General features: G+C 36.1%; 4 protein-coding genes and 1 pseudogene across 10 annotated transcripts in view; 3 read left to right on the top strand and 2 right to left on the bottom strand.

Moving 5' to 3' along the window:
- LOC113323477 (translation initiation factor eIF-2B subunit beta-like) overlaps positions 1–1152 on the top strand; it is a 5868-nt gene extending 4716 nt beyond the window's left edge. For both annotated transcript variants that reach the window (XM_026571795.1, XM_026571794.1), the window contains exons 9-11: positions 1–66; positions 705–833; positions 940–1152. The exon at positions 1–66 is cut by the window's left edge and continues 125 nt beyond it. In XM_026571795.1, the coding sequence (XP_026427580.1) occupies positions 1–66; positions 705–801 (163 nt within the window). In that variant the 3' untranslated portion in view covers positions 802–833; positions 940–1152. The remainder of the gene's footprint in view (positions 67–704; positions 834–939) is intronic.
- Positions 1153–21234: 20082 nt separating this feature from the next.
- LOC113321875 (F-box protein SKIP5-like) lies at positions 21235–24256 on the bottom strand. Its single transcript, XM_026569825.1, has 5 exons — positions 23990–24256; positions 22252–22396; positions 22079–22157; positions 21830–21888; positions 21235–21721 (listed from the first exon to the last, which is right to left on the bottom strand). The coding sequence occupies exons 1-5, from the start codon at positions 24153–24155 to the stop codon at positions 21361–21363; spliced, it is 810 nt and encodes a 269-aa protein (XP_026425610.1). The 5' UTR covers positions 24156–24256; the 3' UTR covers positions 21235–21360.
- A 115-nt stretch (positions 24257–24371) lies between these two features.
- On the top strand, positions 24372–28195 carry LOC113321876 (DNA-directed RNA polymerases IV and V subunit 5B-like). The gene is made up of 4 exons (XM_026569826.1): positions 24372–24694; positions 25056–25232; positions 26607–26720; positions 27766–28195. The coding sequence occupies exons 1-4, from the start codon at positions 24440–24442 to the stop codon at positions 27889–27891; spliced, it is 672 nt and encodes a 223-aa protein (XP_026425611.1). The 5' UTR covers positions 24372–24439; the 3' UTR covers positions 27892–28195.
- Positions 28196–29604: 1409 nt separating this feature from the next.
- Positions 29605–36493, top strand: LOC113321656. 6 transcript variants are annotated; one of them, XM_026569568.1, is made up of 5 exons: positions 29605–29785; positions 29939–33332; positions 33451–33542; positions 33622–33782; positions 34239–36493. In XM_026569568.1, the coding sequence occupies exon 2, from the start codon at positions 30034–30036 to the stop codon at positions 33307–33309; it is 3276 nt and encodes a 1091-aa protein (XP_026425353.1). In that variant the 5' UTR covers positions 29605–29785; positions 29939–30033; the 3' UTR covers positions 33310–33332; positions 33451–33542; positions 33622–33782; positions 34239–36493. The 6 variants fall into 6 exon arrangements, with proteins under 6 accessions (XP_026425353.1, XP_026425355.1, XP_026425354.1 ...); XM_026569570.1 differs by having other exon boundaries at positions 33451–33782; positions 34239–34328; positions 35426–36493; XM_026569569.1 differs by having other exon boundaries at positions 33451–33782; positions 34239–34328; positions 35360–36493.
- A 112-nt stretch (positions 36494–36605) lies between these two features.
- Positions 36606–41591, bottom strand: LOC113321657 (annotated as a pseudogene).
- Positions 41592–72089: the final 30498 nt, after the last annotated feature.

Here is a 72089-nt window from a genome sequence, read left to right as displayed (position 1 = left end):
TCATGTGGTGAATCCTGCATTTGATTATGTGCCACCAAAGCTTGTCAGTTTATTTATCACTGACACGTAAGCGCTCTCTCTCTTTTTATTCTATTTTTATGGAAATTGCCAACATATTTGTTGATGGAAAACAGCTCGTGGTTGTGTTGGCATTTTCTTTTCTTTCTCTTACATATTTTATGAAGTAAAATTTTATGATGCTCATTAGGCATATATCTGTATGATGCTTGTTTAGTTCAAACCTAAAATTGTGAAAGTGATTTCATAGAATACTGATTTTCCTGGAAAAAACGTTTTTATGATTAGCAAGTAACATTTGCAGTAAACCGATTTAGTTGTCCACTAGATTATAAAAACAGAGATTTTGGAGTTTACTCTTTGGCTGTTGGGTATGTAAAAATCTATTCTACTTTTAGAAGGTTGACGACAAACCTATTAAAACAATGGAAAGGTAGTCTCGAACCTCTTTTTATTCGGAGCAAATGTAGTTTTGCATCCAGGAGAAAGTACATTCATGGGATGAAAATTTTGTTAGTTCAAAAAAGAATTCTGCAAACCAACTAGCTTCCCATTCATGGAGATTAATCATCAACCATTTTTTTTAATCCACTTTTTATACTTTATAATATAATAATTAGTAGTTTTTTCCCCTTTGTGATATTCTACAATTCTAAATCTAAAGTTTGCCGGCACTTACTTTTCAGAGGAGGACATAACCCGTCATATATGTACCGTCTCATTGCTGATTATTACTCTGCTGATGATTTTGTGGTGCAAAGGAGGACAGCTTTAGGAAGTTAGATTGAAGTCTCTTTATCTTGGCATGCGTAGGGGTAAGCTGCTTTCTATTGGTTCCAGTACTCGAAGTCTCTCTATGTAGACATTAATATTGATTGTTGATTTCCAATCAAATTTTCTGACACGTTGTTTGCATTTTAGGTTAACACAATGTAACGGACTGCGGAAAGTACTAGAAAGTTGAATGCGAAGTGAGTGTTGTGTCATTGTATGGTAATGGGCATGACTTTTCCCATAAGCGTAGGTAAAAAAGATTGGAAAATCAACAGAAAAAACCACAGTGAAGCTTAATCATGATGACTGTTTCAGCCATTGCATCTAAAATACATTGATTTTAAATTCTTCTTGCTGAAATTATTGAAGAAAATTTTGCTCCAAGAATATAATAAGGTCCCAGCAATTGTGACGGCTTCAAGAGAACACTGAAATGCTTTTTCATAACACTAAAAAAAAGCCACGGTTGATACAGGGATCCCAATCCATATATAATAAAACAATTCTGACCGCTAGATCTTTGGATTGATATTCCCCGGCCACTATAATCATGAGGAGCCGTATAAAAAAATGTTCTGCCTTGTAGAAAATATGTTCTCGAGAACGAGAATCATTAAAATGAAAACTACTAATCCTAAACTATAATTCCTTTTAACACCGTTCTCGTAGAATGTGCGCTAGATAAAAAAAATGCAACCGATGTTTGGGATAAATGCAACTCTGGATACCACTTTTAAAATTCTTATTTTAAAATTACTGGATGCAACCCAATAATGTCAAGTCAAATCCAATTCACGAGTCTACGTCAAATCCAATTCATAGTCCAAAAATAACAAACCGTCTATTATGATAAGTTTATGTTTGTGGTTCTTTTTAAATTTTTTTTTCTCAACACACATTTTTTTCCTATAAAACTGAAGCTAATAGGGGTTAGTCGTGGGAGAGTTCGAGAGATTTTAATGTATTTAGATTTTTTCCTGTTAGTCCTGAGGGAGTTTGAGGGAGTCTCTCCAAGTCTCCGTTAGTCGTGGGGGAGTTTAGAGAAGTCTCCTAAACTCTCTAAAAAACACCTGTTAGTCGCTGGGGAGTTTAAAAAAAGCTCTTGACCTCCCTGTTAGTCATAAAACCCTACAATACTAGGGAGTTGGTTGCTTTGGGGAGTTCGAAGGAGTTTTTAGTGTATTTTGGTCTCACAACAAATCTCTCAAAAGACTAGAGATTTGGGAAGGAGTTTGGTGCGTAGAAAACCATAGGAGAAAGAAGAGGAAACGTTTTTTTCCAGGTACGTTTTTTTTCTTCTTTGATCTCCATGATTGTTTATAATAGTTTGATTTGTGTACTATTTTGATTGTTTTTCATATCTTTGATCTCCATGATTGTTTATTTTGATTGTGTGTATAGTTTTTTTTTGTGGATACTCTCTCTCAGTCAAAACCCTAATTTGTGGTTCAAAAGATCTTGGTAAGAAATTGCATGATTTGATTATAATGATATTTTTAAATTCAACCGTTGGAATATGATAAAATTTGAGTATGTCGTAGTTTACCTTGTTATAGAAGTACAGTAAAATTTTCACGCGGATCAGGTCACGTTTGCTACTGCAAAGCTTGCACAATATATGACTATGGTCTGCTGAGTTTAAATCCCGAATAGGGGACTGATTCCTATTTATCTCATTCTCCGCTTATCGGACAAATCTGAAATTTTAGTATGATGTTTGTGTATATTAAGGTTACCTACTGTAGAAATTTCATGAAGTTCTGATCACTTTAGGTACACCAAAGTGTGAGAAATCCGGAACTGAATTCTGTATTCACGTATTGAAAGTAGTCGGGTTCTGAGTAATGTATCTTTTTAATGAACCGTTGGAATGCTATTATTTTTGAGTGTGTTGTGTAATATTGAGTTATAAGTGTACCGTAAAAATTTCAAGAGGATCAGGTAAGTATTAGTACTGCAAAGATTGGACAATCTGAAACTGTGTTTCGGTGAAACAGAATTCCTTTACAGCTATCTTCATAATTTGTTATGTCATCATGCATTAATTGGATTGCTACTTTGCATGGTGTCATTGAGAATCACTATCACTTGTTAAGTCCTCTTATTTAGACACATACTTCTCTTCTATTCTATATGCCAAAGTTCAATACAGTGGCGTACTTCATTCCGTATTGGCGTGTTTTAGCCAATTCATACGGTGCTTTTGTTGCAAGGAGTTGCTAAGGGATTTTCTTTGATTAACAATTTGGCTAAGTAGCTCTGCGTGTTAGTACTGTGTAATCTAGTATCACATTTTTTTTATCATGTTTACATTAGACTGTTTGGTGTTATTACTATCCTTGCTTTGTTAACTTCTATCCATATTTTTGAATATACTTTCAGCGGTGCATTCATGGTTGATGGATATAATCAAGCAATTGCAATACATACAAAGTCAGCGTATTGAAAGACCAATGAGACGCCCAGTTACTTTGTTTGGATATAACTATATAAGGAGAGTTTTGCGTCAAGACCCAGAAGACTTTCGAAGAAGTTATAGGATGTACCCTGATATTTTTCTAAAACTATGTTGTATCATTAGAGAAACTACATCATTATGTGATACAAGATGTGTTTCTATTGAAGAAATGATTGGTACATTTTTACTCGTTGTTGGCCAAAGTTCACGATATTGCACAATACGTGACACATTTGGTCGCTCTCGGTGGACAGTTAGTAAAAACTTCAACAGGATGTTGCTTTAAATTCTATAGCTCCGAGGATGATGGCTAAGCCAACAAGTGCAACTCCATTTAAAATTCGTGAGAGTACACGATTTTATCCTTACTTTAAGGATTGCATTGGAGCTATGGACGGTACACATATCCCAGCAATGGTAGAGAAAACAAATGCAGCCGTTTATCGGAATCGACATGGAATTACATCTCAAAATGTGTTAGCGGTTTGCAACTTCGACTTGGAGTTCATATACGTGCTCAGTGGATGGGAAGGGTCTGCTCATGATTCGAAAATACTTAACGACGCAATGACAAAAAGAAATGGACTGAAAATACCGCAAGGTAATTTTACTTTTATCTAATGTGAAGTTTTGAGTTTTTTGGTTAAGTTATATTCGGGTTCTACTTGACGAAGTTTTCTTTTTGTGTTTTATTCAGGTAAATATTACTTGGGGGATGGTGGGTTTGCAAACCGACGATATTCTTTAACACCATTTCGTGGCCAAATTTATCATTTGAAAGAATTTTATGGTACGGGTAATCATGCGAAAAAGGATGAAGAATTATTTAACATGCGTCATGCTTCTTTGAGGAATGTAGTTGAAAGATTGTTCGGTGTTGTGAAGTCTCGTTTCTTGATCTTTAAGTCTCAACCTCCATTTCCGTATCAGGTGCAAGCGGAGATAATGACAGCTTGTGCAGGCCTACACAACTTCTTACGAAAAGAATGCCGTTCAGATGAGTTTCCGGTCGAGTAAGAGAAAGAGGAAGATAGACATCCATCAACGCTTGTAAATGACGATGAAATTTTGACACAACAAACTCAAGAACAACAACGTCAAGAAGCTAATGCATGGAGAAAGAGTATAGCGGATGATATGTGGGAAAATGTTCGTGAACAAAGGGAGTTAGAATTGTATGGAAACCGTTAAAATTAAAGGGAAAAAAAATTATCTCGTTGCACAAAATAACATACTATTGATACAGAGATATGGTCATTTTCATTTATTTTTTTCTTTTGATTAAAGATCAATGTTATTTGCAAATAAGGGTTTATTGTTTCTTAAAAGAGAATGAGTTAGGAGTGAACTCTCTCAAACTCCCCCAAACTCCCTCTAATAAACTCTCTCAAACTCCCTACACTCCCCAAAACTCCCTGAACTCAAAAACACAAAACTCTCTCAAACTCCCTACACTCTCTCAAACTCTCTCAAAATCCCTGAGATTTAAAATACACTCAACTCCCCTAAAATCACTCGAGGACTAACCCCCTGTAAGTGTTCCGATTCCACTAACACGGAGCGTCTGGAAGATGTAAACATTTGGTGATGCACATGATTGGCCAAACCATAACAAGACAAAGATGATTACATTTTGCAATATCATGAATATTAGATCGGACGATTAAGTATAGTTCATTAGAAAATTCTTGTTGATGCGTATGGTTAAGACATTGATTTCGTCCTTACATACTGATTTACATCTTTTATCACTATGATACTTTTCCTTATTAATTGTACGGGTTGAACAGAAACACACAGTCGTTTAGTCCTGGTTGGCTTGGAGCGCCAAGTGTCGGCCAGAATAAAACTCATCATTGCCCCGAGGGTCAGTTATAAATGACTGACCCTATTATTTCTTACCACCTGTTGTTAATGCTGCAATCATCCAAGTCTAGTCGGAAAAAAGTGCAAACTGCAATCAATGATGCTCAACAGTAGGTTTGTATATAACAAAATTGTTAAAAGTGACTAGGTCGTGTTTAGCAAATTACATTTTTATGTGGGTTGCATTTAGTCGGGGTTGTATTTAACCCAAACATGGATTGCATTTAGTCACTGCCATAAAAAATATAGCATCTACAATAACAGATAACTGTGGGGAAACAAAACCCAGGTCGAGATCTGAAGATGGAGATCTTGTTACGTGCGAGACCTGAAGTGTGAGATCATATCACGTGCGAGACCTAAAGATCAAGACTCTATCATACGTAAGACTTGAATTCTAAGACCAAGTCACTTCCACGACATAAGTTCTGAAGTGAGAAGTCAAAATAAGAATCGAAATTATAAAATTTCAACCTGAGATTCAAAACCTGGAGCTGGGATCATGAAGTAAGAGAAAGAATGAAGTTTAGGTTGTAGAGGTTACTTATCGAGAAAGCGAATAAACCATGACGTTATCATCACGTGGGCATAAATGACCCCTCATTAATTACAACTTTAATGTGAGAATTGGATTGTATCTATAGCCAGAAAGGCAAATATTTGATCAATAAGATTTACACTTTCTATGTTATTTCTCTCTTATAATTCTCTTTAGTGATTATTCTCTAACCGACTCAAAATATAACTGAGAAACTCTTGCTGAATTGTGATTGATTACTGCACTAAGATGGATATTGCAAGTTGATTAAGTCAAAGTGATTAATCTAACAAAATAAGTTGAATCAGATCATTGTTCAGGTACTCAATAAAATCAAACTGAATTATGTGTTTTCGTCGGCGATAAAAACATGCTACATCATGATTTTGATTTTTATCTATATTAAGCTTTGAGTCATGATTTTGATGCATGTTTAACCTATAATTTTGATACAAAACGATTGCAGAAACAAATTTCACTAAGTTTTGATGATTTTTCTAGGGTCAGAAGATGAATCTGGAAATTATTCAACTTAGAAACTCTGTTTTACTTAGTTTTATATCGTTTTCTTGCTTATAATACTTGAGATCACATAGAAAATATGGTGATTTTGGTGATTTGAGTAAATTAATCAATTAGTGGTTTTCTTTATTGAAATCGGAGCGCCGACGATGATTTCCTACATCGATTATGATGAAATATCACCTTTCAACAATCTGATATCATTCATGCCGATTTACATGCATAAACACTATCATCACTGAATTCAGGGAAGTAATCTGATCTAGTCACTTGTTGAATTCTTTGCATCAAATATTTACTGTAAATTCATCGTGTCGACTTTTATTGATTTAAATTTTGTGTTGGAACTTTAATCGACATAACTTTTCCATGTCATTTGACATATTAGATATGTAGATATAATTATCAATAGTTGTTTTACTATCATTTGCATATGTTTTGGTAGAATTTCTTATTATTATATTATTAATATTTAGATATGATAACAAAAAACGTATCCCCCCCATTGAAATCACCTTACTCACCTGAATCTAATTCAATTTGTTTGTTTTTTGAGTCAGACATGACTCAACGGACGTACTCAAAAATATGTGAGTCAGTGGCTTGGTCCCATGAGTCAGGGGCATTTTCTGAGTCAGGTAGCGAGTTATATCTTGACTAAAACTCAAAAACAAACGGCATGATATCTAAATTGCGTCGAGTAAGGGGTCGAATCAGATCCTAATTACGAGGCAGATGCAAACAAACATGTTGTTATCATTTTAAATCTAAGGTTATTGATCCTTGTTGTTTTTTTTATCTTTTATAATAATAAAAATATAATTAGTGTTAAATATATGTATCCGACTGAAATAAAGTTAGATCAAATTTCTCTTGTTAAGATACTTATTAGATCTGTTAACTTATAATCAATTTTTTTCTAAAAACGACAATGACAACATCGCCACAAAGGAGAATCTTACCACCTCGACTAATATTCACTATGGGTACAATTACAACTACACCTACAATAACTACACCAGAGATGTCAACACCAAATACTTGCATCTTATTCAGGTTTTTCAGGTCATACTAACACATCAAATAGATGTGGACTTGTAACATCTCCCCGACAGATCGTACCTAAAATTACATCATCAACTATTATAGGCCCAGGTGGTTTACTGAAAACATTCCTAATTGGATTGACTATTATACCAATAGAAATTAGGAAATTACCTAGACCTCCAACTCTAAATATTACACTAGTGGTACAAACCTCACACGATATGTTTCAGTACTGTTACGATTAATCAATACTTTAGCTGAGAAATTCAATCAGATAAATCCACCTCCACCTAAAAAAATAACTTCAATAATTACAATTACGCAACAACCTTCACATATTAACGTACCCCCACTACCTAAGACAAGCTTACCTAAATACAGTTTAAAAGTTACAGCCCAATGGCATATCAATATCTATTAACACCAACACATGTAATTTATGATCTTGAAAAAATTGTCATAATGAACTCAGTTCATGAATTTGTGGACTTTAAGATGGAGAGAATGTTCAAGGAACAAGAAGACATGTTTAAACTACTAATCAATAAACAAAAAGCTAACCATACATATACATTTAAAGATAGACCATTGTGAAAACAAGTAGGAGAACATCGTCTTCTTGAAAAAAAAATCCCACCTACCTTCAAAGGATACAAGGGGATATATATCCCAATAAACATATCTTTCATTAAGAGCAAATGATGAAATTCTATCTGGAGAATACTTTGATCGTGGCAAGATTGTTTTCTAGAGGTTTGCAGAAAGATGCATTAACATGGTTCAGATGTTTTCTGATAGACGCATTCATGTGTCTATTTTCATCTCGATTTCGTATATTGTTAGTATCCATTTTTGTACTTATTTTGGTATTTTATGTCTTTATAGGTATTTTTGGAGAAATAAGGTTTTGCGTAGAAATTGACTCGAATAGTGATGTTTGCACCCCCGGGAAAAAGTACTAGAGGCACCCCAGAAATGCGTTAAAGGCACCCCAGAGTAGTGTTATTGGCACCCAAGAAGAATCACTAAAAGCACCCTTGGATTATTAAGGGCACCCAAAATAGTATTTACACCCAGCTGATAAAGGCACCATGGAGTTGAAATTGTATTAGAGTTTGATTTGGAATAAGATTGATATGACCCTATTATCGCTAAACAGGGATGGTACCCTCTTTTGATTCAAAGAAATATGAGGTTTACACGAGTTTGGATAAAACAGAGCAGAGAAAGAGAATATCGGGATTTTTCTTAATTTTGGAAGTTCCGTGGGGATTGGAAGAATGGTATTTCCTCTGTTTGATTGCGTTCTATATTTAGAAGACTTTCAACAGTTGGATTAAGCCGCGTAGGAGAAGAACATAAAAGGAAAATATTCACGGGCAAATGGAAGTTAAACCTGCGTGAATTTCAGGCAAGATTTCGGTTGAGATTTTGTCGGAGTTTTCATCCATTTCAGCTAGAATTTCAGGCAAGAAGAGTAATACTTTCAACAGCTCGATACCCTTAATGATCTCCCAACACCTTATATATAGACACATGAACCAAAAATACCAAGAAAATCTCTTCTTCTCCTCCACGGAAAGTCACGGTATTTTCTCTTCTCATCTTATACGCGTTATTAGATCTGCCTTATTCCAACTCCTCTGTATTTGGTAAGATAACTATTCTAGATAAATAACCTTCCCTATAATGCACGTAACTCCCAAAAAATCCGGAAACTTTCTTTACTCTCTGTTTTCTTCAAACAGACAGAATATTCCACAAAATACTGGGACTTGGGATTCTAGCTATCTATTTCACTCTGCAACGTCACCCCAACTCTCTCTATAGATATCTACAGAGAGAGTTGAAGTAGCAGGAAGAAGAAGAAGTTGAAGAACATAATATAGCTGAAGACAGTCGCAAATTCATAGTGTCTTGTTTACAAGTGGCTATTCTGTAACCGTTGCAACAAACCTCTAGCAACTATATCTCCATTCAGCAACTGTATCTTTGTAACATTGGATCTGCAACACCTATAGCCGTTGCAAATCCGTTGTAATATTATTATTCTTCAATAAAACACCTTTTTGAGCAATGAATCAATGTTTTGAGAGTGTTTTGAGCATGAGAAGATAAACCCCGTCACTGAGATGATAGAGGAAGCCAATTTTCATCACTGCGGTAATTTTATCTAAAACTTTTTATGACTTTTGCATTAATAAAGATTAAATTCTGATTTTAAATTAATTAGTTGTTATTTAGTTTGATGGGTTATGCTTAGCTTAAGTGTTTTGATAGTCCATGCTTACAATTTACAATTAATGTTTTATAATATCTACCATGGCGAAGATTAAGAGTCAATAATTGTTATTTTTGGAGCTATAATTGTCTAAGAATTGATATTCGAACCACATGAAAATGAATCTTTGTGGAATCCCGAGTCCCAGTATCTCTCAACTTTGTTACAATCTTTCCTTTATTTTCTAGTTAGTTTTAAAGGAATATGTCGCAGATAACAGTCTTATTCACTTTGGTTGCGAAAGACCTTTTTCAACTGCAGCTTTGTAACATCGACTGTTTTCATTGTTTTCCCCTCTTTTCTTCATTGTAAATACTTTTTGAGCGATGAATACATATTTTGAGATGTTGTTTACCATGATGAGCTAATTTCCTCGTAACCAAGGCAATGGATGAAGCTACTTACGCATGATTGATGGGTAACTATTTTATTTTCTCTAGTTTTATTATATAATTCACTTAATCAGTGCTTCTTCAGAGTTATAAACTGTTTGAATGATTTTACTAATTATTTGTCATTCAATTTGATAGGTTATGTTTTGTTAAATCTGTTGATAATCTATGCTTAAGGTTTACAAGTAATTTTTGAGAATCTGTCTGATTTTTAGTGAGTTAAGATAAACAGAGGACTTAAGAGTTGATTAGAGTTTTGAAATCCTTATCATTCAATCATGAGTAGTAGTGGAATCCAAAGTCTTGGTTATTTCTAAAACCCTGATATCACTTCCATTCTAGTTTTATTTATTTATTTTTTTCAGTGTTTTTTATTACTAAGTCTGAAATCGAATCTACACAAGTCTGAGCAAATGATACTTTATTTGTCATTGTAAAAACAACATCAATTTTTGGCGCCGCCGACGCAGACTTGTATTTAGGTTTATTTTATTTATTTTTTTATATATTTTTTTATTTCAGTTATTGGATTATTTTCTTAATTTTGTATAGTTAAGATTGGCATACAACTTTGGTTGGTAACCTAGCAACAAGCGAGGCACCAACTTCTTTTTGAATAACAATATCTAATCTACGAAAAATAAAACTACCAAAATCACTACTAGCATCGTTGCTAACTAAACAATTCTTCAGACGCTTGAAAAAACACAAAGTATCTTCCCCGAGTTCCTCTAAGGTAGAGAAGGCCAGAACGCCCAGACCATAACCATGTGATACACACTTGTCCAAGTATTTAGTGCATTTACGCGAAACAACATTAGAAATAGCTTTACCTGGGACGAAAGAGCAAGTACCATCACCAGTGAAGGGCGAGACACCTGTGACATCCATACAAACATCTTGACCATTTTCCCAGTTAAGAACAAGGATATCAGCAAGCCATAAATCTTTGTCATCATCCGAAAGAAATCCAAGAGAAACTTCCTTAGGTGCATACACACCAACTTTGTAACAAATGTCAGCGATTATGTCACGTACAAGGTCATGTCGAAACTTATTTCCATCATATTTAGCACAATGAAGCGCGTGGTCCCCAAAGATATCCATAGATCTGTTACAAATTGAGAAAAGACCATTCTCAACAAACAACGGGATACCAAGGTGATAGCAAAGAACATCTCTGAACTGTCTTGGCCCAAGGCATTGATTAAGCCCACTAATTGGTACATCCAACAAATAATCATGTGCATCCTTAACACGGTTGCACTGCTACAAAATGGAATCTCTCTTAATTGCATCAAAATAAGTGACTGCCAGGGAGTACATGGAGGGGGGCAGTATCATCGACGCAATAAGAAGAAGGTAGTCCACATACCTGGAAAAAATTACGAAGATCCAACTGATAGGCAGAACCTTTGTCTGTTGGGAATAGGCTACCAAGGATCACCTTTTGTATCGAAGCAGTTTGGCTCTGAGAAGCAAGATAACAGTAGGTGCAGGTGTCTTCCATGGTATAAATTCCAAGGCCACCATCCTTGATAGGCAAGGTAACTAGTCTCTGCTATAAAGGACCAAAACCAGCGCCATCACCAGTGACTAGGAGTCTCAAGTACTTGAGCAAATGATCGTCGAAAACATCAGTGGCTTGTTGAAGGGCTGCAGGGTTGGTAGTTCGCATTGAAAAATATAATCTTGACACACCAGTACAATTACGAAGTAATAACATCTCGCTTTGAGGGTCTTTGAGTTTTTTGATGGCAGACATCAGTTGAACAGTCTTGTTCACCCTACTCAACATCATGTCAATAATAAAGTTCAAATCCAAACTCACAGGTCCTCCCAAGAGTTTAACCCCATTAGATGGTCTACCAATATCAGAAGGGAAAATACCACCAGCAATACTTCTGGGATAAATAGAAGGCCAAATGGCTTCAGTTTCCTTTATATTTAGATGTAGACCCCTACCTGGCCTTTCATTTTCTATTATGCGCAATACCTTGGCCACCTCAACTGTATCACCAACAATTGTACCATCATCAAGGTACCAGGCGTGCAAATCAAGTTTGCAGCTAGAGGCAACAATCTTCACCAGGGGGTGAAGTGTCAAAGCAAATAACAAGGGACCGAGAGGGTCACCCTGCTGGACTCCAAGAACATATGACAAAATATATTGGTCATAATATAGTTTAGCAGGCCGCATGTAACAAAATTCCACCTACCTGGACAATGAAGACGAACCTCCTTGATGAGTTGAGATCTGCTCACCATGTTGAACGCGTTGGAAAAGTCAATGAGCAGCATTGACATCTTGTCTGAGTGACCTTTCAACTCCAGTAAGCCATTTACAACATGTAAAATATTTTCCCCACCAGCAGGTACACCAACACTGAATTGGTATTCACCTAAATACGAAGTCATTTTCTTTCCGATGGAGAAAGCAACCACTTTGGAGACCAACCTACGCCAAATCGTGCCAACTGCAATGGGCCCGAGCCAACTGTAATGAGTTATTTTTATTATTATTATTTTTAGATTTTTGTCTATTTTATGTCGTTGGTATTTTTGTTTTTGTTGTTTCGAAGCTAAAAGTGGAAAGTCGAACTTGCCAAAAAAAGGAGAAAACTGAAGATATTATTTTTGGACTTTTATTTTTATTAGTTTCTTTATTTCCTTTTTGTACTTGTAATTTGTTTTATTGTTTGTTTATTTTTTTAGTATTTTATTATATTTTTTATAAAAAAAACACTTGCACACACCAATTGCATTTTCGCCCGACACCGATTTTAGGAAAACAAGTGGTTTAGTAAGGTGAATCCTTTGTGCGTTATCATCCGAAACCCCATAAACCTCGGCCTTGTACCTGTGACCAGTCTTTGACTGTAGGTATATTTTTTTGTAGGTAACCCAAGCTTAACTAAATTAGTGAGCCCAAAATTTTCACATGCACATATTTTTGCTGAATTCTTGTATGCCAAAACGTAAGAGAGACGCTATAGGTCGGTTTATGCATGAGAAACCTAGAAGTTCTATTTTAGGAAACAAGAATATTGATTACCTTAATTTAGAGAGTCCTATTTTTAGACGTTCTTCTCACAATGAGGAAAATATCTCTAGTACTCCAATAATACCAGAAATGACAATTTTGAAAGCTTTGTTGAATCCTACTAGGACCACTCGTCCCTCGTGCATTAAGTTAGATGAAACTGATGCAACATGTGAACTGAAACCTGGGACCATACATATGCTCCCAATATTTTTATAGAAGGAAAATGATAACCCATATTTCCATGTTAGGGATTTTGAGGAAATTTGTAGTACTCTAAGGATTAAAACCTAGATGATGAAGAAATAAAACTTAGGTTATTTTCTTTCTCCCTGAAAGATAAAGCCAAATCTTGGATGTATAATTTGACTTCCGAGTCAATTGAAACATATGAACAACTTACATCTGCCTTTTTTAATAAGTTTTTCCCTAGGCACAAAACATCATCTATTAGGCAGAAAATTTGCACATTTGCTCAACATGATGGAGAATCTTTATATATGTATTTGGAAAGGTTCAATGATTTATTGTCACAATGTTCTCATCACGACTTCGAAAAGGTAAGGTTAGTTCAGATCCTTTATGAGGGTTTAGATTACCCAACAACAACCATGGTTGAGTCTTTATGTACAAGCGGGTTTGAAAATAAGGCTGTTGACCAGGCGATGACATTTTTGAATGACATCGCCGAAAAGACCCAGCAATGGGAAAATAATAGAGAATCCCACAAAATAATTCTTGTAGGTATAAGAAATGTTAATAAGGTAGAAGGAAGATTTGACTTAGATGCCAAAATTGCAGCGATAGCGAAAAGGTTAGAAGCCTTAGAATTGGGGCACACTAGTGGTTGAATAGATCCTTTTATGAAGGCCAGACTATGGAAGAGCAAGCCAATGCTCTTTATGATAATACTAGATTTGATAACTCTCAGAAGTTTGTCCCATATTCAGAAACCTATAACCCTGGTTGGAGAAACCATCCGAACCTTTCATGGTCTAAGGGCCAGAGTCAAGGTCAGTTTAGTAACTTTAATGCTCCCCCAGGTTTTGGCTATACTAAGAATCCTTCAGGTCAAGCACAGTTTCAAAACCCTTCAGATAAGAAGATTATGAGTTTAGAAGAGTCTCTCGCATCGTTTAATCATATTACTGCAATATTCCAGCAGTTGGTTGCACAAAGTTTATAAGAGGATAAAAAGATGACCCAGGCTAACTCTCAGGCTATTATCGAGTTAAAAGACAAAGTTAGTCAGATAAACGAGTCTTTGATAGAAAAAGATAAGTTCCCCAGTCAATCAATACCCAACTATAGATGAGTCCATTCAATAACAACCCTTAGGAATGGTAAAACGGTAGACAATATGGTAGCCATGCCTAATAGTGGACATACTGTAGATCCACCTTCTAGTTCCCAAAAGGATCCACTAGCTGAAGAAACTGATAAAGTTTATAGTGATGCCAATGCGGTTGCTAATAGGTCCGAATTTAGGCCTAGAGTCCCATATCTATAATTGTTAGCTCCAACAAAGAGAGAGGCGATTTTCAACGAAATAATAAAAACATTTAAGAAGGTGAACATTAACATCCGGTTATTAGCAGCAATTAGGCAAATGCCTTCTTATACCAAGTTCCTTAAGGATCTTTGTACACGAAAGTGTAACCTTAATGTCAATAAGAAAGCCTTTTTAGCTGGTCAAGTAAGTTCAATCCTTCTGAACCAAACAACCCCTAAGTATAAATAACCTGGATGCCCCACTATATCTTGTGTGATCGGTGACTATTCAGTGGATAAGGCATTGCTTGACTTAGATTTTTTTTTTATCGATTCGTCGAATTAAAGCGCCATAAACCCGAAAAATGATAGAATCTCACCTAATTTGGGCCATTTGAAGTTTCCGGAGTATTTGACTATCAGATTCGCCACCACCAACTACATCCACGGCTGCATCTTCTTCAGTTTCTTCGTGTTCTTCATCATTTTTAGTAACAATCTCTTTCTTTCCTGCTGCAATTCCAATATGTGGATCGTCACCACGACGTACGTTTTTCACTCGAGCTTATTTGGGTTCATTAGTTCTAGCCATCGTTTTAGAGAAGAATCGACAATGTTTTAATACAACGATTCACGACGACAATGAATTGAATTGAAAACGAGGGGGAAAAAAATTCTCTCCACAATAGGGAGTGAAGAAGAAGAGTTGAAATGAGTTAGTTTTTTATTGGTTTTATTACTGGAAGGACATATATGTAACATCAAGGTCCTATAGGATATCCCTTGGCTACTGCCCTTGGATGGGTATAAATTGTTGGCCCCTAATTACTTTTTTTTTTTGCTGGGAAAAATAAGATATATTAAACTCAAAAGAGAGTTTTTATTGGTTTTAAAATACTTACATTTCTGATTAACAACCCACAAATCATTTGAGTTATGGATAAGATTCCAAGCAGTTTTGGCTAACACGGACAAATTGAATTGACTTAGGTTTTTGAAACCTAGGCCTCCTTGAAGTTTGTGACAACAATTATTGTCCCAAGCTACCGGATAAAAACCACCTGGTTTGTTTTACCCCACCAAAAGTCTCCTTGATACTTTTCCATCTTACAGAGGACATCATCCGGAAGGAGAAGAGTATTCATTTGGTAAATAGGGGAAGTTTTTAGAACATGGTTGACCATAATTGATCTGTCAGATTGTGTCATATTTTTACCTTTCCATTTAGCATCTCGTTTATCAAAGTGATCAGCAAGGTGAGCGAAGGCTTCACTCTTTGATCTTCCTATGAAAAGAGGAATACCAAGGTATTTTTCATTTAGATCAATCTTCCTAATGTTGAGCTGCCTAATGAGAGATACACAAAAATATGGATTGCAATTCTTACTAAAGAAGCATCCAGATTTTTGTAGATTAATGACCTGACCAGAGCACACACTAAAATCAGTAATAAGGGACATTAAACTATCAGCTTCATCATTAGATGTATTGCTAAATATTATCATCTGCGAATAACAGATGAGAGATGCTAAGAGCATGTAAAAGATATCGAGAAAAAGACTCCATACAAATGATAAAAAGTTAAGGAGACAGAGGGTCTCCTTGCCGTAAACCTCTAAAAGGTTTAAAAGAAGAACAAGGAGTACCATTAAGCATAATGGAGATATTGGTTGTACTAGTACATTGATTGATAAGCTCACACCAGGTATTAGAAAAATCAAATCTTTTAAGGACATTTAATAAAAAAAACCACTCAAATCTATAGAAGAATTTCGACATGTCTAATTTAAGACCCATATATCCATTTCTACCATTTTTTATTTTCATGGTATGAACCAGCTCATGGGCAATCACCATATTGTCATGAATATGTCTATTAGGAATATACGCGGCTTAGAATGGTGAAATGATTTTGCCTAGAAATGGTTTCATCCTATTAACAATGATTTTAGATATTATTTTGTAACTTGTGTTACAAATAGAGATGGGTCTAAAATATGCAGGGTTAGAAGGATTATTTATCTTTGGTACTAGACTAAGGAAAGTGTGGTTCATTTCTTTGAGAATATGTTTATACTCAAAGAAATTCTTAACCATTAGCCACACATCATTTATCAAAAGATCCATGTTTTTCTTATAGAAGCTTGGTGGGAAACCATCACGTGCACTCCATGAACTCATTTGATTGATAGTGTTTTTCACTTCCTCGATAGTGACATGACTCAATAAGGTATCATTGTCCAGATCACTAATGCACGGCTCAATACAATTCATGAAATCTCTATTAGGCAGTGGATTAGTAGAGGTACTAATTCCACTGAAATGAGATATTAAAAGGTCTTCGAGTTTATCCCTGTCACTGGACCATTGCCCATTACTAAGTTTGAGAGCATCAATGTGATTGAAATATTTCCTTCTATTAGTATCAATTTGAGTGTTCAGAGTTTTACAGTTGAGATTATGAAGTTCAAATTCTAACTCTCTCACTCTACTATCAATATTTCAAAATTGTTCAATGTTGTATTTTTTCAAACCAAACTTGACATTTCTTAATCTGTTTGTAAACTGATAAGCAGGTGAGCCCCTTACTTCTAAGTCATAGGCATTTTTAATAACCTCATGAGAAGTTAGGTCTCTGAACCAACACTTATAATATCTATATGGTCTTTTCCCTTGGTCAGAATTAAGATTTGTAACCAAGAGAATTGGTAAATGGTAAGAGCCTATAGAGTCAATATGGATAATTTTTGAATTACCGTAATGATTCAGCCAATGACCATTGACCAAACCCCTATCAAGTCTGGCTTTAATAAGATTAGGAGGAGATTGTTTATTAGACCAGGTGTACTAACAACTAATAAAACCAAGATCTAATAAATCAACAGAATCAATAATACTTTTAATCTCAGGTATGGTATCAGTTGTAGGACTGGAGAAGCTAGATCTTTCATGGGCATCCATGGTGATGTTCAAATCACCAATAAGAATCCATGGATTGTTAGCTCTGTTTCCTATTTCTTTTGCTGCATCTTTTCTTCATAGTACGTTGAACCATAAAGGAAAGTGCATAAGAACTCTGGTTTAGAGGGATCAAAGGATATAATGATATTAACCATTTTATCAGTATTGTGTACAATTTCAAAATTGAAACCACTCTTCCACATAAGGGCAATACCCCCTGAGATTCCAACAGATGGAAAAACCCAATTGTTAGGGTAGTTGAATCTTCTCATATACTTTCCCATTTTTGTAGAGTCATTTTTGGTTTCACATAATAACACAGTGTCGGGGTTTTGAGACCTAATTATATTCCACAAAGCAGTTCTAGTGGAAGGGTTGCCGAAACCCTGAAAGTTCCATGACAAGATTCTCATAATTATTTTAGGGGAATAAGCTATGAAAATCTCTTTTGTCCACTTAAAATTGTTTTGTATATTACCCACAAATTGAAAAATGGACTCAGGAAAAATGTATTTAGGTGCTAAGACTCTAGTAGTGTCTCTATCTAAGAACTGAAGTATGCCCTGACTACTACTAATCAGGATACTCTTATCAGTACTACAATAATAATGGTATAACTGAACACACGAGGCAAGCAAACCAAAATCAATACTAAAACAGACAAGGGAATAACTTCTAATTAAAAGAGGGGAATTTATACTAATCAAAACCCTAATATCAATGACAAACAAGTGAATTTGAAAACCAAAACATGATAAATCTAAACAAACATGCACGAGGAAAGCAATTAAACATTCAATTTGACTAATAGTTTCAGAGCAACAAAAGTTATAAGGAGATGAAAAATTAGGAATTAAATTAGGGTTTCAGATAAAAACTTGTTGAGAAATTGCAGGGACTCCATAGTTATTCTGTGTAGCCCCCATGCGTACAGAGTACGCGCTATCAAATGCTCTGGAGTTGTTTGTCACATCATAATCGTGCTGGTATTCCATCCTATCATCTATGGGAGGATTATCATACTCGATTGTTATCTCATGTCCGTTGATAGTGGATTGATAAATTGGATTGATATGTGTGTGGGTAGAACTGAGGTTGTTGATTGAAGGGTTGATAAAAGTACATTCTTCTCTAGTTCGTTTGGTTTTTCTCTCATCTGAATCTTCCATCTCTTGTTCTACGATCGAATCTAATTAAGGATTAGGTAAAGGAACGACTGTTGAAGGGATATTAGATACCCCCCCTGTTTGTTTCAGCCCCAACATCCATACTATCAACACCCGTGTTTGTAATATAGGCAGCCTGAAACCTTTTTCCCTCTTCAGTTTGGCTCCAAATTGCATATTCCTCATTTGTCTTAGCTTCAACATTTTGTTCCAGTTTAAGTCTCTCACAAGCTGCGTCAACATGATCTACAACCCAGCAATCCTTGCATATTTTATATGGTTGCCCTTCAAAATGGTAGATGACCCAATTCCTTTGACCATTTGGTTTGTCAACCCATCCTCCTCTTCTCAAAGGTTCCTTGAGATTGACCTCAACATAAACTGTATTAGCTACACTACCTCTTGGTAGTCCTTTCCTCCACTCTGGTTCAACTTTTTTCCCAATATCTTTACCGATACCCTTGATTAGATTATCATTCAAGATGATATTGCCTAGATTTCTCAGCTTAACACTCCAGATATGGTTAATAAATTTATGATCTTAGATAGGCACATTAGAATCATATGGAATCAAAGACAACAAATGACCCATAATATCCCACGTCTTTGAACGAACTCCATCATAGGACTCTTTTTGTTGAAATCTAAAAAGGAAAAGATTAGTTCCTTTTGTAATGATCTCATATCTTCTATAACTCCTCTAGCGAGCATTGATTTCATTCTTCACATCTTCATGATCCAGAGGTTTTTTAAAGATGATTTTCCCCAGCAAGTTAAAATAAAAATCATCAGCATATTTAGAGACTTGAGCGGATGCAACAATTCTTCTTAGTGGCCTTGCTGGAACAGATCCAATACTTGTCTTCTGCATCCTTGAGTTGAGATTTTCAACATGGTTGGAGTTTTGAGAAGACATACTTTCACAATAGTGTTTGTTGAGGTAATACTCTTTGTTGAGTAAGGTATGGGGTTTAGGGTTTTGTATATAAGCAGGATATCTAATAGGGTTATAAAAAGATTTGCATTTATAAGAATCTTTTAATTTCCAAATTTGTTGTGATCGACACTTGATATCCGAAACCAGTATATTGACTCTGTTTTTGAATTTGAAAATGTGGGAAAGTTTCCTAATGAGCATGCGGTAAACATGGTAAGAGGTTATGGCCATTAAGGTGAGTTGTATTACTGAGTTAACTCGATAAACTAAGAAGAACTAATGGCTACCTAAAAGAGGGAAGAGCACTGGGTGAAAAGAAAAGAGATAACTGGGAGAAGAAAAAAGATCTATGGAATACAGTAGTGACTCAAAGGTAAAGATCTATGGAATACAATAGTGACTCAAACGAAACTATTATGATGAGGAAACAAAATAACACTAATGTTATATGGAGCAAACACTACTGTGACAAACTACAGAAGTTTTGTACGATAAATAACCACGACTGATTACCACCACTAGGAGCTACACATATTCGACTATGGAACCTGTAAAAAGAGATTAGAACATCATCAGCAAGAAAAAAAAGATTTAGATCAGAAAATAAAATGATTACTGAATTTAAAAACCTTCTACAGTAAATTTTTTTAAAAATAATACTCGATAATATAATAGTCTCGCTAAAATAATAAAATTTTCCAGTCCCGACTCGGGCCCTTAGTGTTAAAATAATAAATTCGATAAAATTATAATATAATACATTTTTAAAGTTCCCCTTAAATATTAATGGGTCCCATATATTATATAAAATAATAATTCCATTAAAAAATAATAAATAATTTTCATACACCTTTGAGATGGGAAGACAACTTTTATTGTTTGTGACTAAATTAAATTGTAAATTGTATGTTAAATACTAAATTTTTCTGTATAAAAATCTTTTTTCATGGAAATTAATAAGATTATTATTTTAAAAACACATGTACGCCGTTCTAAAAATATTTCTGTTAATGTTTCTTTTTAATCTTTTTCTAATTTTTTCCACTTTTAAAAATCTATTACGATATTTATCCTAAGATACTCATTTTTATTTTTTGAAAATTCTTATTTTTTCCAATGAAATTTTTTAAATTAAGAATTATTCTTTAAATTAATATATTATTATTATATGTACAAAATAATAAATTATTATTTTATCGATTAAGTAATATCTCCTTAAAATAATAGGATTTAAGTGGTCCCAAACCTATTATTTTATAGATGTTTTACCGTACAAGCGTTAATAAATTACAGCAATGAAATCATCATGAGACAGAGAAGAAAGATAAAAGAAATCGATAAATAAAAATCATAAAACCCTTTTTGAATTCATGGAAGAGGGGGAAAATGGTGTGTTTTTGTTCATTCCCTCAGAGTCTTAAGTTTTGTATTGAACAGAAAAGGCGAAAAGAATAGGGAAAAAAAAAGAGGAATCACCTAATTCCTTCGAGTGGCCCCTAAAATGCTAGGATAAGTCGCACCTTCAATGTGAGAATTACATTGTATCTATATCCAGAAAGGAGGCTGATCTTGTAGACGAAACATTTGATCAATAAAATTTACATTTTATATTTTATCTCTCTATTACAATTCTCGTTAGTGATTATTCTCCATTCGACTCAAAAGATAATTGAGAACCCTACTAACAAAGACATTGAAGATTGATTAATCTAAGGATAGAAGTTGAATTGGATCATTGTGTAGGTACGTAAACAAATCAAATTGAATAGTGTATCTCCACCAGCACCCAGTTTTGATAATAATTCTAACAATACAACAATAATCTTTGAAGATTGTAGATCGGTAAACAAACAAGTAAACAGAATTCTACTTTACATCAAACCAGAAGAGAAGAGCTGTCCTAGAATAAATTACTCGGACTCGCTGTAGTGCCAGGGTCCCAATTGTTGAGACAGCTTTAGAGCCTCCTTCAATTCGGGTACGTGATACTGATACAATATCAGCCTGGACCAATGCTGACAATGCGTCACCAGGTATAGGAACAACATCTGATGGCCCTTTCGCAGTGCTTACTATTGCGCATGAGAGGTAGTCCAACGGGTTTTCATCGCACAGGAGTATGCACCGTTCTATCGTTAATCTTCCGCTCCTATGAAGCAAACAACATCCTAACTCCGCTTTCACAGTTAAATTTGATATCTTACAAGTAGACAAGAACTCAAATGCACTGCTCGGACATTCATGACAGAAGTTGCTTCAGAATAAAGAACAAAAATTTGATAGGGAAGGATATAAACGAAAACAACAGAATCATGGGAGGTTCATAAGTTCAAACCTTTCCGAGCCTCGCGAACAGACCAGTGTCGTTTCATCTGGATGCTCACCTCCACCAAGCTGAACAAAGCAAGAAGTCGTAAAAAGGGAAATGGTCTTCCGTGTCCAGAAATAAATGAGTACACTTTTTCATGTTATGTTATGTTCTCCCACTTGGAAATGCATATTTGTATGCGCTCACTGAAAGTTGTTTAGAAACAAATGATGGCTGAATGAATACTTGTACATCACCCAAAAAATCTATACATACCAAGCAAAGTGGTTTCTTAATCTGAATATCATGAACATGGTGACTCCCACCAGCACCTATCAAAATGGTATCCCCAGGCCTATACAAGAGTAAGACGAAAGGTAAATTAGTTTTTCATTTATTAATTTTTCTGTTAATATTCTATATATATTTTCTTGTAAATCCTCACCAACCTCGCAGCAGAGACGGCGGTTTCAACGCTGGGAAACACTCCAGGTTCAGATGAATCTTTGATGGCCCGGTCTACACGTAGCCACAGCCGAGGATGGCACGCAAGGTAGTACCATCTGCGGGAAACGAGGGCGGCGTTATACCGATCTGCAAACCCAACCCGGAATTTGTGATAGAATTGTGCAATACAAAAATTTCAAAGTAATAACCAAAGGAAGCACTGTGTAATTTCCACGAGGATCAACATTTGAAGCTGAAAATAAACAAACTAATACATTCTCCAAAATACAGATGATCCTGTGTATGATTCCGGGATAAACAGACACACAAGCACATATCTATGCCTTTCAATATTAGAAAGCATGCAGTTGAAGAAATTTTCACTAGCAATGAGTACAAGAAACTTCCATATATCCAGTCATAAAAAATTGTGACATGCTCTCCTCCAATCAATCCTTCTCTCAAGGCATGTGCTGAACTGTTCATCATTCAGTGCCCAGGTTTTTCAGATACAAAACAGACAGTTAATCAGGGGTCCACTGTGATTATCAACATGGTATATAGTGGTATATTGTGACATGCTCTCTTCCAATGAATCAATCCTTCTCTCAAGGCATGTGTTGAGCCATTCATCATTCAGTGTTCAGGTTTATGACACAGAAGAGACCTAGTTAAGCACATACAGGGGTTCACTGTGACTATCAACATGGTATATATAGTGCATACTATCAACAGAAATTTAGGCATGCAGCGCAAAATAGCACGTCTAGTTAGAAATACTATGAAGAGTTCTAAACTCCTGATACTTATGTTCTTCACTCTCAAAATATTGAAGACCATGTTCACGAACACCATGTCATGGTTAACCATTAACATTGTGCCTCAACCCAAGAATGACGTTGAATGGTATTGGTACCTATTTCTTACAATATCAGTCAATAATATGTTGGTTTGTTTTTTCTTGGATTCCTATGACATAAGGTTCAACCAACACTAGCTACATCTTGCTCTTTTTATTTTCCTCGAAACCCCAAGAGCTGAATAAAAGAACTCAAATGAGTCCATGATGCAGAAACAGAAACTAGCGAGTAACAACTTGTCAGTAGTCAGACCGTTTGTTTGTTTGCAGCTGACTCGGCGTCTGAATCTGAGTCAACCCTTAACTCGGACCGAGTCAGCAGTCAGACCGTTTGTTTTCCATTTTGAGTCAGATCTGACTCGACCTATGACTCAGACATAACCCCTGACTCAGACTCATTTGAGTCAGGTAACAAAATACCCCTGACTCATGGGACCAAACCACTGACTCACTTATTTCCGAGTCAGATGAGTCAGATCTGACTCAAAATAAACATATCGACTCAGATCCAGATGAGTCATGTGATTTCACTCAGATCCAGATGAGTCAGATCCAGACGATTCAGATGAGTCTGGAGTAAACAAACATGGTGTAAGTCGGTGGTGTCAAAGCTCTAACCTTCTACAGATCAGATATACTAAAAAATGGAAAGGGCTCAAATTACATTAAAAAAATAAACTGACAAACACAAGATTCAATCTTTCCACAATTGGCATCCTCAGAATTACATTAAAGAAATCAATAAACTAAATCTACCTCTAAATTATATACAAACCTTTTATTTTTCTTAAAATCTTTTCAATCAAATAAAAGAGAGAATTAGGGCATTCATAATAACGACATAAAAACCCGAAATTGATACAAAAAATGGATTTAATTACCTGGAATTGGCGATAAGAAGCTAAAAATATGCATAATACATCCATCATCAAGAGAATTCATAAGCGACGAAGAAGAAGAAGAAGAAGAGGATGAAGAACAAGCAACAATATCCAAGGAACTCTTGCTTCTTCCCCGCTTCCACCTACTCTTCTCTTCCGTTTCCATATTAACCCTAAATTTCAACCTTCTGCTGCTCCTCTGAAGATGTTGTATCTTCTTCTCTGCTATTTTGACCGCATCTTCTTCCAGAGTCAATATGTGGGACGTGCCGTAGAATTGGGTGCCAATATCATATGAGTTGGGCTGATTTAATAAAGTATGTACAGGGCTGAAATATCATTTCTCAGTGAATTAAAAATTAAAACCCATTTCATTTCTTTTTGTTGGAGTAATAAAGTTTTGTTTCTAGGAGAGATTAGAGTAGAGGGTTCTAGAGAGATTGCAGAGAGATGGAGAATGATGGTGAACCATTAGCGATCATGCCAAGCTGTTTAAGTGGCATGATAGACAGTGGAAGTGTGGAAAGTCATAGGTATTATCTTGCTAGGAAGACAACTTTTGAGATGTTGAAAGATAGAGGTTATGATGTTCCTGAAAATGAACTCAATCTTACTCTTCCGGAGTTTCGTAGCATTTATTCTGAGAACCCAGATCTTGAACGTCTTCGTATCTCTCTTCCTCTACTTTCTAATCCATCTAAAAGGGTATAACTTTATCTCTTCGTTCTCCAACATACTAGGGTTTTAGTTGATTTTTTTGCTTTTTTTAACTTTTCAAGTTAGATCTTCAATTTTGGATTTTGGGTTTTCTGTCTGAGCTTACTTAATATTTACTTTATAATCTGCATGTTAGGTTTTAGCAAGGGTTTAAGTTATTTTTTATTTTTTGTCAAAGTGTAAATTTAGGGTTTTTACTTTCTAGTAAGAAATTTACTAACTGCTTGCATGAACATGTATATGCTTTGTTAGGGTATAGTTGTGAATAAGTTCAGTTTGTCATATTATTTTTAGGAGTTTTGCAAAGGGTGCATTCTATATCTGACTCCATTTATCTTTCTGATTGAAGATTTCTGTAATATTCTGTGGAACTGAGAAAATTAAAAAGGGAACTATAAGGAACCTTCTTGGCCTAGTTGGTGAAGGCGCCAATTTGACCGGCCTCATATTGGTCCTGCAAAGTGAGATGACAGCCCAAGCTAAACAGGATTTGACCCTTTTTCAGGTTTCTATTGAGCTTTTCCAAGTAAGTGGCCTAAAAAGTTACTCACCATTCTTTTGTTTGTTTTCATTCTGTAGAGTGTCTTCGGAGAATGATGAAAATTTAACTAATGTTTTTTTCCATAATAGTCATGATATGTTAGACCACGTTTTGGTACATAGTATCATGATATGTTAGACCACGTTTTGGTAACATAGTATTGCTTCTCTTCTATGGCCAGTTCAGTGGTAAACACTCGATGAGACACTTTTCTTGGTTAATTTGACTGTTTTCTTCTTCTTCTAGTTTTTGGCTCCATTGTTGATATCCTGACAAATGTGTATAAAAATCTTAAATCTTAAAAGTTGAATCGGTAAGTTCTTTTTTCTGAAATAGAATCTGAATCTTTGTAGTAAAAGCAATGTCCTGTAGTTTTCTCTAATGATTGTCACTAAAAGACCTGTTCCATACCTTCACTGCATTAGATTTTCACATAAATGTTTCTCTTGTTTCCTCTAAGCCACACGCCTGGTTGTATTGTGATCTGCTGACTGCTTCAGGTTCTGATTTTAGGGTTCATTTGGACCTGCTTCTAAATGCAATCTTGTAATCTACCGAAGTTTTTTTCTTTTTTCTTTTTGAGAATCATGTTACTTTTAAATGCTTATGCTTTTATTCTTTTTGTCAATAATGCTTACTTTTAAATGCTTGCACTCTTGAACTGAATCTAGGAAACACCCTTACTCATAACACAGTTTCACTTATGGTTCTTAAAATCCAGTTTACCTGATACATTTTGGTGGACATAAGTTAAATAAATGTTGTGTATGAGGAATATTTCATATTTGAAAAGCTTCTCTCATATGTGGGTGTTCCTTAATGCCTAATCTTATTAGTGATATTATTGCTATATACTTAGTCTATTCCTGTGACATCAAACAATAAGAAACTTCGTCCCATTATTCCTAACCACATTTAGGGTTCATTTTGGGATAACTCAATATATGAAGAGGTTTGGTTAGTCTGGCAAGAAACACTGTTGGTGCCTAGATCGGGATGTACCTTTTTGAGAAAGAAGTTGTGGGAATGCTAATTAGGGGTGAACCATATAGGAGCAAAACTGAGGAAATTCATCAGTAAGATAGAGCCCATTGAAATGTTATATGCATTAACAGCGAACATTACATAGGTCTTAAGAGTGGTTGCCTCAGGTTAAAAGGCTTTTAATAGTAGAACAGTCGGTCACCATATTGGCCGAGTTGTTTATCACATTCCTTCAGTAGTAGTGCCTGTTGTACAATAAGCGGTGATTAATTATGGGTGGATTATATGTTTTTCCTCGAGAATTTCTGACTTTTATACGAATAAGGTTGTAGAACAAGGAACCATTTAATCTCATTTTTCTTAATTCTAATGCAGATTACTGATCTGTTGGTTAACATTACAAAGCATGTTCTCATGCCAAAACATGAGATTCTCACTCCTGAAGAGAAAAAGAAGTTGCTAGCTAAGTATAATCTGGATGATAAGCAGGTTAGTACTCATTGCATTCTTGTGTTTTTTAAGTTGCATCTTGTGTCTTAAACTACACTTTTGGTGTAAAGTATAGTTCTGTATTTTGAGTCTTTGACGTGCTTCCTTTGATTGATATGGGATTGTTATCCGTGTGCTCAAACTAGCTGCTTAGATTTATATATAGAGCTTAGCATTTGTCTTGGTGAATGCAATGGGTAAACCCTTGGTAGTGCGATGCTAGGTTGTTTTAGAGCAAATTCTGCTGGAGCTTAAGCATGCGTCAGTCTCCTCTAGTATGTGGCCTTGTATAACCATTTTATTTGTACGCTAGTAGATGCTTATTTAGTAAAAGTATAATACCTTTAGGTTCTTTACTTGTTTACATGTATTAGTTTCTGAAGTAAAAATATCTTTCTTTTGAGCAGCAACATTTGTATTATGTATCTGCTTTGATATTTTCAATTCGCCATCCTCTATGGAGATCATAATTTTCCACTTTGTTAATACACCATTTGCCCTCTGCTTGGTCAACAGAGTCAGCACCCGAATTACTTGATTACTTGATTCCTTCTTGTCTTTTATTTTACTTGGAACTTTAACATCAGTAACATTTAAGGATGGATGAATGCATTTACATGCAACGGTGGGGGAAGTAAAACAAATAAGGTTTCCTAAATGTCGTTTGAGTGGAAAATAGCTTACGCTTCATTAGCATCTTAGTGGAGCTTGTTACATGTGAAGTTAATCTTTGTAAAAAGGCCCATTTTAGGGTGGACTTATTACACTGTATAGAATGTCCAGTTGCTTTGTTTGGGAGCCCTGAAAATGGAAGGACTGGATAAGGACGAGACTGGGGAGAGTCTCACAAGTGGGGATATCTAAAGATTTGTTTGTGGAAAATGCTGGGGTAATTGGTTTGGTTCCCTCCCCTGTAACACAGGAGTCTGCATCTGTTTTTTAGAATCCTATGTACTGTTTTTTTTTTTCTTTTTTCCCTTAATGTTGTGTGTTATAGAATCAAGTGAGCATTCCTTATTCTAATGCATATTGATGTTCTTTGCAGCTTCCCCGCATGTTAGTCACTGATGCATTCGCACGATACTATGGGCTCGAGAAGGGGCAGGTGGTAAAAGTAACTTTCGACAGCGACATAACAAGCTCACACGTCACCTATCGCTGTGTCATGTGATGATGATGATGCTAACAAGTAACACCTGACTTTTGGAGGGATTAATTTGCTAATACCCATGTCCTCCTTGTGAAGTGGATTTTGTTCACCTGCTACTGCTGAAAACTTCGGGATGATGATATCGACTTATTGCTGATCATTTTGTTAAGCTTATGCTCATGTCGGCATGTTTTCTATTATCTACTTATGTAAAAATATGTATAGTGGGGCTGACGGTTCTTAGAATACAATGCAATGATGCTTACTCTTTGAGATCAATTGTCTACTCGTCTGATTTTATAATTAACCCTGTCCGATTGTGGCACCTTTTCTGTTGCATTTAGGTTTTTGCCTGAGCAGTTATTTATTTTGCAAAAGATCAAGTAAATCTTTCATCGTGATGTAAAAATACTTCACCTGGTTTCCACAATCTAGTGTTTCATTAAAACAAGACAAGGTGCCAAAGTAACTCGTCCACGGAAACCAATCCGACAGAGAAAACCATAAGTTGGTCTTATTTTCGAATAAAGTGACACTAGATCTGGACCCCAAGTACATATAAAAGTAACTTGTTATAGGGGCGGCATGGTTTATTAGAGGGGTGGCAGTGTGATAGTAATGTCCTTCTAGTTGGTTAGGGGATGTTTTATAGGGGGTGTAAATTAACTAGATTACCCTCCTCATTTTTTAACCTAAATCAAAGCTAAATTGAAAATTTGTTTTCTTTCTTCTTCTCTTCTCCTCCTCCCATCAACCGTAACCTCCATTAAACTCAAAATTTCATCGTCTTCGATTAATCGACGATTCAAAAATTAATCAAGTGTAGTGTAATGACTTATATGAGGTATGTTTTGAAAACCCAGTTACGATTTGGTTTATTTTGTTCGATTTAAGTTTAATTTCTTTCGAAAATTAGGGTTTTAGATGAAAATTGAAATTTCTGGGTTTATGTGAGTTACGGTTGATTTTAACTCAATTACGAACCGCAACTGGATATTTTGATGTTGTTACGGTTGGTAATAGTTCGATTACCAACCGTATGTTCTTATATCTGAGAATAATCTTCAGTTACGGTTGGTATCGAGCATTTGGTTACCAACCGTAGCTGAGTTACGGTTCGTATCGAACATTTGGTTACCAACCGTAACTGGTTTTACGATTGAGTTTTCTTCAAATTTAACCAGTTACGGTTGGTAGTTCATCTTTTACGAACCGTAACTTCGATTTACGGTTGGTTATGAGCACAATTCCAACCGTAATTAACTCTGAAAATGTAAAAAAGTTGAATTTTTTATGTACTTTAGATAACTTTGAGCAACAAAAAGCTAGTTGGGACTAATTTAGAAGTATACCCGATCATTTTCAGGTCTTGGTTGTTCATTTTGTTGGTTAATTTCTTCAATTGATTGAGATTGACCTTCTCCTCTAAACTTTTTTTTTTAAACTCTAAAAATCTGATTTTGGTTTTGATTTTGAGTTAATACAAGTGAAATTAATCATTAACACTAAACTTGATTATCATCACTAAACTAGGTTATCAATTATGAGGATCAATTTGTCATTTCCAGTATTTTTTTAATAATAAACACCTTGAATGATCATGTAATGACCCCTTTTGTCCTATTAGAATGTCGCCGTTCTAATAAACCGTGCTACACCTGTAACGGGTTACATATAAAATCCAAACTCAGATTTCTTTCTCCGAGTTAGAATCGGAGATGAAAAGAAGACAGAGAGAGAACCTATGCGTGGCGGCGTACGCAAGGTGTAACGAGTGAGGAGTACGTCCTTTTTGTTTTAAATCTCCGTGATACGCAAAGAGACGTTTTCGTCGTCTTCTTCTTTTCTTCTGGGTCTTGTTGGCTGTTGCTTCCCCTTTTCACCGGCATTACCGCCCCCCTGCGCATCAGAGAAGGTTCAAAAACCCATCCCTCTTTCAATAGGGTTTGATGCAGTTCAATTTAGGGTTCTAAAATAATCTCTAGGTGTTACATGATGTTAATATGCTGATTTTGTCTTTAACTCTCTTTTGAACAAATTTTAACTTCTTATGTTTATTTGGATGCAGTCGATGGTTTATTCAAGTGATGCTGTTCATACCCTTTAAACTTATCAGAGAGGTGGGTGAGTATTTTTGCTTTGATATAAACTAAGTCTCTCACCATGGCCTCAAAACTGTTTCATATTTCTTCACACCAAGCTGAAAACCTAACTGAAATATCCCTTAGAGAAGCTTTTCAACTTCTTGAGACTCAATTAAGACCCCCATTTTCATTAAAAATACCTTCTCCATCAGAGTACTTAGAGCTAAATAGGGCTATTGTTTATGGGATTTTGACAGAACCTCATGTCGCCAATGTCCATTTTACTCATTTGAATGCCATTGTCATAGATGGGTACGCTTCTGCTTTGAATTTGATTTTGAAGTTAGTGTATGAATCCTATTCTAAACTTCTAGAACCGGTGAAGGTAAATTTAATTTGGGTTACGTCAAAGCTAGTTGAAGTTTCAGCTGTTGGCATTGATAATTTGGTGGTTGGTTTAATGAGACAAATAGTTGGGGGTGATATCAGTGATGGGAATTTGTGGTTATGTGAAGAATTGCTTAAGCTTTGCTTGAACAAGTTTGAATTTTTATTAGAAGAACCTCTGATTCTTACAAGCACTTTATATACATATCTTCGATTATTAGCTGATCATTGTAGGTTATCTGGTAATCCGAGGTTGGAGAACTTGAAAAAATTGGAGATTGATTTTTGTGTTAGAATGTTGAGGAAGCATTTTCAGATATGTTTACGAATTGGTAGGGATTTAGTTCGTCTTTTACAAGATCTGGTTTATGTTCCGGAGTTTCGAGCTGTATGGAAGGACTTGCTATCCAATCCGCTTGAATTTAGAACTCCAGAGTTTTCAGATATCTCACAACTGTATTGCTTAAGAACATCAAGCAGATACTTCTTACTTCGGATTTCGCCAGAGATGGAAACCCAGTTGAGGTTCTTACTGACCCATGTGAGATGGGGTCATCAGAAACGGTACCAGGAATGGTTTGCGAGGAAATTCTTATGCAGGAACGAAGGTGACAGTGTTATTTGTGACATTGTTAGGTTTATATGTTGTGCTCATCATCCACCTAATGAAATTATCCAGTCTGATGTGATATCGCGATGGGCAGTTATTGGCTGGTTACTCAAATGCTGTAGAAAATATTATATCGAAGCAAATACAAAGTTGGCCTTATTCTATGATTGGTTATTCTTTGACGAAAGAACTGACAATGTTATGAACATTGAGCCTGGGATCTTGTTGATCATGAATTCGGTACCTAGATACATTGATATGACTCGGACCCTTATTGAGTTCTTGTTTTTACTCATGGATAACTATGATGTTCAGCGGAAGAATCTCACAGTTCGGGGTCTCTCAACAGCTTTCCGTGTACTTCTCAAGAAGGGAGTGGTTCAATCATTAGACGCTTTAACTTCAAGTAGTTTAATATCTCCCCTACTCAAGCAGAGGCTTGCATTTGTCGTTTCTGATTCAAACTCAGAGGCCATTCTAAATGCACCCACAGATAGCCTTCTTTATTGTTCTTTACAACCATCAAGTGAGCCAAATCCAGCCAATGTGGAGTCTGAAACATTATTATCAGGTGATTCACATTTGGAAAGCTGTGTGCAGAAACCCACGGCTGATCTCCCCAACTGTTCTCTGGAACCATCAAAACTGCCAAGTCCATCCAGTGTGGAGACCCAAACATCAATAATGATTGATTCAAATTTGAATGACCTTGCCCACAAATCCACAACTAGTGCTCCGTGTTCTTCTCTACAAGCTGTAAATTTGCTGAGTCTGTCCAATTTGCAAGCCCCATCATCATCATCAAATGCAGAGACAGAAAAATCATTACCACCTGAAGTAAGGATATATAAGCGCCGTCGAGTTACTGGGGCTGTTACTGATGCTTTACCTCTTTCAGACAAGTCACGTACTTTGCTTGGTTCACTGGTTACAGCTAAGATAAATCCATTGAGTATTATTGAGGAATTGCTGCGGAGTCTTGGAGATTGTATTAAGACATCAAGCATGATGGGTCTTCAGACTCTCGAGAAGATATTATTCTTGTATGCTAACCTTTCTAGTGAGGTACCTGATAATGCCAATACAGGTGATTTTGATCTTACGCCTCAAGTGGTAGCTTCTCGAATAACTGAAGCATTCAAATCAAATGAATATGAAATGTTTAATCCTCTTAAGTGCCCACAAGAACTGAAGTATGATGATGAAATTAATTCTGCTACTGCGGTGATTACCTCTGTTTTTTTCTTTGCGCAGAAGAAAAGGATCAAAGAAATGATTTTATTCTGGTCTAGAAATGGTTATTTAGTCGGACCACGGTTACTGTCTTATGCCTCCAGACTCTTTTCCGAGGCCCATATTAGTTGGTTGAGGAATTTAGTGGGGGAACAAAGTTCTGTGAATATAAATAGCCCAGAAACATCATTACTGAAGCATCATATAGATAGTTATATTTCTTTCTCAAAAGCGGAAGGAATAGATCCTTCCAGTGCCAAAGTTTCTGCTTCGAAGTTGGATGCCAAATTGGTTATAGATTTGGTGGAAGGTACTTTTGCTTCTTACAGAAATTTCATTTCATTGATAGATCGTTCACAGGGAAAAGAAGATTCATCTCTGTCTAAGCTCTTGCTTTCTGATGTATTATCTTATTCTGGGTGGAAGACGAAGAGATTGACAACAGTACTGTGCAGTATGTTTGCTTGTCTTTCCGACTTATGCACCTCAAAGGAAGAGTTCGTGCTGTTTCTCTTGGAGAAGTTGGATTATGTAGAGCTTGTTACTATGCAGTTTCAGATACGTTTGAGGAAATTCTCTGTTTTTGGAGAGGACACCGAATTAATATCCAATTTAATAAAAAGCTCACTGAGTTGGGAAATTGTGAAGCAGAAAAAATTCTGGGGTTTATTGACATCAGAGCTGGCAGGTTTAAAGGTTCAAGTGGAGAAAGTTGCTGCAGACTGTTTGGATGTATTTGACCCAAGTGTGCATTCCGTTGCTGTAGAGGGTCTTTTCCATTTGTGTTGTCGTCTTGCACCAACTACTGAGCTTGTTAGTACGATGATTTCGCTACGGGGAAATAGGTTTGGGGATTTTGCTGCTGCGGTGTTAGCGAATTGGGTTGTCTCTAATGGCTCAATGCTGTTCAATAGCATAGTCATATGCCTGGAAAAACTGCATAACAAAGATATACATTTGATGGTTTCTGGTCCTAGTGTAAACAAATATACCATTTTAGAGTTGTTAAATTTTCTTGACAAACAAGAGATGAAAAACTTGAATTTTGTAAATGAAATGTCTGGCAGTATCTCGGAGGTAAAAGCTAGATTAACGGACATGGTAATTGGCCAGCGTGACAGATAAACTTGGTTTGACTCTTGAATATGGTAAGACGAGTTTCTTCCATCTGTTTCTAATTAAAGATTCTGCATCTACACTCATCATATTATATCAATTTGTCTGTGAACTGATGCATGTGGATATGGTGCGTTGGGATTTTAACAGGTTCTGTACTTCTACATATATTCAGAATGGCCTGATTCCCTTTGCTGCATGCAACCGGGACTACACTGCTAGAAATGCTCAGGATTTTATGGGTACTGTAACATCTACTTTTGCTAGGGGGCACACACATGTGAATTCACATTTTGACTCCGTTAATCTCACTGATTGAAGATTCCTGCAATACTTTGTGGAACTGAGAAATTCATCATAGGAGCTGTACGAGATCTTCTTCTCCTGTTTGGTGATGGCAGCGGTTTGACCAGGCTGATGCTGGTCCTGCAAATTGAGATGATTGGTCAGGCTAAGTCTCTTTCAAGCTTCAGATTTTCCAAGTAAGTTGTGTCAAACTCACCATTCTCTTGTTTTTACTCTGTTGTGTGTTTTCGGACTACCTACACTTGTTTTGGAGATGGTTGAAAATTTAATAAATGTTTTCTTCCATAAATAGTCATGATATCTTACTACGTCTGGAAAATGTTGTGTTGCTTCTCTTCTATTGGTCACCCATTTTTTTATTTTATTTTTGGAACAAAATGTGTCATATTACTGATCTTGGCACAAGTCTTTAGGACTCAAAACACCCGAACATCTGATTTTAGCACAAGAATACACAGCTCGACTGAATCTTGAGCATTTTTATAGTTGTAGTTCTTTTCCTAAAAAAAAAGTGAAAATAGCAAAAGAGTAGTAAAAATTGTTTCGCCAGCAAAAAAGTCTTATAATTTCTTCAGTTCTAGCACATGAAACCCAGAAAACAGGACTCATTCTTCAACTGGTCTTTGTCCCAGGACGGAAATACCCTCATACGGCTTCCCTTTGTTGTTGTTTTCCCATAATCCACTGCCCTTTCACCAGCGAAAGCACCAATGATGATGACGGTAACGTAAACGGAATTTCTACGCATGAATAATTTGTATGCGCTTTCATAGAAGCCTCCTGTTTTGGGAGCTGGCTTCTTAAAGATGCTATCCATGGTTTTTCTTTGCTTTCTGAAATGAACCTAGGTTTTTTTCTGAAGAGGCCTTTCTTTGAACGATGGTCACCCATTGGTAAACACTTAACAAGGCACTTTTCCTGGTTAATTTGACTATTTGCATCTTTCCAATTAAAGTCATGACAAATAAGAAACCTGAAAGTTTGAGTGATAACTACAGTGTTTACAAATAGATTTTGGATCTTTTTAGTAGAATCACTTAAGTATTTGAACACATTGGAAGTAATAACTAAAGGAGTTTTTACTGATATCACAAGAGGACCTGCTCCATACTTTCACCATATTACTAGGAGTTTCTCATAAATGTTCGTCTTCTTTCCCCTAAGCCGTGGCACAATTTGAATTACAATCTTGTTGACGTGTGAGGTTTGAATCTAGGATTTATGGGAACCTGAATATCCATGCATACTTGTAATTTATTCAAGGTTTGGTTATCCTATTTGTGAAATATGTTACTTTTGATCTATTAATATAGGCATTGCTGGGGTTTTTTGTTAGTAATTCAACCTTCAATTGAATCCAGGCTTATTATTCCTTCTTCTAGTCGTTTTTTTTTTTTTAAATCTAGTTTGCTAATAGCCCAAAAGGGAGAGAAATTATATCGACAAACAAACTGATAAAATAAATAAATATTGATAGTCACTGGAAACAGTGTTACTCATTATTATCACCATATTAGGAGTTTCTCATAAAATGTCCGTCTTATTTCCCATAAGCTGCGGCATAATGTGAAATACAATCTTGTTGACGTGTGAGGTTTGAGTTTAGGATTTCTGGCGACCTGAATATCCATGCAGACTTGTAATTCATTCAAGGTTTGATTATTTTCTTTTTGTGAAATATCTTACTTGTGATCTATTAATATAGATATTGCTGGGTTTTTTTGTTCGTAATTCAACCTTCAATTGCATCCAGGGTTATTATTCCTTCTTATAGTTACTGGAAACGCTGTTACTCATTATTATGTGGTGTGACATATAGTTGAAGCCAATTCAGTCACAAGAAAAGATGAAGGGCAGAGAACAAAATTTCTGGGAAGTGGACTCAAACCAACCACATGGGAGAGGATTTTGGAAAGGCGTGCAACAAGCAAAACATATAGTTGAAGCCAATTTTCAAAAATGGGTCACATCAATGGGATATGGAGAGTCTGTTAGATTCTGGCAGGATATATAGGTTCGGACTCAATTTTCAAAAATGAGTTCCCTTCAATCTTCAAGGTTGCAGCAAGCAAGCTTGGCAGCATCAAGGAAATGTTGCATAACGGAAGCTAGAGAATTGAGTTCAAAGACCACTTTCGATGCTGAAAATTCAGGAACTGACAAGGCTAAGGTCAGCTATTGGTCCTGCTCCTAGTCTCAGTCAGCAAGAAGATTAAGTTGCTTGCAAGTTTACCAACCAAAAACCAGAAATTTTCAGTTGAGGATTGCTACTCATGGATGTGCATTCAACACCTACTTGCTCAACAGGTACAATCTTTCAGAGTACATGGGTTGATGAAGTGTCTAGTAGTGCAGTACTTCATGTGGCTGACAGTGCAAAATGCGCTGCCTACAGTGGATAACCTAGCTGCGTGCACTCTGTCAGCAAGAAGATGAATCTGTATATTACCTACTTCCACTCTTCCTTCACATCTGCTTTATGAGATTACTTTTTGGATGCTTATAAACTGAAATGGGTTCAGGAAAAAGATATGATGCAGATGCAGGTGCAGCAGCTACTTTCCTGGAAATCTAAAATGGGAAGGAACAGGAGTAGAACTGTAGAAAAATGGCATATCCTGTTGTTTGCAATAGCTTGGTCCATTCGGGGTGAGAAGTATAGAAGGGTCATGGCCAGAAATCTCTAAGTAGCACAAAAGTTCTAATTGATGAAGCGAAGAGTGCAATTTTCCTTGGGAGTTCCTCAACTGATTGGGTTCAGGCAAACTGTATTTAGGAGTGTTATTCCAGTTTTAATGTAGTGAATTAGTCCAGTACTCTGTCCTGTGCTTGTAATATTTTGGGCGCCTCCCCTCTTATTATTATATAGCGTGGCTTATAGTTATTGACATCACAAATGAGGAAAACAATTTCAAGTAAGAAAGAGAGTTTCTGTCGTAGGCTAGACAAGAACGGGCATATATATTTGCAAGGTAAGACAAGCTTAAAACTATCAGTTAACAGACTGATATATTGTAAAATGTTTAATGTTTCACCTACTATTTCTCAATCCCGAACGTCAAAAATGCAATCACAAATTGCCGGATCAAAATTGTAAAACAAAAAAGAAAGAAAAAAAATTTAAAAAAAATTACCCAGAGAAAAGAGTTCTTAATTTGGCCATCCAACCCTACTTACCCTAATGGCGTATACCAATACAAGAAGCTATAGCTGATCGCGCCTGTAAGTAACATGATATCAACAATGTGGGAGCGGCCGAACAAGGAATGAACCAGAGTGATTGTACAGATAAGGTATCACTTTTGACTAAAGGTTTTCATTAGCAATAATTTGAACCAAATCACATGACAGCATTGAGTATCCGGGGTCAGAAGTATCTTATGTAGCCTGTTAGACGCAGAGGATTAGTTTCAGTTGTGGTCGACTCAGCATTTCTCAGACTGGCACCCTTTTACCTCTGTACTTATCCATGAACTGCAAGCACATAAACAAGTAATCAATAGTTTGACAATGGCACCTGTTACGATGTGCGGGCCTTGAAGCACGAGATGCTCCCAAGATGCATAATTTCAGTTAAAAGAAAAGATGCTATCTTGCTGAAGGAAAATCTGGAAATGTAGCATTGCCATAAAAATAATAAATAAAAAAGAGAAGGGCATGAAAGATATCTGGTTGAAAGAGAATTATGAAAGGTGGCATTACAGTAAATATACATAATTAACTTAAAAGAACCAAAGTACACCATAACAAGCTTGGCAATGTTATGGCTGTAACTGTCATGCAAAGCAGCCAATTTAGATATGACATGGCCTTTGAGACTCTCGTCCAACATAATGAAACTTCCAAAATTAACCATAACTCGCAACCTTTTTTTTTATGGTGCTGAAACAGCTCACCACCTACGGACTATGCTATGGCTAATAAAAGAACAAACTCCCCCATAAAGCTAATGATTTGTGAATGTTTCGACATGCAGATCAGTTCTCCACTAACCATGATTCTACCCCTTAAAAACCATAGTATTCAGTTGCTTTTGACTTTTGCAAGTGCTTACCTATCAGTTCATTTCAATTTTTGTATTGCTTGTCCCCTTCAACTACACATTCACGCTTCATGCTTTGGTTTTTTCTAATATGCTTAAATCACAACCTCATAGGACCGAGGTAGTGGAGAAGAAGTCTAAAAGTCTGAAGTGTATCTATCAATGGGTGTCCAAGGGTAGAAATCGGCTCTTATAACCCTTGACTTTTATGTCAGATATAAACGATTTCTTCAAAGGAAAGAACTCTAACTAAGCTTCTAAAACGTGTCTTTTCAAAAATAATTTGTTAGGAAAACATGATATATTAACTTTTCTTTTTCAATTTACACAATAAATCAGTAAGCAATAAATATTAATTCACAAAATCTTCTTACCGACATGACAAAAGGCTGTTGAAAGATCCAACCAAGGATGGGAATTCTCTGCAGAAACACCGCCAATGTAGGCCAAAACCCACTGTAGAAAAACCTCATATCAACAACCATGAATATGTGATAGATCAATAATTACCGAGGAAGAAATCGAAAAAGAAAGTACAGACCTGAAAAGCACAATGAAACCATATGCCTCCAAGATCATGCCCATGAGAGGCCATCCAATGAGGACCAAAAAGAAACCAATGCCAAAAGAGATTGTCCCCTATCGAACATTCAACATAGTATATTTAATAAGTCACAACAATATATTCTGAAACCAGGTAAGAGGTAAGCTCAAAAAGAATCACAAACCACGCAGCAAAAAAACAGACAAGAGAATCAAACCTTATAATTCTGGCGTTAAATGAAAAACTGCATTGTTGATTTCAGTCCAATGGTCAACATCAAGCCTGATAAGAAGAGGATCTGATTATCACAAAGAAGCAAGTCATCATAAAGCAGTGAACAAGATGAGACTAGAGGATCATAAAGCAAGTCATCATAAACCAGAACAAAAAATAAAACAGAATCTAGAGACAGCATGTGAACAAGATGAGACTCTACACTTGCTTACATTTCCCATCGCAAGAAGCCCTTTGTCAAAGAAGAAAACTCCCAAAAATGAGAAAAGTATGCCGAACCCTGTCAATCCAAGCCCTATTTCTGTTTCATTTCCAAATTGCAAGTGAGATGACCAGAGACAGGTAGAGTACAAATATACTAAGGAAGCAGCAAATTAAAAAAAATTAAAAAAATGAAGCACTTGAAAAGACAAGAGGTAAGCCTATAAAGTAAGGCAAAAAGAGATCAAGATGAACGAACATATTGCCACTTTAACTTCTTACACAAATATGTACTATGATAAGAAACCTCCCAAAACATCACACTCCAATTGCCTGCCTAACACACAGGAATGAGGGATTACATTTTCTCCCCCACCACCAAAAGAAGTGGAAAAGGACATTTCACTAACGATCCAACCCTAGGTCTCCAAAAAATTGGTCCAAATCAACACAATTAATGCTCAGTTTGAGCATTTCCATAATTCCCCTCATGCCCACATAACATTTGTCTGTCAGTTTAATGTTTTTACTTTTAGCACTTGCATTTTTCTGGAGCCATTCAGCAAGAACAATTTACAGAAACATATGCTAGCAGATAATCCAAGACATTTTTCAGAATAATCCATCAGTAATTATTTTCTAGACTACCTAAGGCCGAAACTGCTAGGTGTGTCCAATCTCAGTGTATGTATTTGAATAAAGAACGGTCAAGATATTTGTTTGACCTCACGGATCTGCAACCACATAGGGTCTTACAAGCTCAGACAAGAACTCCATCGGTTCATTCATATATGTTAATATCATAAAGAGAATTACAATAATGTCCCCTAACACTATTTACAGTGTTATTTTAGTTTAACTGATCAACACACACATGATATATTACCATCAATATGATTTCAACAAAGCATCAGGCTGATAAATTAACCCTGCTTGTAAGACAACTAGAAAGTGAAAAGATATTATAAATTTTTAAAATCCATATTTATGCATAGCCTGCTATCTTAAAGAAAGGACTGAACCATCAATCTCTGTCAAAGTAAATACCTTTCCAATAGGATCAGTATAGTGTACTTCCACGAAGATACAATATAACTTTTATATTGAAAGCCAAAATAACTTCGGAGTATAACCAATTCAGAAATGAGAAAGAGACATAAAAACTATATAAAACAACGAGCATCAAAATACAAAAAATATAAATCGGATGTCATGAGACGATCTAGTAACATAAGACCTTTAGGAGTCCAAATTTACTAATTTAGGATTCTAAGGCTGTAGATATAAACATAGTTTATTAATTGTGTCGACCACTACTTCAGAGAAAAAACAAGAGCAGGTTACAAAAACAGATGAAGAAGCATAGTCTAAGGCCAATTCAACATTTTAATACTATTCGAAGATGTTAGCTGGACTACAATAATTCAGCCCAAAAAACACAAGAGATCATATCGGCAGAGTGTGGGGTCAACTGGCCTCAAACCTACATGTTTAGATAAGGATCTCAGCGCCTCCTTAGCCCTGTGGCTGGAAGGTGGTGTTGCTATTTGGATACAAGTCGCAAGCAAGTTCGACATTTTGATATTTTGATTTTCTAATCCACAACATAAATGACATATTAGAGGACAGCTTTATGTTTCTGCGTATATCACGAGTTCAGTATTCTTTCTTCAATCAGAGAAAACTACAAATAACTAATCTTAACTAATTAGTGGGAATAATCGAAAAGAATAAACTACGACATACTTTTTCTGTCATTCATCTCGAACGAAAGCATTATGCCAATTCAAGCTTGAATACTCGCAAGTCCTAACTGCATCACAAAATGAAGTAAGAGTCAGAAGGAATTGACCAAGGACACATTAAACAATGCGAATAAAGACAACAGCTATAGAGGTTATGCAATTAAACAAATAAATAAACTGGTTCAAAGTTTATGTAATTTCGCAATTTTGGCATGTTTCATGAGATATATGTAGAAACTCCAAGATGTATGATAATAGGATTATCCTTTTTTCAATTAAGCAATATCTCCGTTACCCATAAGAAAATCGAAATACCAAACTCTCTCCAGCTGGCATGAAAAAGATATAGGGTCTGATATCAGAGGTGATTTTTTTTTTCTTGAAGCATGTACTAGAGGTGATTCTGACTACTAGATTGCAGTTTTAGCATCTTCTTTCCAAGGTATACCGATGGAAAAACATATAAACTTAGTCACTGTCAGTGCAATCCCATGCGACCACTGACATCAATTACAGTGATAAGATGAACTAAGCAACAGCACAGATTCAAAATAATTAGCTTACATGTAAGCGACTGACTTAAATGTGGTAACTACACTAACTAGTGAGTCATTCAGATTTCCCGGTTGTTGACTTCATTTATAAGCTAGTAATCTACTTGGAGTTATTCGTGTGAGTAGTAGCAAAATAAAGGATACACAGGTGAATCCTTAAAAGCAGTTTCATGCACATTCAACGCGTTTTTTTGGTTGTATGATCTCAAATCAAATGATCGAATTAAGTTAGAAAACCTAATTTGTATGAAAGAAACCCTAGAATAATCATCACTCTCCAATGTAGCACAAACTACAAATCATTTATCTGGAATTCTACAAACATAATGGCAGATCCAAATAGCTTACAGCTTAATTTGGAGAAAGAAATTAAACCAAAAAAAGACAAACCCTAGAATAAATGAAATGACACAAAAATGAGATTGAATCATACCTTTCAAGAAACGTTTTTTTTTGGACGGAGGAATGTGAGAAGATTAACGTTTGACGGCAGAGATGAAAGAACCAGAACCAGAACCAAAATCCTAGGAATAATCCAAGAAGAAGAAGAAACGCCAAATCAGAATGTTCTTGGGGTTACTAACAGACTTGATACTTCTCGTGAGTAGAGGAGAAGAAGAAGTGGGGCTATTCTCCTGAAATCAGACTGAGAAATGAGGAGCGTCAAAAAGATGTTGTTTGTACCGGCTTGAGAGGTACCCGACTCCTACAGGTAGGTGCATAAGTGGTCAAATCTTTTTTAATTTTTTTTGATAGGTATGGGGGTGATCCTTATTAGAGCAACTGCGGTGGTACGAGTATAACCAAAGAGCAAAGACTAAAAAAAAAGACCAAATTTGGGTTTAGTCTGTCATGTGGCGTAGTGGAAAAAGAGTAAATTTGGTCGCGCGTTAGTATAATGTTCGCCTGAACGTCAAGCGTTGATAAAGCTTACGCCTGGAATCAGGCGTTGATAAAGATAACGCCTGGCATGGGGCGTTTGTAAAGATTTTGCCTGATTTGGGGAGTTTATATAGATTAAGCTCGCGACATATTCAAACAAAAAATTAAAAAAAAAAAAAAAAATGGGGCGTTGATAAAGATAACGCCCCATGTGATGTTAGTTTTAAGCGTAAAGAATATCAACACCCAACTAAGGGACGTTAACTTTATGTACGGCCGATGGGGCGTACATTTAACCTACGTCTAGTACAGGCGTAAGGTATACCAACGCCCCTGCATAAGGCGTTAACTTTACGAACGCGCGGCTACTAGCGGACATTATACCTACGCCCGTTGGGTAGGCGGACATTATATAAACGCCCGACTATATTTGGATTTGGTCTTGGTCGCCGACCAAATTTGGTCTGGATTTTAGTCTTTGATCAAATTTTGATCGATGGTCCGTCCCACTACGCCTATCCACTGGACCAAATATTTGGGTTTAGTCGTCCATTGTGGACGCTCTTAGACTACATCCAAGAACCTATAAATGGGAATTTATTTGGTAACTATGGATTCGGATCCTATTCTGTGGGAGGAAGTATGGGAACCACATGTTATACAGTTTTTGAGCCTGATCAATTTTACAAGAATATAATGGATTTACGATTTTATCTTCGAAAATATACGTAGCACAAAATAATCTAATTCAATATTTGGTGTGAAAGATAAACACATGGAAGAGTAGAGAGAGTATGTTTGATATTGTAGGTTTAAATTGCTTCGAGGATCGGGAGATCTTGAGTCAACTCAGTTTATATAAATCGGTTGATCAAATCTTGCTAAATCTTGGATTTTTGCTATGATCTAAAATTTTCTTTGATTTATTTTAGTGCTGGTAAGTATTGGTTTTAATATATCTTAATTGGTTTTGTTGTAATAATCCTTAGATATTTTTTACAAGTTATCCAAACTTTATGTAATGACTCGCCCTCTACCGATATTGTTCCTACTTAGTCACTGCGGTCATCCGGCAGTGTGACGTTTTCAATGGGCATCGCTGCGGTCATCCAGCAACAACTTCCCAGGAGTTCATCCATATTTGGATTACTTTCACCCGAGCACGCTCAACTGAAGAGTTTTCTGCCAACTCTAGAGATCATTACTTATATTTCGTTCAACCAATCACCGCCGAATATCGGGTATTACAATACCACCACCTTAGATTGGAACCATCCTCGGCTCCGAAATATAATCAAGCCTAGATCTCTAACGTTCTCTGCCCCTCATGAGGCCAGTACCTGATCCAAACCGTACATCGTACTCTCTCACCTTCGGTAGGTGACTCGTTTCGGCTCTAATACCATTTGTAATGACCCGTCGCTCCACCGAAATTGTCCCCACTTAGCCACCGCGGTCATCCGTAAGTGTGAGTTTTTTTACAGGCACCGCTGTGGTCATCCAGCAACAACTCCCAGGAGGCCACCCATCCCTAGATTACTCCCGTCCGAGCATGCTTAACTGTAGAGTTTTCTGCCAGCTCTGGAGCCAATTGTGATGAAAAGGCTTCGGTGTTAGGAAAAAACAAATCTTTACTTATATTTCATTCATCCAACCACCACCGAGTATCGAGTATTACACTCTATATATCCTTATTTCTTTTGAATCTTATTATTATTATTCTATTGTATTGTATTTTAGGTTGCTTCCCTTCTAATGTAGATCTCCTTATTGATTCGTGTGTAGTCACAAGTAGTGGTAAACAGTGGTTGCTTTCAAAAATTCTTGATTATGAGTTTGTCGCAGTGGTGTTGTTCACCTCATCATAGTTGTGGAATTCAAAAGTCGTTTGAAGTGGTATATCCTTTCTATAGTCGACTATTGTTACTCTTTCATAATCATTAGTTTCATAATCAAGCATTATAGATAAGATAAAGATCATCAATCAAACCTAGTGAAACCATCGAATCAAATCGGTTGTTTTGAAATGTGTGTAATTGTAACAATAGAAATGGAAAGTTTTCCCTCTTTTTCAAAATTCAAAAAAATATCAACTCAATTATCCTAGAAAATTAGCATGAAAGTATTCTGATGCATTCATTTTGGAAACATGATGATCATGTTTATACCCAAACCTTTTATAAACCCATTAGATATCCCCCCTCCCCTCTCCCAACCCTTACAACCCAAACAACCTCAATTTATCTTCTGAAACCTCTTGCCCCAAAGCAATATCTACTTTGAAGATGGATGCCAAAGAAATAATCCAGTTGCAACCTATCTTTAAGGATGCAATCGGCAAGTATTGGCTTGAGTTCTGTCATATCAATCAGAAGAACTATTGCAACTGCACAACTGGTGAATGAGGCTGCAACAGTATAGTCTTACAATCTGTTAAGGAATATCATATCCAAAACACCACTGGGTCATGATGATATCATAAAAGAAATCAACATTCACTGGAAGATTTACAGAAAATATGAGATAATTTACAAAGGAACAGATCTATTTGTTTTCATATTTCAACAAAAAAAAATTATAACAATGTCATGAACAAAGTTTTTGGTTCTCTTTAAAAGGACAACTCTCAAATTCTGATTAAAAACCGTAAATTTACACACCAAATCTGATGTGTTAAACTAAGAAATCTTCAATAGATTCTCTTGAACGAGCAACTTGTGAATGATATCTGTAAAGATACCGTGTGAAGAGTTATATCGGAAGAATGGAGGAGACATCCAAGAGGACATGTTTCAAATACCAATCTCGTAAAGATCCGTTGAAAATAGGAGAATGGATTGGTACCAGAAGGGGAGGGGGGAGGGGGAGTGGATTTGGGTGATATATCACTTTGAAATGCATCCCTATAAAATCTGTAAGGAACATTTTATCATTTGTATTTCATACTGTACAAAGCTGGTTTTACCGTTATTTCTTTTTGCTTTGAATGGAAGTTTTAAAGATCAACTGGGTACTTAGGCATACGACATATATTTTCTCAGTGCTCTGATTAACGCATCGATAACATACCAATTCATTATGCTTTTTTGAATTCCTTTCCAAGACTTTTTCTTTCTTTTTAGGGAGCATGTTGATGATGAGAATTATGACCACACAACTTATTGCGATTGAAATTTTAAGGACCGAACCAACGTCCATGCATTTTCCCACAGATGTTAGAAACAGTAGCATTCACTTCATGAGCAAGTGTTGAAGCTGTAGGATAATTTTGATGATTCCCAACTGATAGGCACATTTTTGTCTTATATAATCTCAATTATATATATTATTAGTGCTCGATTTTATATTTATTGTGGCTTTTTATGTCTCTGTAGGTATTTTTGGAGAAACAAGCTTTTGCGGCGAAATTGGCTAAAAAAATGGTTTTTGCGCTCGTGGGAGAAAATTACTATATGGACTCTCACTTTGGATAAGGGGTAGCCTAATTACTAAGGGGCATCCATTTTCAGGCAGCTGCTAAAGGGAAACCACTGCTGGATAAGGGGAGGTCATCTTCTTCATTTGAAATTTGAATTTTGGAGGGAAAATAAGAACAAAATTAGGGTTGAAGAATTGAAGGTGTTATAGGGAGATTCAACGGATGAAATCAAATGGGTTTGTTCCTCTTGGCTAAACAGGGCTGGTAATGGTCTTATTTTTGCCCAGAATTGGCTAGACAATCCGCAGGAGATGAATCAAGTTTTATAGTTTTTGGCGGGAAAAATATGCATGCAACTGGCAGAGTTGGGGATTGAATTCGATCGATTTCCAGAGTGGTTCAATGGATGAAATTGATTGGGTTTATTCCCTAGGCCTCAACAGGCCTGGTGAAGTCTTTTGTTTGAACCCAAATTGGCTAGAATAGCCGGAAAAATAAATAGAAGTCAGGTTTTGCATGGGTCTTTGTATGACTTATTTTTGGAATTCTAGGAAGACTAAAAGCAAGAAACTCTTCCCAAAGATACATATCTATCTAAGGAAGAGTTTGAGATAAGTTGGAAAGCTCAGAAACGCGTGAAACAATTTTGGGAAGAGATTATTGTCGTAACTGCCAAGAAAAGAAAAGAAGAGATTTCGAGAAGTTTTGGGGAGATTAAATCGCTCTGTTGGCTATATATAAGTTGCTGGGAGTTCATAGAAGGGAGTCGAAACTTTGGGGGACCGAGTTGAGGGCTTGGTGAAGCTGCAGAGGTGAAAATCAAGAGTTGCAGAGAAGACGTTTCTGCTGCTGAAGAACAACGTCGTAGAACACTTCACAACTTAGCAAGAAACCGTTACCTAATATTTCAAATCCAATACTTTGTAACAGATTTGCAACAACTATTCCTGTTAGAATTTATTTGTAAGGGCAGCTTCCGTAACAGTGGATTCTGTAACAATTATATCTGTTACAGATTCACTTCTTCAATAAAAACACCTATTTGAGCCATGATTAAATATTTTGAGCGTGTTTTTGACATGAGGAGATAAACCCCAACACTGGGATGATGGAGGAAGCCCTATTTCACAATCACTTGGTAACTATAATTGATTCTTTATGACTTTTTCACTTGTTTTAATCGATTTATGATTTTTCTTGATTAGTTGTGATTTTGTTTGATGTCGCATGCTGGGTTTTAGGAACTTTTGATGCGTCATGCTTGTGATTTACATCTAATTCTTTATAAAATCTACTTTTGGCAAAGAAAAGAGTCAACAAAAGAGCTAGAATTGTTATGAGTCATCATATGAACCAATTGAATGTGATTAGTGGTGAAATCCTAAGTCTCAGTACCTCTCGATATTCGTGACAACCTTGTGAATATATTTTTAGTATTTTTATTCTTAGTTCTTAAATCAAACCTTTACACAATCCGAGTTGAACGAACTTTACTACCACTTAAAAACTACATCAATTTTTGGCGCCGCCGACGCGGATTTGTATTAGGTTTTAGGTTTTAGGTTTTAGATTTATTTTATTTCTTTTAGAATTTTTGTTCTCTTTTACGCCTTTGGTATTTTTCGATTCTTTTCAGATTGGAGCGAAGCTACAAGGAAAGAAAAAAGTACTATAAAAGGAAAGCATCGCCAAAGAAGGAAAGAAGAGAGGAATCCGAAAGGAGTGAAGAAGAATATTTTGTATATAGTTATTTTGTTTTATTTTTAGAAACTGTAAATAGGGTTTTAGTATTTGTAATTTTTCTTTTTATTTTTGGACACTTTTTGGACTGGACATTATTTTTTAAAACCCTACGGAAGGGTTAAGATTAAATATAAACTGTTTGCAGGGAAGGACGACAGTTATGATACTGTCTCGGCCCCTCGGGTTCGTACACTGACATCGAAGTCGGTGGCCTGAGTCGACTTCAACGGTTCATCGCACGTCTGGTACGGGAGGTAAGACTCTATCCACCCACGAATCCCCTGTCAGTGGGTTTTATTTTGTGTGACAACTCACACCCCTGCAATAGAATGTCGAACTGGTATTACAAGAGCCAATACAACGAATATCCGACTGAGTTTCAAAATGGACGTTACTACTTTGACCATAATGTGAATAGTGGTTGGGAACATCAGCCTTTTCAAGGTTATGGCTCATACCTTGATGAGCCCAATTACTATCCACACACGCACCAGTCATACGAGCAAAATTCTTATATTTCTCCTTTAGAAGAGTCCCTCAGGAAATTAGAGGAGTCGACACGTAAGTTAGCTGAGATGAATAACTTAGTTTATGACGAAAGAGAACTTTCTATAGAGGAATCCTTCAAGTTGATAGCTGAGACGAACGAAAGAATTGCTCGAAATAATCTTAATTTCCAATACAGTGATTCCAATAGTACCCTTGAAAATGAGGATACTTATTTGCATAATCAAGATGACAAGGATAAAATTGGTAACACTACTTGTTTAGATGAGGTTCAACCATTTTCATGTTATTATGATGATTATGATGTAGATAGTGTTGATGAAGAATTTGAAATATGTAGGCATAGTGATCAGGAATTTGTTACTCCAAATGAACTTTATGATGATAGTGTTATTTCTGGTTCAGATCCCGATAATTTTAATGATTATTCACCTATTCAAAAGGACGAGGATTTGATTAGAGATACCACTTCTTTAGATGATGTAGTATTTCCTTTTGATTACGAAGTCGATAATGGTTTAGAGGAACAAGTTTATTCTGAGAATACCGTTTTAGAGTCTAGCGATTTAGAAACGATGGTCTTAGACGAATAAAATGAACTCGTACAGCTATTAAATATGAGTGAGGATGCGTCACTTGAGTATAACCTAGAAGAAGCAATTGACTATTTTCAGGATTCCAACGATCTAGAAATTAAGGAAATTGTAGCTAGTCTATCTAGAGATACCCAAAACTCTAAGTTTGGGGGTGATTATCATTCTCCATGTGCCTTAACTCTTAGAAAGGTCCCTCACTTCGGACTTGACATATGTGCCTCAACCATTTTGCAAGATTATCTTCATACACGTTTTCCTGAACCTAGTGATGTCCATAAGGAAGTTCAGTTGTTAGAAACCCATCCTCTGGTTGATGAGGTTAGACCAGGCTATGATACCAAGATCGACTTTGTTTTCCCACCAAATATTTTTCAACCAATTGTGGGAACGTATAAATTTCAGATGTGTCAATTATTTAGTTTTGAGACTAAACCTAATTACTTTAAGAGATTAGGGTAGATACATTTGCTTAAGATTGACCACCAGTTTCATCGTGGTCGATTAAGTGAGTCAAAACTGATTGACTTTAAGGATCCTCAATTATTCAGGTTATTATTATGTACTTTTAAATTTTTACTTGAGTTTCTTCAGACTCTAATACCTGAACCGGATCTTAGCTTTGAGGAATTCCAATCCATGAAAATATTTTATTTGGACCCAGTTATAGAACCTGAACCTGAACCACAGCTAGATGTAGTTGTCTTAAACAGGAAACTAGACAAGGGCGTGCTTTATTTGTTTATTTTTTTTGACAGGTTGCAGATTCCTTTTATTTGTGATAGCTCTATTTGGTTTTGATGACCCACAAAAATTTCGGCTATTACTTTATGATTCTATGAGGCGACTAATCCTTTCTTAGTCTGGCTGAAGAATTTAAACTTATCACTTCTTGGGAGGTAACCCAACATTCATGCGACACGGTAATATCTTTCCTTATCTCTTTTGCTTCAAATGGTAACAGTTTCTCCTTTTCATGCTTTTAATTTCATCTTTAGAACATTGAGGACAATGATAGATTTAAGTTTGGGGGTATGGGAGAAACTTTTTAGTTGCAGTATGAATAAATAAACTCCAGAGCTTAGAAATTTATGCCTATTGAGGATTGCACTAACTAATCTAAGTGGATGGAAGCATTTTGATCGTAGGAGTTGAGGAACCAATCTGATTAGATGGAAACATCTAGAAGAGTCTATTCATAAAAGCACAGAGCTCAGGTGTTAGAAATAACATGATAGTTTCACCATATCTCGTTGAGTCCTTTTCACTTCTATTTTTATTTTATTTTGTTTTTAAACCATGTTTCTCTAAGTTATAGGTGGGGCCCATGATTCAAGTTGTTACCAATGCTAGGGTGAATTAGAGTGATTGAGTTACAAAGAAAAAGAAAAAAAAATACCAGACCAGACCAACTAGACAAACGGATCAAAAAAAAAATGAATGAAACGAAAAAGCTAAAAAAAATAAATAAAAAAAAATCAGTGAATAAAGTCGACCACTGGTTCCCTTGTATATGCCAGTTGTGTTGAACTAGAATTAGGATTATCGATCACTGGTTCCCTTGTATATGCCAGTTGTGTTGATATTAGTCAGACCAGTATCTCAATCCATTAGGATAGGTTCATTTTGGCGGAGGCCTTCAGACAGATATGGGAAACGCCGTTCACTTAGTAAACATCAAAACCATCTATGTTTTTCTCTATATCCATCTTCTTGATCAATCCATGTGATTAGTTTTGACTCCGGATATTGATGTCCATAGTGCGACTATTTGAGTAGAGCTCTGTCACTTTATATGAATTTTAGTATGCTTGAGTGCAAACTCGTGTACAACAATTGGAATTTCGCATCAGGGTTCTTCCTCCTGTAGGCAATAAGTATGCCAACCAAGGAGATTCTTTAGTGCCTTCCAAGGTTCTGCCTAGATAGCTAGGGTCTGGAGTGTAAAGGTTTTGTGGTATATCTCTTGTAATCCCTCCGGAGACAACACTCCGCCACTAGGGACACTTAGGGGTTTAAAGGCTTATTGCATACGCTAAATGCAATCGACGATGCCTGCGTCAGTGAGTTAGGATTTTATTTTATTTAATTTACTCGAGGACTAGCAAATAATAAGTTTGGGGGTATTTGATAGGCACATTTTTTTCTTATATAATCTCAATTGTATATATTATTAGTGCTCGATTTTATATTTATTATGGCTTTTTATGTCCCTGTAGGTATTTTTGGAGAAATAAGCTTTTGCGGCGAAATTGGCTAACTCGTGGGATAAAATTGCTATATGGACTCTCACTTTGGATAAGGGGTAGCCTAATTACTAAGGGGTGACCAATTACTAAAGGGTAGCCTAATTACTAAGGGGCATCCATTTTCAGGCAGCTGCTAAAGGGAAACCACTGCTGGATAAAGGGAGGTCATCTTCTTCATTTGAAATTTGAATTTTGGAGGGAAAATAAGAACAAAATTAGGGTTGAAGAATTGAAGGTGTTCTAGGGAGATTCAATGGCTGAAATCAAATGGGTTTGTTCCTCTTGGCTAAACAGGGCTGGTAATGGTCTTATTTTTTCCCAGAATTGGCTAGACAATCCGCACGAGATGAATCAAGTTTTATAGTTTTTGGCGGGAAAAATATGCATGCAACTGGCAGAGTTGGGGATTGAATTGGATCGATTTCTAGAGTGATTCAATGGCTGAAATTGATTGGGTTTACTCCCTAGACCTAAACAGGCCTGGTGAAGTCTTTTGTTTGAACCCAAATTGGCTAGAATAGCCGGAAAAAGAAATAGAAGTCAGGTTTTGCACGGGTCTCTGTATGACTTATTTTTGGAATTCTAGGAAGACTAAAGGCAAGAAACTCTTCCCAAAGATACATATCTATCTAAGGAAGAGTTTGAGATAAGTTGGAAAGCTCAGAAACGCGTGAAACAATTTTGGGAAGAGATTATTGCCGTAACTGCCAAGAAAAGAAAAGAAGAGATTTCGAGAAGTTTTGGGGAGATTAAATCGCTCTGTTGGCTATATATATAAGTTGCTGGGAGTTCATAGAAGGGAGTCGAGACTTTGGGGGACCGAGCTGAGGGCTTGGTGAAGCTGCAGAGGTGAAAATCAAGAGTTGCAGAGAAGACGTTTCTGCTGCTGAAGAACAACGTCGTAGAACACTTCACAACTTAGCAAGAAACCGTTACCTAATCTTTCAAATCCAATACCTTTGTAATAGCTTTGCAACAACTATTCCCGTTAGAATTTATTTGTAAGGGAAGCTTCCGTAACAGTGGATTATGTAACAATTATATCTGTTACAGATTCACTTCTTCAATAAAAACACCTATTTGAATTCATGCTAAGATAACTTGAGATCCAAGCATACATTTTCTCAATTTAGATAAAATATTGACCAGGAATTCATGTAATCGTGTGAGAAATCTTCCTTGAAATTATACAGAATATGCACTACGGTCCAGAGTTCTGGAACCGTATACAATGATAGTTCGTGTTGGCATGTATGCCATTTGAGCCTTCAAGCATCAGTGGTGCTCAATAACATGGAAGACTTGAACCATATTCACATATGCATGGTGATTTAGTGAACAAAGTTGTCTTATAAGTGTTTATGAGAGTTGTAGCAATGCCAAACATATTTTTGATAATAGTTTATGAGCATATGATTAGTTCAAAATTGGATAGTTATGCGTACCGGGTATGCATATCTATGGTAAGTACGCGAACTCATGCTCTTGGGGTATGCGCACTGCATATGTATACCTTAATCATTCGCAAACTCAGATCTTAGGGGTGCGCATAATGGGTATGCTTACCTCCCTCCCTCCCCCTCCCTCCCACCCCCACCACAATTCTCGAACTCATAACCATGGGATACGAATACTGGGAAGGCGTACTTATCCTATTCCAAAATTCAGACTACCAGGGTACATGTATTACCATGTATCAGAATTCAGTAAATTCTGAAAACTCTCTTTAAACAATTCGAAAAATTCCCAATGGCCGTAGATAATAAATATCATTTCTAGGAAAATTTCGAAATGATCACCTTGAAACAAAAATAGTTCATGAACAATAAATTGTTCTTAACCGGATTGTTAAGGATCTAAGAACATCCATTGCTTGAATCATATTTCGAGAGATTTATCAAGACAAGCTTGGCTCTTTGTAATATTAAATCTACTAAAATCATACGACATAGTCTCATAGGATATAATGGTAATGTCGTGAATAATAGGATGGTTCACTCTTCACATTCCTCTTTGTTGATGAAATTCTTCAAATGTCTTCATTTGATCTTCGGTTTTCAATATTCGAGGGTTATTCAGTAATGTATGATACTCAACTACCATACTTTAATCCTAGTCCAAGATTTGACTTTAGTACACTATAAATCAAGATATAGTTTTGTGCATCTAATATTGACAACAAGCTTGAGATAGAAAAAATTTCGAGTTCGACCGAGCAGTGCTCTAACAATCTTCCCTTTTGTCAATTTTCGTGACAAAACTATCAATACATATGGATTCAGATAAAATAAACCTTTCATATCAAATATCCATCATACTTGATTTCTTAAATTTCCAACATCGTCTTAAATTCTTCGTTCTTCAAGTTTTTCTATGGTTCTGCATATGATCGTTTCAGCAACTTTGTTATTGAAGTGGTAACAACTTATGAGGATACTATTTTAGATATTTTATAGAATTACAAAGTCAATCCACACAGTGGTTGTTACATCGGTGCATAGTATTGTTACCTTCCTCATAATCCAATTATATTAAACTTTGAAGCAATACTATCATGATATGTTCCACCCCTTAGTCTTTACTTATCTCTTTTGCATAATAGGTAAAACCTATTGCTTACAATCCACCCCCCTTACATAATACTTCGGAAATCCTTATGTTATAGTAGAGTACTACTAAATAATTCTCCACAATTTTTGTTAACAAAATTGGCAAAGGTGGAAAATAAGGGATCGTAATGAACTACACAGAAGAGTTATCGATATTAAAGATAATATACCAATTTTTTGTCTAGATGATTCCACCAATTAAACTTAGTGTCTTCATCAAGGGGAGATAAAGGTATAATCATCTAATACAATTCCACAACTGCGCTCCTCATAATGATTGAATTCGATGTCATTCTCAAGAGAATAGCACGAGCGAGCTTATTCCAACTACGAGAGAATGATTTCTTGGACATCAAAAAATTTATGTCCCATTTTTTTTACCTCTTCTCGCCAGTTACGAACAAAGAAGTTCCGACGATCTCAATGTTAGAGGCACTAAGATACATTACTTTCGAGAGAAAATTAATCATCAAAAAAAATAATATTTTAGGCCAGTTACAAACAAAGATTATACTTTAGGGATACGAATCAACGTAAGAATTCTATCTTCTCTAGCCATGTATGAATGTAGAAATTAAAGTTCTCAATGTTATTCCTCGATGGTTATGCATTCATAGACGAAAAGAGACAGTTAAGACCATCTTACGGAATCCCTGCAATATATTCACGAAGTGTAATCATGGGAAGACCAATATTGCAATTCTCAAAATAGTTTACTCCTCTTTAGCTAGTGACGAACAAAAAGAATTAATAGCTTAACCTATGAGAATATATGAGATATTCGTGCTAATCAACATAAATATGATAGCAAAGAACAAATCTCACAAATAAACAATAAACGTAATAACCGATAAAGATTAGGTAATTCAATTATCTCCAAAGAAAAATTTAACTAAATAAACTTTAATAATTGCAAGTTGATAATATTTGAAGTATCTAATGTAGAACACATAAATACGCTACTCCAAAAGCTAGTGTTCCTCCTTAAAAAATAAGAATAGAATTCCTCCAATGAGTTGACTAGAAACAAAATAAATAACTTCTTACTCTGGAGTTCCAAGGCTATAGTGTTCAATATTCATGTACGCATCAAGTTCCTCCTCAATCAGAGCCAATCTGGATTCAATATTCACAATTTTGTCTTCAACCCCTTTTGAAGAAGATTGCAGGTCATTGCTCAGTGCCTGCACTTGGTTGATCACTAGACTCATCTTAAGAGAGAATTCATTAAGTTAAGTTTCAAGAGAGATTCACAGATCGTTGCAAAGTGTGGAAACACACTTCTCTTGACTTGATTCGCTCTCAGAAAATTCAAATCGAATTTTCTTAGTGGTAAGTAGTACCATCCATACATCATCTTCTTTAATAAAGTTTAGGCTTGAAGAATAAGACATGATTGGAAGTACCTTCTTTGCAAGTATTTCTGAGAATGAATGAGATGTGACTTTTCTTTTTATAACCTTCTCGTATTGAAAGAATTTCTTGCTAGGCCAGTTACGAAACCGTGGTGACCCATAAGAGGTAAATTACCAAACATGATATTATTCTTGTGGAGAAAGAAAAGGTATCCATTCCCTTATTAAATTCACCTTAGCCAGAGTTCGAAAAGATTCAAACTTGTTTAAAGTTGTATTAATTTAAACTCTTTTAAGAGATACTTTTCTAGTAAACAAAATTATCTGAAGAAGTATCATAAAATATATATTCTTAAGTTTATAAATCAACTTTATGATGAGATAAAATATTCTTCAGAGTATACTGCCTTTAACCAACTGCGTAATCGTTCTCATGAGTCATGTTCTCTCCTCTTGCTTAGGAGTAAGATATGAAGGGAGAATACTACACAGAGCATGAGGCTGGTGATATCCACATTAAGTCATTACATTTTTGACTCAAAAAGTGATGTGGTAGCACCAAGTTAACTTACTCATATATGAGGTGAAGATAAGAATGATAAGACAAAATTGTTAGGTCTAATAGGGTTTACCTGCTCTGATAAAAATTGAAAATGAGAGGATACCAAGTAAACCATCAACTTTCTCGTTCGGCAACCTGTATGAATGAAGTCCAATATAATTACAAGTAGATCCAACAAAATATCCTTGAACAATATGTATATAGAGTTTTTCTATTTCTCTTGCACAATCAATATGTCTAGACTTAAAATTCCATGAATCTGATTGTGTAGAAGAGTTTTTAGACTCATAAAATCAATCCAAGATCAATTTAGTCTGATCCATATCAAGCGGATCATAATTCTAAGAAGTATGAAATTTGCAATATCTTTCAAGATACGAATTCAACAAGAACGAGTATTGTTTTTTTATCTCAATTAATAAGGAATTAAACTATCTAGATTGATTACGTACTACTTGTACTATTCATGTTATAAAGATAAAACAATATAATACGGAAAAGGAAAAACACAAGACACTAGAAATTTTGTTAACGAGGAAAATTCCACATGCATAAAAACCCCCGGGACCTTGTCCAGCTTTAGGCGCCAAAGTGTATTAAGCCGCTACAGACACTAGCCTACTATCAGACTTCTGACTGTAATGTAGTTGAGACTAGGGATGCACATGGGCCGGTACAGTATGGGTTTCTTAAGAACCCGGTACATGTACCTCCTACTGACCGGTATCATGTTTTGGCTACCTGTACCTGTACTCGTACCGGTACTTGTACATGTACCAGTGATACAGGTCCGGTTCGAGTTCGGTATCGGGTTTTTACCCGTTACAAAAATAATTCCAGAATTTACATAACCAATGATATAAAAACACACAAAATAAATAAATCAAGTTTTAATAATCAATTGATACAATCAACCCAAAAAATGTTGTCATATCGATCTATTGCTTATTTGAACAGAAATATCATAACTTAATTCTTCAATTTCATCCCTAAGAACCCTAATTTCCATTTACTCAAATCAACCCATGTTCGATCACCACTGACAGATTCAAACCAAAAAACCCATCAAAAATTTATCTCTCCATTTCTTCTTCCTTGTTCTTCTCATCCCTTATCAGCAATTCAACAACTCAATTCCCCAATTTCCCTACAACAACACTACCAGATCAATCCTGTCAAGCATCAAATCCGTACAGACTCAAAAACTAATTTGAAATACCACTTATTTAAACTTCACCAGCCGAAGAACAATCAAAACCCCTCTCAATTTTTCAAGAACAACCACCAGAATTTCTCACCTCTTTGAAATCTATCTTAATCATCAAGATAACTTTTTTTAGGAAAACCAGAAACAGTCAAATCAACAGTTTTTAGGGAGATTAAGAGCAAAGAGATTTACAGTTTTAGATGAGTGTGGATCGTAAGGGATTTTGCAATGATGAAAAAGGTTTAACTAAGTCTCAGGGATGATAATAGTGATGATATATTATGGTTTTGGAGATTGAGAGATTAATGATATTAATGAAGAGATTGGTTATTGATGGTGAAGGAGATGAAGATTTAAAACGAGAGGTGGGATGATATCAGTGTTAGAGAGGGTTTGTGAGTTCATGGCGGTGGCGATGACAACCATGGTTTCTCTGTGGAGACTGAAGAAGTGAAGAAGAACAAAGAAATTGAGTAAAATGGCTAGGTCATTAGTAATATACATGGTAAGTGGACGGTAAGATTGATGTTAATCTTATAATCTATGGCTCAGACTATTACTGGATATTATCGGTCTGGGGTGGTCGGGAATACAGTTAGAACCGGTACATGTCCTGGTATACAACGGTTCTAATATCCCGTTCCCGTTGTACCGGTTCTGGTACGGTCCCGACTCGTTTTTTTTTGGTTCTGGTCCGGTACACCGGTTCCAGACCGGGTCTTGTGCAGCCTTAGTTGAGACCGAATCCACCCTCCAAGCAATTCAGTTGCAGTCGCGCTTCTTAAGTCTCTTGAACCTCGTAAGGCTCTACGCAATTGATTCCCTTAGATGGCGTCCTTTGCATCCTAAGAGTTGCTTCAGCCGAAGTGAAGACTTTTGATACCAATTTTCCTTTAACAGATTAGCATATTTGATTTTCGTTTAGATCAAAGATCAAGGTGAAGAAAAATGTTTGTAATAGACAAAGCCAGCAAACCTCACAAATATTGAACTTACGACTTTTGGAGAACAACCTATATTTTTAACCACCTCTCAAGAACAATCTTCAAAAGATCAATTAAGACCATTTTACAGATTTATATCTTGAGGAATCACAAAGTATGAGACGGAAAGAACTTTGCGCTTATTATCTATCTTGCCTTGAAGAGGTTACGAAAACCTCGACAACAGAAAATCAAGATCAGGATACACAAACTATCAAGGTAAAGAAAGTCGAAACCGACTTCACTAATCCCCAAAGAGAAGTCTTTTGGTCATAAACCTAATTATTTTTCTCATGGGAAACACATGCTTATAGTGTACAAATCTAGAATCGACAAGAACACAAAGTGTCAGGGCTTGAATTTCCAAGTTGAAAGATGATAGACACATTTTTGTGTCTGAATTGTCCTCAGTGTCTCTATTGCTAGTGCTTGATTTTGTACTTATTATGGTGTTTTTATGTTTGTGTAGGTGTTTTTGGAGAAATACACTTGTGTGGAAAAAGTTGCTCAAAAAGTGCTATTTGGACCCTCGGAGGGCAATTGCTAAATGGACCCTAGTTTTGGATAAGGGGCACCTCAATCACTAAGGGGCACCTTCTCCACTGTTTACACCCCACTGGTTATTCAGCACCCACGTATTTGGTTAAGGGGAACCTTCTTCTTCATTTCAAAAAAATCAGTTTTGGCGGGAAAGCATTGCATGCAACTTGCAGAAGCAGGATTAACCTTTTGGACGTGATTTCATGAGATTCAATGGCTGATGTTTGTTGGATGGGCTCAGTTCAGATAGGCAAGGATGGTATAGGCTTTGGAGTTAGCTAAAATTGGCCGGATAATCCATTCGGAGCAATACAGGGGAGTTTGATATTCACGGGATTTTGTTGGACTCTGCATTGTGATTTGGTCGGATTTGTTGCCTATTTTGATTTAATACCAACCTGTCACAACTAAACAAGATTGGTAAGAGATTTAAATTCGATTGAAGGAGAAGATTTCATATAATCTCGACAAAACAGGGCAATCTCTCTCGGGAGAATTTCTGAGATATTTTGGGAAGGTCTGTGTGTGTTTCGAGCGTGCTAATCTTCTTATGGAATGTGTATGAGTCTGTTGAGAGTATACAAACTACATGCAGTTACGTGAAGTTGAAAAAGGAAATTATTCCCGTGACTATGAAGTAGAGAATAAGAGTAATCAATGAATATTATATGGAGTTATTGTCGAGTATTTTGGTTTCTGAAGAGTATAAAAAGGATCCTGAGGAGTCATAGATGGTTGCTGAGAGTTTGAGGAATCACCATTTCTGCTGCTGTGAAGAACACCAAGAACATTAGGCGCGCAACAACAGTCGTTTCTCAACAGTGGAAACGACACACAGGAGAGGGTCGAGAATAAGCGACAGTACTGTTCTATCGTTCTTTTCAATTTTTAACACTTATAACTGTTGAAAACCCGGTTTTTAATAGTTTTTCTCTATTTCATCTTTGTAACCACCCTTTGAGCAATAAAAATGAATTTTGAGTGTGTTTCTAACATGATGATGATATAATTCTCCCACAACTAAGGCAATGAGGAAGCTATTCACGCATGAATAATGTAACTATTTCATTTTCTCTAATTTTTAATTATAATTCACTCAATCACTGCTCTTACAGAGTTTTTAAATGTTTACATAATTTTCTTAATTACTTGTGATTCAATTGGATAAATTATACTTTGTTTAATCAATTGATAGTCTATGCTTGAGGAATACAATTAATATTTGAGAATATGTTTGATTAATTGTGAATTAAGAAATAAGAGACTTAAAAGATAATTAGAGTTTTGGATTATTTTCCATAATTTATTCATGTGTGATAGTGGAATCAGTGTCTTGGTTATTCCTAATAATCTTTAATTAAGTTTGGTTTGTTTTTAAATTTCGTTAAATCTAAAATCTTTGCTTTCACAAGTCTCAACGAACTTTTTACTACAACTACATTTGAAATCACATCAACTTTTGGCGCCGCCGACGCGGACTTTAGGCTAGAGTTTTTAGATTTTTTTTTTGTTTTCATTTTCATTTTATTTGTTCTTCTTTACGTTTTTGGGTTTTTGTCTTTTCCTTACATATTTTGGAATTTGGAGCGAAAGAAAATTTTTCCAAAGCTTTTGGTGAATACTTAAAGATTTGGAGTAAAAGCAAAGTGAAAGGAGAATAAAAATTAATTAAAAAAAAAAGAAAGAGACAATTTTTTTATTTTTTTTTAGAATTTCTTTTAGATTATCTTTTTCTTTTGCACTTTATTTTTGGACTTTGGACTGTGGACTTTGGGACTTTTTTTTTTAAACCCTACGAAAGGGTAGTTTAAATATAAACTGTTTGCATAGAAGGACGGCGATTACGATATCGCCTCGGCCCCTCGGGTTCGTACATGACATAGGAGTCATGGCTCGAGTCGACTTCAACGGTTCATTCCCCGTCTGGTACGGGAGGTAAGTTTGTCGAAACACTCGCGAATCCCCTATCAGCGAGTTACTGTGTTTCTTCGTTTGCATATATGCTGAGGATTTGAAAACGGCTGCTTTAATTTCCTAGTAAAGGGCAAGGACTGGCCATACAATATAAGGGTTCGGGTTTCATCACCATTCCCTTCTTTCCCGCATTAGGAAAACGAAACCAAACGCGAACCTAAGCCTAAAATTTGATTAGAACGAGACCTATAGGGTAACGAGCATAATAGGAAAGTCATTCAAAAAATATTGGTTACTCTTTTAAGCATGTTTCAAAGTTTATGATGGTTTATGTGAGTTGAATGCGCCGCCTTGTAACGCCGGTGAGGCCTTGGGTATCAAAGCTCCACTGAGCTTCCCTCGTCTCGATTCAACTTACTTAAACTTGGATTGATTCCAGAGGGGTTTTCTTAAATTGTAACGAATTCCCTTTCGAAGGATTAAAAGCTGGTCTAGAAACAATCTAAGTGGAGCCATCATGCTTTTTGTTTGCTAGAAATCAGTAGGTTTGTTGTGGTGGAGTCAGCCTTGTTTGTGTTGGCATAGATCTTCCCTTCCTTTTAGGATTTCTTTCTTTTTCTTTTGTTTTTTTTAGTGTATGCCCAAGGTTATTAAAGAGCGGGCTTGGAAAAGAAACACTCTAGGTCGTTTGATTAGTGATAAACCTAGTTCTTCTTGTGAAGGCGGGGAGCTCGAAGACTCTTCTTTTGAGAGCCCTGTCTTTGGAAATTTCAGCTTTGAAAACTTGACAATTAGTGAAGAAAGTACTCCTATTCCTTTGGTAGTGCCAGAGATGGCAACTTTGAAAGCTTTATTAAACCCAACTAGGACCTCTCGTCCGTCTTGTATCAAGTTAGCAGAAACCGAGGCAAATTATGAACTCAAACCTGGGACTTTACAGATGCTCCCAATCTTTCTAGGAAAAGAGAATGAGAACCCCTATTTTCATGTTAGGGAATTTGAGGAAGTTTGTAGTACTCTGAAGATTAAAAACCTTAGTGATGATGCGTTAAAACTTAGGTTATTCCCCTTTTCCTTAAAAGATAAAGCCAAATCTTGGCTGTATAGTTTGGCTTCTGAGTCAATTGAAACCTATGACCAACTTACATCTGCCTTTATACAGAAGTTTTTCCCAAGGCACAAAAAATCGTCTATTAGGACACAAATCTGTACTTATGCTCAACAAGAGGGAGAATCTTTATATAGGTATTTAGAGAGGTTCAATGACTTAATATCTCAATGTCCTCATCATGGTTTAGAGATGGTTAGGTTAGTTCAGATCCTCTACGAGGGCTTAGATTATTCAACAACAACCATGGTTGAGTCTTTATGCACAGGTGGGTTTGAGAATAAAACTGTTGATGAGGCGATGACATTTTTGAATGAAATCGCAGATAAGACCCAACAATGGGAAAATAGTAGGGAACCCCAGAAAACAATTCTTCTAAGTAGAGGAAATGTCAATAGGGTAGAAGGATCTTATGAGTCAGATGCTAAAATAGCAGCCATAGCCAAAAGGTTAGAAGCCTTAGAATTAGTTCACTCTAGTGGTAATAATGGTAGAATAGAGCCTTCTTGGGAAGGCCATGCTGTTGAGGAGCAAGCCAATGCTCTTTATAACAACACTAGATTCGATAACCGTCAGAAGTTTGACCCATATTCGGAAACCTATAACCCTGGCTGGAGAAACCATCCCAACCTTTCTTGGTATAAGGGCCAGAATCAAGGTCAGTCTAGTAACTCTCAGGTTCCCCCAGGTTTTGGCTATACTAAGAATCCTTCAGCTCCGGCACAGTTTCAGAACCCTTCGGATAAGAAGATTATGAGTTTAAAAGAGTCTCTTGCTTTGTTAGCTCGTAACACTGTGCAGTTTCAACAATCTGTCGCTCAAGGTTTAGAAGAAAATAAGAGAATAGGTCAGGCTAACTCTCAGGCTATTTCCAAGTTGAAAACCTAGGTTAGTCAGATAAATGAGTCTTTAAGAGAAAGAGGTAAGTTTCCTAGTCAAACTCAACCCAACCCTAGAGGAATTAATGAAATAGGTGAAAGACCATCTGAACATGTAAATGCTATTAAAATCCTTAGGATTGGTAGAGTGATAGACAACAAGGTTTCCATGCCTGATAGTGAACATGTTGTAGTTCACCCTTCTGAACCAGAAACTGAGGAGACTGATAGAGTCTCTAAAGAGACCAATGAGGGTCATATTGAGCCCGTCTTTGTTCCTAGAACCCCATTCTCACAGATACTAGTTCCAACTAAGAGGGAGTCCAACTTTAATGATATATTGGAGGTTTTTAAGCAGGTAACTATCAACCTTCCATTATTAGATGCGATTAAGCAGATTCCTGCTTATGCCAAGTTTCTTAAGGATATGTGTACGCGAAAGCGAAAACTTAGTGTCCAGAAGAAAGCCTTCCTAGCTAGTCATGTGAGTTCTATTATTCAGAATACCACTACTCCTAAGTATAAAGACCCAGGGTCCCCTACTATTTATTGCACAATAGGTAAATACTGTGTCGAGAAAGCTTTGCTTGACTTAGGAGCCAGTGTGAACTTACTGCCATACCATGTGTACCTTAATCTAGGACTTGGTGAGATGAAACCTACCCAGATGACACTTCAGTTAGCTGATAGGTTCGTTAAAATTCCTCGTGGTGTGATCGAGGACGTTCTTATTGAGGTCGACAAGTTTATATATCATGTGGATTTTGTATCCTAGATACCCAACCCGTCCCTGACCCAGAGAACCAGATACCGGTGATTTTAGGTTGCCCGTTTTTAACTACATCCAATGCGATCATTAACTGTCAAAATGGTATTATGAATTTGTCTTTTGGTAATATGACTATTGAGCCGAACATTTTTAATATTAGTAAGCTACCCTCTGAACTAGATGACTCGAACATAGAAGAGGTGAACATGATAGGAACATTAGTCGAGGAGTCATTACCAAACACTTTGTTCGAAGATCCATTAGAGAAATGCCTAGCTCACTTTGGGATTGATTTTGATGATGATAATGTGACTAATGAGGTGAATGCTTTGTTAGACTCAACCCCTTTGTTAGACACTAATAATGGATGGAAATCTAAGTTCGAACCACTACCAGTTTCTAAGTCTACCCTAGTTCCTTCGTTAGAAGAGCCTCATAAGTTGGACCTAAAACCATAGTCAGATACTCTAAAATATGTGTTTTTAGGCCCGTCTAAGACTTTACCTGTGATTGTAGCATCCGACTTGGATAATGATCAGGAAAGTAGGCTAGTAACCGTACTTCAAAACAACAAGGAAGCTTTAGGGTGGATAGTGGTAAAAGTGGTTCGATTCTCAGACTTGTAAAGGATATTAATTAGACTTAAATTCTAATATTAAAATATAAAAAAACTCACTAAAATTTTTAGCGAACTCAATCAAAGATGATATCAATATTAAAAGAAACACTGAGGCTAAGATTCCACTATTTTCCGAGTTCAAAGTGATTAAACCAATATTTATATTTATGCAATTTTCTCGTTTAATTTGATTCTAAAATATTGCAACAAGTAGATTTTAAAAAGTAATAATTATAAATACCAAGTATGAAGCATCAAAAGTCTTAAAACTAAGCATACTCCATCAAAATAGATCACAATCACTCAAATAAAAATCATATTCAATAATAATTCAAGGCAAATAATCATATAACTATTGCAAATAAAAAGATAAAATAGAATATACCACTTTTTGTTGGAAAATAGCTTCCTCTATCGCCTCAGCAATGGGGTTTAGCTCCTCATATTAATCATGATATCAAAATATGTGTTTGTTGCTCAAAAGATGATTGAAAGAGTGAAAAGTCATAACACAGACTGTTTGCAACAGTGTATTGGTGTTGCAAAACAGCTGTTACAATGGAACTGTTACAGAAAACTGTTGTAAATACTGTTGCTTTGTCGCTGATTTTAAGACCCTAGAATACGACTGTCCTGCACAGCTTAATGTTCTTCAGCTGTTAAACAACAACACTGTTCTGCGACTGTCTCCTGTGCGTCAATGTTCTTCGCGTTCTTCCTCTTCAGCAGCAACATCAGCAGAAACAGAGTTTGGTAAAGCTCTGATTTCTTCTTCCCTGGCTCTCCTTAGGTCCCAAAACTCTCGACACCTCTTCTATATGACCCAAGACATCTATTTATATCAAAAATACCGATTAAATCTCTCCCAAATCTTCCAAAATCTCTTTCCTTCTCTTCACGGCCAAGTTGCGGCAATTTCTTGTTTTAGAATTTCTACGCGTTTCTGAGCTTTCCTTTTTATTCTAAACTCTTCCTTAGATAGATACAAATCTTTGGGAAAGTTAATAGCACTTTAATCTCTCTAAAATTCCCTAAAACAGGTCACACACGTGACTTTCCATATTTTCTATTATGAGAAAAATCCGTCGATTGAGCCCAGTCTAATCGATTTAAACACCCATTTCAGATTCCTAGACCCATAAGGAGTCTATCCTATGAAAATCATAGGTTTAATCGACCTCAAACTCCTCCAAATCACGATTGCCAAAACTGTTCTTCACTGCACCTATTTTCCCGCCAAAACCTGGTTTTTGAAATGTTGAAGATGGTTGCCCCTTATCCAGGGTAGGGGTGCGATTAGCAACTGCCTGGAAATGGGATGCCCCTTAGTAATTAGGTTACCCCTTATCCAAAGTGAGAGTCTGAATAGCAAATGTCCTCCGGGTGCTTTCCGACAACTTTTCGAGCCAATTTTTTCCAAAAATGTTTATTGGCCAAAAAATCCTACAAATAAATAAAACACCATAATAAGTACAAAAATGAGCCCTAACAATATATAAAATCGAGACAAATAGGACACAAAAATGTGTCTATCAGTGGACCATAGCAGACATTAAGGGTATAAGTCCTACTGATTGTATGCATCATATCTATTTAGAGAGTAACACCAAACCTTCTAGGGAGATGCAACGTCGACTGAACCCTTATATGAAAGAAGTAGTTTGAACCGAGGTTCTTAAGCTGTTAGATGCAGGCATTATCTACTCCATTTCAGAATGTAAGTGGGTCAGCCCCGTTCAGGTTGTTCCCAAGAAATCCGGTATTACTGTAGTCCAGAATGATAACAATGAGTTAATCCCAACCCGGGTGACCATAGGTTGGCGTGTCTGTATTGACTATAGAAAATTGAACAAGGTCACTAGGAAGGACCACTTTCCCCTTCCCTTCATCGACCAAATGCTAGAGAGATTAGCTGGACGTAGCCATTACTCCTTTTTAGATGGATACTGCGGTTATAATTAGGTTGTTATTGCCTCAGAAGACCAAGAGAAAACCACTTTTACCTGTCCCTTTGGTACCTTTGCGTATAGACGTATGCCTTTCGGGCTTTGTAATGCTTCTGCGACCTTTCAGCGTTGTATGTTAAGCATATTTTCTAACATGGTAGAACGGTTCTTAGAGGTCTGTGTGGATGATTTTTCAGTGTTTGGTTCGTCTTTCGATGAGTTCTTGCATCATTTGTCATTAGTTTTGACTAGGTGTAAGGAAAAGAATTTAGTGCTTAATTGGGAGAAATGTCACTTCATGGTTCGTTCAGGAATTGTTCTAGGGCATATCATATCTTCGAAGGGTATAGAGGTAGATAGAGCCAAAGTTGACCTTATTAAAACTTTACAGGTCCCAAAAACCGTAAGAGATATTAGGTCATTCTTAGGGCATGCAGGTTTTTATCGTCGATTTATTAAGGATTTTAGCTTGATTTCTAGACCTCTTTGCAAATTGCTTGCAAAAGACGTTAAGTTTGTCTTTGATGATGCTTGTTTAGAGGCTTTTGAGAAGCTTAAGAATTTACTCACTATCGCCCCCATAGTTCAGGCACCCAACTGGAACTTACCCTTTGAGATCATGTGTGATGCTTCAGATTATGCTATTGGTGTTGTGCTAGGTCAGCGAGAAAACAAATTACTTCATGTGATTTACTATGCTAGCAAAACTCTGAATGATGCCCAATTAAACTATACCACTACCGAGAAGGAACTATTAGCCATTGTGTTTGCGTTAGACAAGTTTAGACCCTATCTCTTAGGTTCTAAGATCGTAATATATATTGATCATGCTGCTTTAAAATATCTTCTGTCTAAAAAAGATACGAAACCTAGATCGATTAGGTGGATCCTTTTGTTGCAAGAGTTTTCTCCAGACATTAGAGACAAAAAGGGTGCTGAAAATGTAGTAGCATACCACTTGTCTAGGATAGTTGTTGATTCCCCTGATGATTCTCTTCCTATAAGCGATAGATTTCCTCATGAACAACTGTTCTTTGTTACCCAATTACCTTGGTATGCAAATATAGTGAATTATCTTGTTACTGGTCGAATGCCCCATCATTGGGGTAAACAAGATCGTTCTAGGTTTTTAGTCGAGGTTAAGCACTTCTTTTGGGATGATCCTTATTTATTTAAGTATTTTCCCGACCAGATTATTAGGAGATGTATACCTGAGAGTGACCAGTCGAGTATTATTTCCTTTTGTCATGATCATGCTTGTGGGGGTCACTTTAGTGCTAAGAAGATTGCTGCTAAGATATTACAGTGTAGATTCTACTGGCCTTCGTTGTTTAAAGACTCCCACAGTTACTGTGTTACTTGTGAACGTTGCCAGAAATTAGGAACCATTTCCCGTAGGAACATAATGCCCTTGAACCCTATTTTAATTGTTGAGGTATTTGATGTGTGGGGCATTGACTTTATGGGTCCGTTTCCTAATTCTTTTGGTAACTTATACATCCTTGTCGCCGTAGACTATGTCTCTAAGTGGATTGATGTAGTTGCATGTAAGACTAATGACCATAAGGTTGTGATTGAGTTCTTGAAAGATAATATACTTACACGTTTTGGTACACCGCGAGCTATAATTAGTGATGGAGGGTCGCACTTTTGTAATGGACCTTTTAGGCTTTTGATGAAGAAATATGGTATTACACATAAGGTAGCTACCCCATATCATCCAAAGACTAGTGGTCAGGTAGAGGTTTCCAATAGGGAGATAAAGCGTATATTAGAGAAAACAGTTAATCCTAATCGGAAAGACTGGTCATCTAGGCTTACTGATGCCTTATGGGCTTACCGTACTGCGTTTAAGACCCCCATTGGAATGTCACCTTATCGGCTTGTGTGTGGAAAGGCATGTCACTTACCTTTTGAGTTAGAACATAGAGCATACTGGGCTGTTAAGCAGCTAAATTTTTCACTAGACAAGGCAGGAGTCCATAGGAAACTCCAGCTCAATGAGTTGGAAGAAATTCGTAGAGATGCACATGATAGTGCTAAGGAGTATAAGAACAAAATGAAACTTGTGCATGATAAAAATATTTTAAGAAAGTCATTTTCTCCAGGTAAAAAAGTTCTTCTGTATGATACCCGCTTGCATCTTTTCCCTGGGAAGTTACGTTCTCGGTAGACGGGTCCTTTTATTGTTCGCACTGTCTTTCCCCATGGAGCTGTTGAGATTGAGACACCGGATGGTAGTAGTTCTTCGAAGGTTAACGGTCAGAGATTGAAACCCTTTTTAGAGCCCTTTCCTACAGGTGATGTTGAGGAGGTCCCTCTGGAGGACCCTGTTTACCCTTGATTAACCATCGAGGCGATTGTATGTTGTATATTAGTTTTTGATTTCTCTCTTCACCCAGGTACTATCTTTCCAACTTCTCCTCGTGTTATTTTACTTTTGGTACTGCTCTTTCATTAGAAACATTGAGGACAATGTTAGATTTAAGTTTGGAGGTGGGGAAGAATTTTTTAGTTGCATTTTTGAAACTTCTAGCGTCACATAGTATCTGGTTAGCTAAGTTTACATACGGTTTCTCACCGAAAAGATGGAAATTGGAATTGCTAGGGATAACATTCTTATGAGACATTAGAGAAAAAGACATTGAGATCTTTGACATTCAGGAGAGAACTTGTTCCTTTTAGAGGGTAACCGTGATAGACCTAACCATCCATGATGGAAAGGCAAGTAGGTCAGAAGGAAATGCCAGAAAGACAAAGCAACCTCACAATGTAGTCTTAGTTACTGGATTACGACTCTCTCTCAGTAGAAACTTATCATCATCAACAAGCGGAGCGACATAAAATCTATGAAGAAAGTTGAAGACGTTTAAGTTTAGAAGCAACAATAGAAAAGAATAATTCAAAAAAATAAAAGTTGAAGATTGAGTTACAAGAGCAAAGAAAATCAAACGATATACATTGTTGAAGTTCATGATACCAAGACATTACAAGTTGTGAAGATCCAAGTTCTAAAGTCCTCTAATGGCCATGTAAATTTTTGTCTTGTTATTTTTGTTTCCAAAAAAAAAAAAAAAAAGAGTACATTTAAATTTTGTTATTTGAGAATATGTTTGATTAATTGTGAATTAAGAAATAAGGGACTTAAAAGATAATTAGAGTTTTGGATTATTTTCCATAATTTATTCATGTGTGATAGTGGAATCAGTGTCTTGGTTATTCCTAATAATATTGAATTAAGTTTTGTTTGTTTTTAAATTTCATTAAATCTAAAATCTTTGCTTTCACAAGTCTCAACGAACTTTTTACTACAACTACATTTGAAATCACATCAAAAGAACTTCTCTATTTATAGTTTTCAAATACCAGTGTTTTCTTAGAATTAAATCTAAGATAACTTGGGAATCAAACAAACACTTTTAGGTATTGAAAATATAATAGAAGAATATGCACTATGGACCAGTTTTGGAACCGTGTATAATGACTTTTCGGTTTGGATATGACAAAGAACTAAAAGCAATTTGATGCTCATTTAAACACTTAGGATTTTTACCATGATGCACACACATAAGTGTTTGAGTGATCAATGAAGTCTTAGAAGTGTTTGAGAGAGTTCTAGCAATGCTAAACATATTTAAAAATTAAGTCTTTGAGCATCTGCTAGGATAGTTGGTACAATGGTTCATGAACCGTAAGGCTTGTTCACGAGTCAGGGTGCAACAGTTTGTGAACCGGGTTCGCCAACCCTATAAGACTACCGAACTCATTTGACAATGATTCTTGAACCGGGTTCGCCAACTGCTAGCCTAAAATACCAACTTCAAGAATTATGTTCCCAATTGAACTCACGGTTTTCGAACTGGTTCGCAGACCTTGCTGTATTTTTGAAACTTAGATATATATGGTTTGTGAACTGGTTCGCCAATGTACCCTAAGCAGAAATATCAGTAGTTTTGAATTTCTCTCTTATGATGTTCGAAACACTCCCAGGTGATAAAATCATTTGCATAGGAAATTTTCAATTGATCCAAAAATTAATTCATAATTTTTTGTTTGCTTAGAACTAATATTGTTAAGGACCGTTGAACATCTTTGCTAAAATCATATTTCTGGATTTTTAACAAGAAAACCTTGACTCGAAACTTCTTCTTTGTAAATATAATAGAAGTCACACGACATCGCCTCAACAGATAAAATGGTTCAGTCTTCACATACCTGATCATACAGAAGTTCTCTGAATGTATTCGTCGATATTCAATCTTCGAGGGTTGAAAAAGTGGGGGTCTAACAACCTCACCCAATATTTTACTTAGCAATCTGTATGGGCTAACTCCAACATACTTTTAAGAGAATCAACTAGACAGTCAGACTCAATCTTAATAAAAAGTATATAAAGAGTTATATCTCAATTTCTCAATTTAATGCACAATCAAACAAATAAGGATTTGTGAGCCTGATTGAATACAAGAGAAATAACTTGAACGGTACCAAAGACCAATGTTCAAGGATCAATCAATTTCAATCAACAACCAAAGCTTGGATTTACCAATTTATCGATTCAACGCACAATCTGTGATATTTCAATTATATAACAAAATATAATGCGGAAAAGAAATAACACAGACACCAGAAGTTTTGTTAACGAGGAAACCGCAAATGCAGAAAAACCTCGGGTCCTAGTCCAAATTTGAACATCACACTGTATTAAGCCGCTACAGACACTAGCCTACTACCAAGCTAACTTCAGTATGGAATGTAGTTGAGCCCTAACCAATCTCACACTGATCAAGGTACAGTCGCGTTCCTTACATCTCTGATCCCGGCAGGATACTACGTAATTGATTCCCTTAGCTGATCTCACCCACAATTAAGAGTTGCTACGACCCAAAGTCGAAGACTTGATAAAAAAATCTGTAACACACAGAAAAGTCTATTGAATAGATAAATCTGTCTCCCACAGATATACCTACGAGTTTTTGTTACATCTTTTGATAAATCAAGGTGAACATGAACCAATTGATAACCCAGACTTATATTCCCGAAGAACAACTTAGTATTATCAATCACCTCACAATAATCTTAATCGATTAACGAAACAAGATATTGTGGAATCACAAACGATGAGACGAATGTTTTTGTGACTACTTTTCTATCTTGCCTATCGGAGATATAAATCTCAAGCCAATATTACGATTGTACTCAATCATGATAGAAAACAGCAAGATCAGATCACGCAACTACTGAGAAAATAGTTGAGTCTGGCTTCACTATCCAAATGAAGTCTTTAAGTCGCTGACCTACAGGGTTCCGTGAAAAACCTAAGGTTAAAGAACAATCGACTCTAGCTATGCAATTAGTATCACACAAGAGGTGTGGGGATTAGGTTTCCCAGTTGATAGAGTTCTCCTTTATATAGATTTCATTTCATGGTTTGCAATCTAAGTTACCTTGGTAACAAAGCATTCACTATTCACCGTTAGATGAAAACCTGATTAGATTCAAGCTAATATCTTTCAACTGTTAGATCGAACTTAGATTATTATACACAAATGAAATTTAACTTCATTTAGGTTTGAGTAATCGTACCTAAAGGTGTACACTTACTCAGTTCAACAATAGTTAATAAATGGTTAGTCATATGAGCACTTTCATATCAACCTTATTCATCTTTACCATAACTATTTCAAATGACTCAAATGAACTAGTTCGGGAGTTGTTCAATTTCTTAGATCTTATAGAAGGATACAAGACACAGTCGAAGCAAAATCGATTTTGATTCACTCGAAACAATTCATGAACACTATAGCCATGGTTTGCAAAGATTGCATTCCTTATTATATAAATGTTTTAGTTCATGAACAAACCGATTTTAGAAAGTAACCTACTTAAGTATGCAAACGGGTACGCATACCTAAGTATCCGAACCGAGCTTAGTTGGGTCTGGCTTCACAATCCCAATGAAGTCTTTAAGTCTTTAACCTACAAGGTTTCGCGGAAAACCTAAAGTTAAAGGAGAACCAACTATAGGTTATGCAACTAGTATCACACAGGAGGTGTGGGGATTAGGTTTCCCAGTTGCTAGAGGTCTCCTTTATATAGTTTTCAAATCAGAGTTTGCAATATAAGTTACCTTGGTAACAAAGCATTCAATATTCACCGTTAGATGAAAACCTGATTAGATTCAAGCTAATATATTTCAACCGTTAGATCGGACTTAGTTGTTATACACAAATGAAATGTACTCTCATTTAGGCTTATGTAGGCGTACCTAAACGTGTACACCATGTTGGCTCAACCGTAGTTAGCCACGGTTAGTTAACCACGGTTAGCTATATGAACACTCTCATATCAACCTTATTCATCTTAACCATAACTTGTTCAAATGAAACTAGCTAAATATTTGTTCAATTGCTATATTCTCATAGAAGTATACAAGAACACAGTTGAAACAAAATCGGTTTGATTCACTCGAATCAATTCATGAACATTATATCCACGGTTTGCAAAGAATGCATCCCTTAATATATAAGTGTATTAGTTCATGAGCCAACCGATTTTAGAACTTTAACCACTCAAGTATGCAAACGGGTACGCATACTTAAGTAGCCGGTCTGGGTTTGTGTTCTCTAGTATGCAAACGGGTATATACTTAGTACACTTCCAAAACCCAAAAAAAATTCCCGGACCTATACCTTACGCAAGTATGTGTACCGATATGTGTGCTTGGTACACGGAACTTCACAACTTCAAGTACGCATGATACGTATTGATCTCTTTACCTTGGTAGCTATTACTATAAAGGCGGAATTCAGAATAATAATAGATGAGAAACTTAGAAAACACAACACAAGTAGTAATTCGAAGAAAATATCTTCTCTAGATTATGAACAAGAAAACGATTACAATTATCTCTTTCTTACGCTCACAATCTTCTCTAAATAGTTGATTAACCTTAAAATTATTTTGCTAAGCTTGCTTTTACAATAAATTGCCTCACAAAATTATCTCTAGGTTTTCTGTGTCTTAATTAAAAACCAAACCTCTCTATTTATAAACTTCATCGTACTCAGCCGACTAGGTCTTCTATTAGGAATTTATTTCCTAAACTAAGAGTATTTCCTAAACCAAAACTCTTCCCTAAAATAGGAATTTTGCCTAAACAAAGATTCCTTCCTAGAATAGGATTCTTCCCTCATCTTAGCTTGAGGTTAACTAAGTTCTCTAAAGGAGTACAAATACACCTGTATCATGGGTACCCCTTTTAAGAACTTGAACTCATGT

The sequence above is a fragment of the Papaver somniferum genome, chromosome 11 (assembly GCF_003573695.1).
Source record: "Papaver somniferum cultivar HN1 chromosome 11, ASM357369v1, whole genome shotgun sequence".
NCBI classification, from domain to species: domain Eukaryota; kingdom Viridiplantae; phylum Streptophyta; class Magnoliopsida; order Ranunculales; family Papaveraceae; genus Papaver; species Papaver somniferum.
This window is presented reverse-complemented; position numbering and strand designations above follow the sequence as displayed.

What these genes read in the sequence shown, in the direction of transcription:
- LOC113321875 (XM_026569825.1), bottom strand. Translation starts at nt 24,155, where the DNA reads ATGGAAACGGAAGAGAAGAGTAGGTGGAAGCGGGGAAGAAGCAAGAGT. An exon ending in ACCGCCGTCTCTGCTGCGAG is followed by an intron (nt 22,158 to 22,251) that starts GTTGGTGAGGAT and finishes ACTCTTGTATAG; the next exon opens with GCCTGGGGATACCATTTTGA. An exon ending in TGTTCGCGAGGCTCGGAAAG is followed by an intron (nt 21,722 to 21,829) that starts GTTTGAACTTAT and finishes ATGTCCGAGCAG; the next exon opens with TGCATTTGAGTTCTTGTCTA.
- LOC113321876 (XM_026569826.1), top strand. Translation starts at nt 24,440, where the DNA reads ATGGAGAATGATGGTGAACCATTAGCGATCATGCCAAGCTGTTTAAGT. An exon ending in TTTCTAATCCATCTAAAAGG is followed by an intron (nt 24,695 to 25,055) that starts GTATAACTTTAT and finishes TTCTGATTGAAG; the next exon opens with ATTTCTGTAATATTCTGTGG. An exon ending in ATAATCTGGATGATAAGCAG is followed by an intron (nt 26,721 to 27,765) that starts GTTAGTACTCAT and finishes TGTTCTTTGCAG; the next exon opens with CTTCCCCGCATGTTAGTCAC.
- LOC113321656 (XM_026569568.1), top strand. Translation starts at nt 30,034, where the DNA reads ATGGCCTCAAAACTGTTTCATATTTCTTCACACCAAGCTGAAAACCTA.